Source organism: Rhinatrema bivittatum, chromosome 5, assembly GCF_901001135.1.
Source record: "Rhinatrema bivittatum chromosome 5, aRhiBiv1.1, whole genome shotgun sequence".
NCBI lineage: Eukaryota > Metazoa > Chordata > Amphibia > Gymnophiona > Rhinatrematidae > Rhinatrema > Rhinatrema bivittatum.
Window position 1 is genome coordinate 381,128,213 of NC_042619.1, and position 55,550 is coordinate 381,183,762.

Below are 55,550 nucleotides of genomic sequence, written 5' to 3' on the forward strand. Positions count from 1 at the left end.
AACTTTTTTCTGTAATAATTTAAAATGCAGTTACTTAAAGACTGTCATGTAAATTGTGTTATTTTGACCACTATAAAATTTGCAGAATTTTCAGTTTTTGTGCGCAGAATTCCCCCAAGAAGTACATCAGTCCCACTGCTTGGCTAGCTTACTACTCACACAGTGGAAACGATGCTCTATCGTGCACTGAAGCACTCACGTCACTTCCGTTCCACGGCTACGGGCTCGTCTCCAGAATGGAACGCGCCAGGATTAAAAGAACAAGCTTCAAGATTGGGTGACGTCATCGACCGGCGCCGTGCCACCACCACAGTACGGCTGGAGAGCAGTTTTCCCCGAGTGTTTGCTTATTCCGAAACTCCTCTCAAGTGCCCTTTGGACACATTTTTTTACGTTCTCCTGCACGGTCCTGGAGCTAGTTATATTACAACCCTGCACCCCCCCCCCAAGCAGCACTAAAGCAACCAAAAACAAAATTGAGAAAGGAAGGGCGAATTTGCAAACATCCCGCCCATTCATCGGTATCCCACCACTCACACCGTGGAATTGTGGCGCTAGCGCGCGCGCGCGGAGGAACTGACGTCACTTCCGTTCTACGGTCGCTGCCTGGGTCTACGGAATTGTGCGTGTGCGAGTCCTCCTCCGGAGGAGAAAGATGGAGGCGGGCGATGGGAGGCCACTAATGTGCGACCTGTTGCTGCAACCGGAGCTGCTCTCGCAGGAGTTCTTGTTGCTCACGCTGGAGCAGGTGAGTCCTGGAGCTCTCTGCTTGCTCTCTCACGGAGGTTGCACAGCAACCTGCCCTCCTCTCCTGCTTCGCTTTGCCCTGTCCATTTTGGTACTCTCGAATCGGGTTGGCTCTTTTTTTGGCTCCCAAAAAAAAAAAAGACGTTTCTACTTTCTCCTGTTCACTGGGAGGGCGCTGTCATTGCTTTCTCTAAGTGCTCCTCCGTTTACTTGCATTTATTTAAAAAATTGAACATTTTTGTTATAAGAGAGATCTAAATTTTACAATCGGGAATTTTTGGAAAATGGATCTGCAGTTCGCTTGCATGAATTAGATGAGTTCTGGTTTTGCGATGAAATAAATGGAAAAATAGAGATCAGTTTAAAAAAAAAAGGTTAATTCCCTATTCTGTTGATGGTTTGACTTTCTGAAGGTATACATTCTAATTTTTACTGCTGCAAAAACACAGAAAATCCTGTTAAATTTCAGTGCCCGTCTAGTCTGTCCATTCCTGATGCAGTCCTGTCATAGAACCACCCTGCAAGAAGCCTTACTCTCACATTTTTTGCATCTATGGATGCTCTATGCTTTATCCTATGTTGTCTAGAAGACTTTTACTATTTGACCTCCATTGGGAGCCACTGAGAGCTTCTTCTATCGACCACCCTTTCTTGAAAAAGTATTATGTTTATTATTGTCTCTGGTCCCACAGAGCAAGAACGACTAGTGATCTTGGGATTTTTCTTTGGGAGAAAAATTAAATATAATTATATTGGTGCTGTGGGTATTAGATGTAAAGCAGCAGGGGAAAACATGTCTATGAAAGTAGACAGTGTGCATAACCAGTTGGACAATGTCAAGGTATTCCTGCAGTGAGAGTGCCATGATAGAAATCACAAAAGGAAATCTTTTAGAATTTCATTTTTTCTGAGCTGTTCTTTAAGATAGACTTAGACCGCCAATAGGCAGACAGCAGAATTATGTCTGTAACATCACTTAATGTAGTGTAACTACACTACTAGCACTGGCAAAATCAGTAGCAGCAGCACTAACAGTATAAATGTTTTGAGAAAGATTTTAGAAATAAAGAAGTGCGCTGGGTTGGATTCAGAATATTTACAGCTTTTTTCACCAGTGGTGCTAGTATTGTAGAGGTTAGTGATTCCCCAAAAGGGAACACATTGCCAAATGCAATTATGGTTGTATAAAAGCATCAGTCTTGAACAGGTCACAATTTTTTTGCCCCTCCTGCCAAAAAAAAAATATCATCAGTAGCTACAAGCGATTGTTAAGTTGACAGAAAGCAATATCTCGTTATCTGGACCTACAGTGGAAAGGTACAAGCTTCTGTTAATTTTATAGCTAAGGAATCACTTGCTTCTGACTGAAGATTTTCTCATATTCATGGCTGCAAAAATCCTGATCACCTGGATGCCTCTCCTTCTGTATCTGCAACTGGGACCAGGGGAACCACTGGCAGGGTCCAGGGATGAGCAGCTGTTGTCAGGGCCAGAAAACCACAGCTGCAGTAGTGGCTGGAGATCTGCCATTGTGGGGCCATAAATCAGAGATTGAGGAATAGGCAGGGGGAGAAGCAGGGTATAGAGAAGGGAAAGAATTGTGGATTTGGAAGGAGAAAAAATAAACTATCAAAGGCAAAAAAAAAAAAAGTACCAGTAATATAAACCAAACAAAAAAAGGAAAAACATACACATTTTCCCTGGCTCCTAAAAATTTTGTCTGGTGTCTAGCTTTTCAGAATTTTATTTTATTTTATTTTTTTGCTACTGCTTGTTTATGAAAATTAGGGAGTTTTATTTGATAATGCTGGGAGCAGCAGGAGGAACTCTGTTGCTGGCAGCTCAGAGCCCTCGCCGTCCTTCAAGCACTGCCAAATAATCTAATTTTCTGTTCTATTCCAAGAAAAATCTAGGGTTGGTAGATCAGAGTTCTGACAGTAAGAGCACCGAAATGCAGTTGGCTCCTGCAAAGACTAAAGAGCAGCAACAAGATCCTGGGGTAGGCGCACACAAATGCAGCTCGGAAAATGTAGTTCGAGAAATAGATAAGAGGGAGATGAAGTAAAAAATTAGGCTTTTCATCTAGAACTGTAATTTTTCTTGTTGGTAAGGATAGCACAATAATGCAGTTAGATGGGATAGGAGGTTCAGTAGTGAGGGTAAGTTAGTAGGAAGCCCACCACTAAAAATGCCAGGAAAAAAAATGGATACCACTTCTGTTGGATTGCTGTGACATTTGGTTGGCGTTATGAAAGCTTTTCTCTGAAGAGAGATAATGAAAGAACCCTTTCTAAACCAGACCCATTTAATGCAGAAAATGTATTGAGGGCTAGAGACAACTTTATTATACCATTGTTTTTTTTGTTTTGTTTTTTTTACTTCTTCCAAGATTGGGGGGGGGGGGCAACAACAACTATTTTTCATTATATGCTCTCCACATATTTGAGTTCAAAATGTTGGATATAGTTTGTCTTTAAAGGAGGATTTAATCTTAAAATGTGACCTTAGTTCTCTTTATCTAAGAGATTTAACATTTTTCTCCACTCGTCAACACCCCATACTCCACACTTTTCAGGGCCAACAATGTTTCATTAGCAGACAAAGCATATATGTATCCAAAAAAACAAAACTGCAATCTAATTGGATAAGTTTGCCATCACTCTGAGTCAAGATTTGGTGGAAACATCTTTGGCAGAAATGTTAGGATCGTCTCTACCAACTTCGTACACCTTGAATTGTCAGTATTAGATTACTTTTAATAAAACTGTACAAGCTCTGGATTGAGTAATGTAATCTTTCTCTATCAACGAGCAGCATTAAATCAGCTCTAACTTGTGGGTTATCATCCAAAGGTGCGGACACAGACCCAGCTCTCAGAGCTTGGATAAGTCTTTCTGAGCATGCACAGGGTCTGCCATGCATGGTCGATGCCCTGGGAGCCTCTCAGTTTTCATCTAAACTATTGCATGAACATGTCTCCCAGTTTCTCTCTTGTGTTTTGGCTTTCTATTGGCCAGCTTTAGTTTGTAGGCTACCAGTTGTCGCATAATAGGGAATGGACCCACGAATCTCAGTTCAGATTTTAGTTGAGGGCATCTTTAGACGTGGTGCTTCATGTTGAGCTATACCAAGTCCTTGAGCTAGAGTTGGGGTGCTGGGTGACATTTCCAGTCTGCCTGCTTCTTGAAACGCCCCCGTCGCTTGTTCCAGGAGGCGGTGTGTCTTCTGCCAGGGATCCTGAAGTTTACGTCCAATTACGTTTGCTGCAGGGCAGATGACGGGAACTGGAAGAGGCTTCGGAGTATGAAAGGCGCTGACCCAGTGGAACTGCTCGCATGATTATTGTGGCAGAACCCGGCCCATGGGAGTAGGGAGACCCAGTTATCCTGCCGGTGGCTCACATAGGCTCGTAAAAAGGCCTTGAGATTCTGATTTATCCGCTCTGTTTGCCCAGTGTTCTGGGGGTGGTAAGCGGAAGTAAAATCCTAGGTGATTCCAAACTTCTTGCACAAGCTTTTTCAGAAGTGGACCGTAAGCTGTGCTCTCCAGTGCGAGAGAATGTGAAGGGGGGAGCCCATGCAGAAGGAACATGTCGGACAAAGAGTTTAGCCGGTTGAATTGCCGAGGGGAGTGAAATGTGCCCTCTTTGAAAATCGATCTACCATCACCCATATGGTGGAGAGGGGAAGGTCAGTGGCCAGGTGGGTCCAGGGTTCTGTGGGGGCTGGCAGCAGCTGTAACATCCTCCAAGGTCAAGCTTGAGGACTCTTGTTCATGGCACATGTGGGGCAGGATTCTACGAATCGCTTCATGTCCGTCTTCATCTGGGGCCACCAGTGATGCCAGAAAAATAACTCCAAGGTTTGGGTAATGCCCAGGTGGCCCCGCCAACCAGGATTCATGGGCCCACTGAAGAACTTTCTGCCATAGATGCTGTGGAACAACTACTCCAGGGGGAACTCTGCGCACAAAAACGCAAAATTCTGCAAACTTTATATTGGTCAAAATAACACAATTTACATGACAGTCTTTAAGTAAATAACTTTTTTCTGTATTAATTTAAAATGTATTACTTAAAGATGCAGAATGTAAATATTTTGAGCAGAAGTTCCCTAGAAATTCACTGTAAAAGTGTCCCACTCTCTCTGCCTAGTCCCCTGACCACTTTGCCCTCTCAGGCCCCAACACCTCCACCTACCAGTATCTCTCCCCTCCACCTCTAGGCTCAACCCCTTCCACTCTATCGCCACTCCCAGAGTTTGACCCCGTTCTCAGTACTGCCCCTCACACAGGCTCCCTCTGTCCCTCCCTCTCTCACACACATGCTCCCTCTCTCTAGTGCACATACACACACCCCCTCATACAGGGTCCCTTTCTCTTGCATAAACACCCATACAAGTTCCGTTTCTCTCTCACACATACACCCTCACACAGGCTACCTATGTCTCTCACACACCCCTTCCCGCAGGCTCTCTCTCACACATTTACAATCCCTTCACACAGGCTAACACCCTCGCATACACACACTCCCTTTTTCATACACACCAGCTCCCAATCTCTCACACACATACACTCTCTTTCACAATCTCCTCATATAGACTCCTTCTCTCTGGCACCCACACTCAGGTATCCCCCTGCTCTCTCACATCCCCCTGCTTATCCTCCCTGGTCTCTCTCACACACACCCTGCTTTCTCACCCCCTCTCTGGCACCCACACTCCTTCTCACCCCCCCTGCTCTGTCTCTCATCACTTCCCCTCACACACACCTCTCTACTCACATTCACTCTTACCAGGGCCTTCCTCTTCATCGCAAGCGGAGCACATCCCAGGGCGGCTTTCCTCTTCACCATGAACGATGCATGCTTCAGTCGGTGCGGCAGGACCTTCCTCTTCACCGTGAATGGTGCGTCGGGATCTTCCTCTTCGCTGGGATCTCCTCTGCTATTTTCTGCAGAATTTGGCAATTCTGCGCAAATTCTGCATTCCGCAGTATTCCCCCAGGACTAAACAATAGTCTTCCTAGAAAGGACTTTGATCATGGTAGCAATCACAATCCTCGCAGGGTCGATGAGATGTCATGAGGGTTCCAGGGAGTCTTAAGTGTCGAAGGAACGTGAGAGAGCATCAGGTTGTTGATTTTTCTCTGTGGGGTGATACTGCAGCTCAAAGTCAAACCGATTTGAAAAACAACGACCAGCGGGCTTACCAGGGAGTCATTCTCTGTGCTTGCTCTAGGTGTTCCAGATTTTTGTGATCTGTGTAGATAGTTACTGGGTGTCTGGCCCCTTCCAGCAGGTGTCACCATTCCTCTAAGGCTACATAACTGCTAGCAGCTTGCAATCTTCAATGGTATTGTATTTCTCTTGGGGAGGGGGGGAGGATTTTTCAGAAAGGAGCAGATCACGAGAGTATCATTGTGGTTGTGCTGCAGGAGGATAGCCAAAGGTAGAAGAATCTATCTCCAGTATGAATGGCTTAGAAAGGTCCGGATGATGCGGACACAGGTCATGAGTGAACTCCTCCTTGAGGTGCTGAAATGCTTGGTATTTGAGCCCTTCTTGTTAAGAGCTGTGGGCAGGGCGACCCAGGAATGAATTGCCTATAGTAGTTCACGAACCCAAGGAAGTGCTGCAAAGTTTTGCCTACAAGCTGGAACCATTCCAGGATGGCTTTCAGGTTTTCCGGATCCATGGATAGGCCTTGATGGGAGATGATATGTCCCAGAAATGGGAGTTCCTCCTTTTCAAAGGTGCTCTTCTCTAGCTTTGTGTAGCGATGTTGCTCCCAGAGCCTCTGGAGGACTTGCTTCACATAGCCTTGATGCTTCTTCAGGGATTTAGAAAAGATCAGTATACCACCACATGGGAACAGAGCAGACCACAAAAAATCTTGTTGATAATAAAATAAAGACCGCAGGGGCATTGCATAACCCAAAGAGCATCACCAGGTACTCATGATGGCAATCTCTGGTATTAAAGGCAGTTTTCCATTTGTCACCCTCTCGGATCCTAATAAGGTTATATACCCACTGTAGGTCAAGCTTGGTAAATAATTTCACCCCTTGGAGGCGATTGAAGAGCTCTGTGATCAAGGGAAGAGGATAATGGTTCTTCTTGGTTATAACGATGGGACAGTGATAGTCAGTGCAGTCTGTCCTCCTTCCCCACGAAAAAGAAGCCAGCCACGACAGTTGGCAAAGGGCAAATAAAGCTTCTGTCCATATTGTCTTTGATATATTTGGACATTGCCTCTGTCTCTAGGGTGGAAAGTAGGCATACCCTACCCTTCCCTGAGACCAAGTCAGTGGCACAGTTGTAGAATCGATGTGGTGACAGGCCCTCCGCCTGCTGTTTTATAAAGTCAGCAGCATAGTCTGCATATAGCAGTGACAAACCCGGTATCTCCGGGGTAACTGTATGGGCAAGGTAAACAACAGGTGAAACTTTAGAGAGACATTGCTCCTGGCAGTGGGAGCTCCCTCCAAGCAATCTGTAGAGTACCCCAGTCGATATGAGGCTGGTGCAGTATGAATCAGAGTAGACCTAATATACCGTTGACTGGCTTGGGAAGCATGTACAAGCTGATCTGTTCCCTATGCAAGAGAGTGTTCTGCATAGCGAGTGAATGATTGCCATCATGACTTGCCTGGGTAAGAGTTCACTATGAACGGACGAGATAGAAAGTGCATTGTCCAGAGGGACGGTCAGGATCCCTTAGTGCTGTACCAATGATTCATGGATGAAGTGCCTCCAGTGCCGGTATCAACGAAGGCTTGGGTAGCCACATGGGTGTTCCCAAATGAGAGACTAACAGAATTTGTGGAGAGGAACAAGGTCGACATAGGGTGGCCTCTCCCACCAGGTCTAGGTCCTGAAGTTTCCCAGCTTAGCCAGGAAATGATTCAGGAAATGTCTTGGGGCAGCACAATAAAGACACAAATTGAAGCATCGGCGCTTCTGCTTCTCTTCTGTGGACAACTTAAGGTGGTCTATCTGTATTGCTTCCACTGGTGCTGGTTCTGACGCCGGGGATGACCTGAAAGCCACCAGTCACTTGAATAAAGGAGTAAGGCGAATGGAGCGACGAGTCAAGCCCCTCTCGAGCCCATTCTTGGAATCAGAGGTCCAGGCATATGGCTAGGCTGACTAACCCCTCCATGGTATCAGACAGATCCCGGGCAGCCAGCTCATCCTTAATGCCTAAAGAATGCGATTAGACTTTCACTGCCCCACTGAAGTTCAGAGGCCAGGGTGTGGAAATGAATCACATACTCCCCCAACAGACCGGGAGCCTTTTCAGAACTATAGGAGCTCAGACACCATGGAAGGCGAGCGGTCTGGCTTGTCAAAAATCAGGTGACATTTGCTCATGAAGCTGTTCAGGTCCCCTAGGAGCGGATCCTCTCTCTCCCAAAGGGGTGAACCCAGGCTAGGATGGGACCGCCTAACAAAGATAGGATGTAGGTAACTTTTACCCGATCAGATGGGAACAGTGGTGCCTGTAGTTAAACTGCATCTGGCATTAGTTCAAGAAACCTCTACATTTAGTGGGATCTCCATCATACCTCTGAGGTGGCAGCAAATGAAGCGTGGAAGTGGTAGGCTGTGCCGGAACAGGCTTCAAAGGAGTGGGACGGGCAGCCATCCCCTGAAGATAATCAGTCATGGTATTCAATTGGTCTTGCTGCTGATGGAGCTGGTGAGCTAACCCGGCAATGGCGGAGGCCTGGGACGAGTCCAAGCTTATGGCGTCAGCAAACTCTGATTAGTGCCTTGGAAGTGGGCCCTTGGTGCTGTGGCGTAGTTGAAGCTGCCTTGTAGGTAAACCTACGAGGCCTACGCTGACAGCTGGCAAATGTGCTCTGAAGCGGGGACAGTCTGGAACTTCACCTGTACCAGCCACCTCCCCTGCAGGTTGAGCCCTTTGGGTTCTGGCGGCCGGCAGGTCTTAGATGGGTCCCTAGGGTAGTCAATAGAGCAAGAGTTCAAGGGCATGTCAGTGTCAGGATAGGCAGCAGACTGGGGAATCTGGGGGGGCAGACAGTCAAGGTTGGGTCTAATGCAAGAAGTCAGGTTCAAGGCAAGGGGTTAGTAGCAGAATATCAGGCTAGAAGAAAACGAATACACATAGGAGACAGTGGACGAGACTGGGACAAGAAGACAAGCTGGATGAGGCAGGCTGGGCAAAAATGCAGGAACACAGGAGCAACACACCCTGGCACTAAGCAGGAGCTCCATTGCTGAGGCATCGCGGATCGTCTCGGGGAGCCTTAAATAACGAGGACCCGTGATGTCATCGCAGGGTGCCACGGGGGCTTTCCCTGCTGCGGGCCCTTTGAATCACAGTGTGTGTGCATAAGGAGGCCCAGGGAGCGAGCGGGCAGATGGCATCTAGGCGTGGCACGACAGGCTCCTTTACATTCCTCCGTGGGCGGTGTCTGTGCTGTGAAAGAAGAGCAACCTGGTCTAGGGTAAGCGCAGCTGCTCCTGGAACCGTCCTGTGGGCTGCCAAACGTAACATTTTTTCTTGTCGCTGCCTCGGCCGCCCCCTCAACAGACCTTTTTAAGCTCTAAAAAAAAAAAATAAAATGGAAAAATGTCAGGGAACAAAGCTTGTAGTCAGCAGGTTTAATGCCTGTGGAAGTGGGCATCATATGTCCAGCATGAACACCCACTTGGTTTGCAATATTACTGGCCTGGAAGATGGAGGCCTTATAGAAGGCAATAGTGTAAGACTTTTTTTTTAATACAGATTTTTTTATACTTTTTTCAGTGTTTCAAAGTGGAGTCCATTCAGGTACTGTAGGTATTTCCCTATTCCCAGAGGGCTTTCAATCTAAGTTTGTGCCTGAGGCAATGGAGTGGGACGTGACTTGCCCAAGGTCACAAGGAACGAGAGTAGGACTCGAACCCTGGTCCCCGCTGCTTTAACCGCTAGGCTACTCCTGTACTCTGACTTCCAAGCCTCGGTGCAAGAGTGAGCAGAGGAGCCACTCTACTTCCCAGAGCAAGCCATCTTTGGACTTCTGGCACCATAAAGAGCATTGGTCATGCTGTGTATCGACCTCCCACAAGTCAGGGAAGACTCTCCCCCGCCCCATGGCAAGTCATGAGCTGAGGTGAGGAAGCAGACCGTGCTGGATGAGGCATGAGGATCTCCTCAGCGTCTAAGAAACCAATGGACCTTCTCCTCCGTGGAGCTATCCCTGTCCTTCCTGGCGCAGAGGCTCCTCAGAGCTCCAGGCAACCTATTCCTCCTGCACTTTCCAGGCCTGGCACCATTCCGAGTGCCTTTCATCTCATCGGTGTATTCCAGGACGCAGTCACTCTCCTCCGCATGGCGTACTGCAGTACTGTCCGTCTCATTGAAGAGGAGTCTTCCTTGGCGGGTAGAGCATTGATGCAGACGGTGTTCTTACTATCATCAGAGGTCAGGACTGGTGCCAGTTAGCGGAATGCTTTGGTGCTACCCCAGCCCAGGGCGCGTCGGAGCCCAGGGTCCCCCGCAGCCGCCGACTTTGTGCATCTGACCTTGTGTCTGGCATTGCTTTGATGCCCGGTGAGGACAAACCAAGAGGATGTGCCGCTGCCTCCTCCTCCAGCAGACCCGCCTTTTTGAAGTTTGCGAAGAATTTCTTTGCATCCTTGAGTTTTGGACAGAGAGGGAAGTTGGGAGGCCTTCCTTTACAGGATGAAGGAACTGCTTTATAGGCAACAGGGCTTCGGAAGACTCCGACCTTGCCCGGGGACTCCCAGCAGTGGGAGTGATTATGCTTTCCTGGCTTGATCGATTTTGCCTGCTTCAAGGAAAGTCCCCTCAGAAGTCGTAAGGAGTGGAGTCGGCCCATTCCGAGATCCTCTTTGGATCATCAGAGGTCGCCTCCGCCATCTCCCTGTCTGTCGTCTCGGTGCTAGCTGAGTGTCACTCGGTGATCTGGTGAGGAGGATTCTACAGGGTTTTCCTTCAGATCTCCTACCGAGCTTGCCTCCTGCTCGTAGTCAGAAAGACTTACCTGAGCTGTGAGAGCAGGGTTTATGTCCGTGCTGTCGGATGCCGCCGCCCACAAGTTATAGCTGATTCCTCCAGCGGTTTGGAGAGCAGCAATTTAATAAATGTGTAACTGAAATAATATATCTCTAGTCTCAGGTTTTGCAGATCAAGTTCGGATCGGTTCATCTTTCTATAGCACTTGTGGGTTTGTTTAACTCTCTTTTTTTTTTGTTTTTTGTTTTCTGAAAATGTTGATCTGATTGAAAGAGGGGAGTCGGTCTGGTCTCGCAGATTTGCAGTTTTAGAGGATTTTGTTCAAGATTGCCCAGAAGACGTTTCACAGACTACTGTATTGTTTGTTTGTTTGTTTTTTAATAATTTGATTTTATTTCTGAGAAGTCCATAGAAATCCTAGCCCAGAGAAAATGAGCACACATGCCAAGTTAGCGATTTTTCATTTTTATCAAGGAGAAACTTGTGGTGATGGTTTGCAAGTACAACTTTCCATTTAAATTAGTTATTCCGTGCATTTTGTTTTCTAGTGCACTGGTATATATTTAAATAGAATCTACCGTATAGGATTAATTTGGGGGTAGAGAGTTCTAGGAACCAGGTCACCCTGGCAAATTGTTGCTTGCGGTCTGCTGCTGTTGCCCATGCGCGGGAGGAGTCACCCCCTGAAGAAAGCTGCATGTCTCTGCTGTGGATGGCCAGGGGAAAGCCGTATGTGACCGTGATGGGAGGCCTGGAAACGGCCCCTCACCCTGCTGCTGTGAGAGGCGCAAGGGGCCATCTCTGAAAAGAACTGCCGGGGCCAGTGCTTGACACCCCCCCCCCCCCCTGCACAAAAACGCAAAGAGAAGGCTTCAAGAGGCTGGTAGAAAGGGAAAGGTGGGGAAAATACCCCCCCACAGAAAAAGCAAAAACAATTTAGAGCAAAATGAATAAAAGATCTCAAGGAAAAGCAATATTTATAGTGGCTCCTAAAATTTGTGACTGCTACCCCGAGTTCTTGAATGAGTTTCCACCCCGTGATAAATTTGATATCGTGTGTAATGGAAACACGTTTGCAGTGCAGCGTGGTACTGCATGCAGAATAACCTAGTAAATGATTGGCCTATCCACTTCTTCCTTTTCTCTTTTTAAAACTGATTTCAGTTCTCCTACTTAGATTTTTCAATTAGACATCGTATTCCCTCATGCTGGCAGTCATGATGATGATTATATATATATTATTTTTTTTTACTTTGTGTATTACTTTGTCTTGTTTTATGCTGCTGTTATGTGACTTATTCTATGTATGTAAAATTGTACCCAGCTCCAAAATATGGAGTGCTGAAAAGAAGTGCAAAAAGCAGAATCTAAATAAATAGATAAATACATTAAATAAATAAAGGTTATAACCCAGCTGCCAGCCAGAGAAGCTTGAGAACTTTTAGGAGATTTCTCCTTATCCAAATCAGTTTTGTTATTTTCTTCTTTGGTTCTCTCTCCTTCTGACCATACATGTTCCCATACTGTATCTCCCCCCTCTCCACATCTAACTTCTAAGCTTTGTGATCTCAGTAGCTACCAAAATGAGTGAAGTTGTTGGCAAGCCACCTGGCCTCCTCATTTCCCACGACCTTGTTGGCTGATTTCTAGGTGCCACCACTCCAGGTTGGTTTCTGGGACGTTGTGGCAGCTAATCCTTGACCTGCAGGGGGTCCCGCTTCCTTTATCCATCTATCACGGCTAAAAGTAGAAATGGTGAAGCATCATGGCTGATAGGATGGGGGGGTGTTTGTGGAAGCAGTGCCCTAACCAGCCATAGTGGTTAGGGGTAGGGATCAAAGCTGATGGGGGAGTGCAGTGTTTCAGATGCAGGGAGTTCCCTGGAGTCCCTGAGAATCGTCTTATCAGTACAAACTGGCACAGCAGAAAGGATGGACTCTGCTCTCAACCACTACACGGTGTCTAGCAGAGCTGCAAACCAAAGATAGAAACAAGGGCTGTTTGCCCCGTTGTGCTCTCTTTACTGTAGGGCACCTTGGTCAGGATGCCATGTAAAAACGGATTTAACCTGTCATAATTTAGAGGCTGATTTTCTGCTTTGGAAAGGGGGAGGAGACATCTGAAAAGAGCACTGTAAATCTGTCAGTTTTATTTTTTTATGCCTTCAGTTACTGGCAACAAGTTTGTTTAGGGCAGCAATCGGCGCAGAGACAGGATGTTTCAAAAAAATGTGACGTACGACTGAGAGAATCCTACCGTTATTATTTAAGTAATTCCACTCGTTATTCTGCACTTCCCAGGAAGAGGCAAAGCTGATTCCATTAAAAACAATCAAAGCTTGGGTAGGGGGAAGGCTGCCGCATATGGATACTGGTTTTCAAGCTCCTTCCCTTGGACTGAATTTCCTATACATTTTCTTGGGGTTTTTTGTTACTGACCTGTTAGAAAAGGGAAGTTTGTGGCTTCCTTTTCTTCATCCACGCCGGTCCAGGAGCCCATAGGTATCCATGTTCAGGGTCCGATTATTCCAAATGGAGAGGCCTGGTGGCAAAATCCCCTCTTCTCCCACGTCAGTACTTTGATAGCACTGACAGCGACTACCTTTGCAAAATGATTGGTGATGGCAGGACCCGACGCGGAGGATTCCTTGAATGAAGTAGATGCCATGGATAGGAGGGAACTGGTGACCCCCCTGGCCATAATTCCAGAAAGGGAGAATGCCCAGATGTGCGGACTGGAGGGTGTCCTGAAAAGGTTGCGGAAAACTCCGGAGGGAGGATCTCGTGCCACTTCGGAACTCCACGGGAGTTGGTACCAAGTTATATGTTGCAGCCGCCATTGTGGATCCCTGAAGAATGAAGGGGTTCCCGGTGCCTATATGTTGTGTCCGTCACTGTCCGCCTCTGCTCCGCCCACCTTACCTCGTTGGCGACTCCCTTTGGGGTTGATGGAAGGCTAGCTGCTGCGGCGTCTTCAGGCTGTCCTCCTCCAGCGTTCCCGGACCGGCTCGACACTGCAAGCCGCCATGTTGACCAGATGCCTAAGGGCGCGCGCGCGGCCCGACTGATGTACCAGTGTTGGCGTGAACCTCAGGGGCGTCCCCCTGAGATGACATCACCGGCTCCAGATATTTAAGGTCTCAGTTTTCGCTAACAAGACAAGTTAGCAAGGGATTGTTACCTTGCTTTCTCCTGGTCGCTGCGGATGGGATTCGCTCTCAGCAAACCTAGCTACTCTGCCTCCTCGGACTTCACTAGAGGTACCCGCTCCTCGGGTGCCTCGTTCTCTCTTTTTCTTTGCAGGTCGCAATCCGGAACCGGTACTCGCTCCTCGAGGGCCCACATCCCGGACTTGCTCCTGAATACCACTTCTGCTAAAAAGTCATCGCTGCTTACAACATTGTGAGTTTCCATCTATCTCTCAGAGCTTTCCCTGGGTACAGGTACTCGCTCCTCAAGGGCCTAATGTATACCATCTCCTAGGCTGCCTTAAGAGACTATTATGTGAGTGTTACCATTAAGGACTTGTTCCAGTACTCTGCATATACTGTCTACTCACTGTCTTAGTTTTTCTACAGCTCAGCCACCCTGGGATCGCTGTTCCAATACCTGAGGGACTATAGCCCAGGTGGGCATTTCCAGCTCACTACTGCCACCTCTGGTGGTTTACCATATTGTCTAATAAAAGAACTAGTGTGTGTCTGTCTCCTACACTAAGCCTGATCAGTGGTCCCTCTCGGGATATCCCCCAAGAGCATGGTCACCAACCACTGGTCCAAGGGTCCACCTACAACTATTCTAAATAACTACAGATTGCTAATACCAGCTTTAACAACAGAGCTTTCTGACAGATTGCTAACTCCTAGCTTTCTCTACAGAGCTTTGACATCAGATTGCTATCTCCTCACGGAGATCACAGCAGATTCACATCAGATTGCTAACTCCGCACGGAGAACACAACACTATGGCAGTGTCCACCGCGAGGTTTAGGAGACTGTGGCAAAGGGAATTTGCCATCTACTCCGCTTTATGTTCATCAGCTATGGGTTGCCAGAGGGCCAGTGCATACAAAAGAGCACTGTATGCTAACCACAATCTGTTGCTAACATAGCAGCCATTAAGAGAGGGCCCAGGCCTCAAGTGCAGTCTGAGGCATTCGCAGAAGGCTGGAGCAATAATTTCCATCATTAAGAAGCCTTGGCACCTTTTGCTGTGGCACCACATTTTTTCAGGATCAACCTTGTTTTGCTTTCACCCGTGGAAGAAATATAAAGGAAATGGTCACCAAGGCTGTGTTATCCAATGCAGTTCCAAAGGGAACACAATCATCATTAGAGCATTTTAAGTGAACAAACAGCAGTAGGGCCAGAATAGTGGCCTCCGGATAAACAAAGTAAAATCAGGCTAACTAAACATACTGATTGTTCAGCAGCTTGGGGTAATATACATTTTGATATACATTGGCCGTACGAGGAGATCTGTTCCAATTAGACTCAACAAGCATAGAAGCTGCTTACACACACCCACAGATTGAAGGTACTCATGGCTCAGCACTGTATAGACGTCACTCTTCAAGATTTAAGGTGACTGATTATAGATCATGTCTGTACTAAAGTGTGGAGGTGACAGAGAAGCCTTATTAGACAAATTTGAGCAATTCTGGATTTATACTCTTGATATAGTGCATCCTGCTGGGTTCACTTAGAAATGGCTTGGTATTTGATAATTTAACATGGATTCAATACGGTTGAAGATTCTTGACGACAACGGCGAGTCAGCGATGTACATGTCTTTTTTTTTTTTTTTTTGATTGGTGATGGAAACCTTCTGGCAACTGTATGTGTGGGGGGGTTTTTTGTTTTTGTTTTGTTTTTTTTAGAATGTGGCTGAAGAAAACACCGCAGCTCTTCGTGTCATGGTGTGCGAGTCCTTTCAGCTATGGTGAGATTGGTGCTGCCCGACTGGCGAAGCAGCTAGGCCCCCCCACCAACAGCAGGTGGACCCGCTCGTGCTGGGGCGGGGACTGGGCTTCACCTTTACCAGCCTCTCCTCCCCACAGGTTGAGCCCTTGTGTTCTGAGGTTGGCAGGACTCCCGTAGAGAGCAATTCAGGCAGCGCCGGTCAACAGGTCAAGGTCGGGGCAGGCGGAGATCAGGCAACATTGGTATCCAAAGCACAGGTGGAAATCCAAGAGGCAGTCAGAGAGAACGGAAAATGGAGGACAGGACCAGGAGAGGTCAAGGCAAGGAGCAGGGCGGGAACAGCAGCAGGAATGGAGAAGCAACATGCACGGCAGAAGGGACCTGTTGCCGAGGCACTGGCTAGGAGCGTGCCTGGGGCTTAAATATACAACACACCGCTGCTTGTGTACTTAAATCTGAGCAGCGGAGTGCGCGCTTAAGGAGCAGCATTCTGGGGCTCGGCGGATGGTGTCCACGCCGCAGGCACGGGTGGCAGGGTGTCAGGGTAAGAGGCTGGTCATGAGACCGTCCCGCAGCTGGCCAAACACTGCACTTCATGTGAGAGAAACGTTTGAAAACATTTTCCTCTCTTTATCTGTAACAAAAAGCAAAAGTCTGCATGTGGTATATTGGGACCTATGATTACATTTAGGCATAATTATAAGCTAATAAGTATGACATGGAGCCTTCCAGTCTGAAGGTCCCTTTTGTGATTACTGCAGTGCGTTTCCCAGTAACTGACAGAGGGTTGGTTTGTGCATCTCCTGTAATGCGTGCAGTGATGGCAGCTCCCTCCCTCCTATGAGTATTGCAGTGCGTTTCCCAGTAACTGACAGAGGGCTGGTTTGTGCATCTCCTGTAATGCGTGCAGTGATGGCAGCTCCCTCCCTCCTGTGAATATTGCAGTGCATTTCCCAGTAACTGACAGAGGGCTGGTTTGTGCATCTCCTGTAATGCGTGCAGTGATGGCAGCTCCCTCCCTCCTATGAGTATTGCAGTGCATTTCCCAGTAACTGACAGAGGGCTGGTTTGTGCATCTCCTGTAATGCGTGCAGTGATGGCAGCTCCCTCCCTCCTGTGAATATTGCAGTGCGTTTCCCAGTAACTGACAGAGGGCTGGTTTGTGCATCTCCTGTAATGCGTGCAGTGATGGCAGCTCCCTCCCTCCTATGAGTATTGCAGTGCATTTCCCAGTAACTGACAGAGGGCTGGTTTGTGCATCTCCTGTAATGCGTGCAGTGATGGCAGCTCCCTCCCTCCTATGAGTATTGCAGTGCATTTCCCAGTAACTGACAGAGGGCTGGTTTGTGCATCTCCTGTAATGCGTGCAGTGATGGCAGCTCCCTCCCTCCTATGAGTATTGCAGTGCATTTCCCAGTAACTGACAGAGGGCTGGTTTGTGCATCTCCTGTAATGCGTGCAGTGATGGCAGCTCCCTCCCTCCTGTGAGTATTGCAGTGCATTTCCCAGTAACTGACAGAGGGCTGGTTTGTGCATCTCCTGTAATGCGTGCAGTGATGGCAGCTCCCTCCCTCCTATGAGTATTGCAGTGCATTTCCCAGTAACTGACAGAGGGCTGGTTTGTGCATCTCCTGTAATGCGTGCAGTGATGGCAGCTCCCTCCCTCCTATGAGTATTGCAGTGCGTTTCCCAGTAACTGACAGAGGGCTGGTTTGTGCATCTCCTGTAATGCGTGCAGTGATGGCAGCTCCCTCCCTCCTATGAGTGTTGCAGTGCGTTTCCCAGTAACTGACAGAGGGCTGGTTTGTGCATCTCCTGTAATGCGTGCAGTGATGGCAGCTCCCTCCCTCCTATGAGTGTTGCAGTGCGTTTCCCAGTAACTGACAGAGGGCTGGTTTGTGCATCTCCTGTAATGCGTGCAGTGATGGCAGCTCCCTCCCTCCTATGAGTATTGCAGTGCATTTCCCAGTAACTGACAGAGGGCTGGTTTGTGCATCTCCTGTAATGCGTGCAGTGATGGCAGCTCCCTCCCTCCTATGAGTATTGCAGTGCATTTCCCAGTAACTGACAGAGGGCTGGTTTGTGCATCTCCTGTAATGCGTGCAGTGATGGCAGCTCCCTCCCTCCTATGAGTATTGCAGTGCATTTCCCAGTAACTGACAGAGGGCTGGTTTGTGCATCTCCTGTAATGCGTGCAGTGATGGCAGCTCCCTCCCTCCTATGACTATTGCAGTGCATTTCCCAGTAACTGACAGAGGGCTGGTTTGTGCATCTCCTGTAATGCGTGCAGTGATGGCAGCTCCCTCCCTCCTATGAGTATTGCAGTGCATTTCCCAGTAACTGACAGAGGGCTGGTTTGTGCATCTCCTGTAATGCGTGCAGTGATGGCAGCTCCCTCCCTCCTATGAGTATTGCAGTGCATTTCCCAGTAACTGACAGAGGGCTGGTTTGTGCATCTCCTGTAATGCGTGCAGTGATGGCAGCTCCCTCCCTCCTATGAGTATTGCAGTGCATTTCCCAGTAACTGACAGAGGGCTGGTTTGTGCATCTCCTGTAATGCGTGCAGTGATGGCAGCTCCCTCCCTCCTATGAGTATTGCAGTGCATTTCCCAGTAACTGACAGAGGGCTGGTTTGTGCATCTCCTGTAATGCGTGCAGTGATGGCAGCTCCCTCCCTCCTGTGAATATTGCAGTGCATTTCCCAGTAACTGACAGAGGGCTGGTTTGTGCATCTCCTGTAATGCGTGCAGTGATGGCAGCTCCCTCCCTCCTGTGAATATTGCAGTGCATTTCCCAGTAACTGACAGAGGGCTGGTTTGTGCATCTCCTGTAATGCGTGCAGTGATGGCAGCTCCCTCCCTCCTGTGAATATTGCAGTGCATTTCCCAGTAACTGACAGAGGGCTGGTTTGTGCATCTCCTGTAATGCGTGCAGTGATGGCAGCTCCCTCCCTCCTATGAGTCTCCTATGAGTATTGCAGTGCGTTTCCCAGTAACTGACAGAGGGCTGGTTTGTGCATCTCCTGTAATGCGTGCAGTGATGGCAGCTCCCTCCCTCCTATGAGTATTGCAGTGCGTTTCCCAGTAACTGACAGAGGGCTGGTTTGTGCATCTCCTGTAATGCGTGCAGTGATGGCAGCTCCCTCCCTCCTATGAGTATTGCAGTGCGTTTCCCAGTAACTGACAGAGGGCTGGTTTGTGCATCTCCTGTAATGCGTGCAGTGATGGCAGCTCCCTCCCTCCTATGAGTATTGCAGTGCGTTTCCCAGTAACTGACAGAGGGCTGGTTTGTGCATCTCCTGTAATGCGTGCAGTGATGGCAGCTCCCTCCCTCCTGTGAATATTGCAGTGCGTTTCCCAGTAACTGACAGAGGGCTGGTTTGTGCATCTCCTGTAATGCGTGCAGTGATGGCAGCTCCCTCCCTCCTGTGAATATTGCAGTGCATTTCCCAGTAACTGACAGAGGGCTGGTTTGTGCATCTCCTGTAATGCGTGCAGTGATGGCAGCTCCCTCCCTCCTGTGAATATTGCAGTGCATTTCCCAGTAACTGACAGAGGGCTGGTTTGTGCATCTCCTGTAATGCGTGCAGTGATAGCAGCTCCCTCCCTCCTGAGCGTGCAGTACCTCCACGGAACCGAAACTCAACAGCAGAACCATTTTTTTTTTCCTTCCCTGATTGGATAGCCGGTACTCTCCTCCCCCTTCAGAACTGATCAAGTTGGTTCACCACCACCACCACCCCCCTGCAGCAACGTAAGAGACCCAGCTAATTTTAAACCCAGCGTTTAAGCCAGAGCCATTTAAAACCCGGGGACAGAGGCAATCTGTTCTAGCTTTTAGACCCCTTAGAACTACCTTGTCACCCAAATGTTGTAAGAGTGTTATTAGTTTATCCTTGCCTTTAAAATTAAAATGGCTTTATAATAGCAATACTCCATGGCGCTGTCTCTTTTTTTTTTTTTTTGTCCAGATCCCAAACTGCTTTATGTGTAGAATATTTTTAAGCACTTTAAGCCAAGACTCCCCAAACCTAGCCTGCTGATTCCATGGCCAGTCGGGTTTCCAGGACATTCACAGTGAACATGCAAGAGAGACATGTGCATATACTGAGTTTCCAATGTGTGCAGTTTTATTTCATGAATATTCAGTGTGGATATCCCGAAAACCTGACTGGCGGTGGAAGCCCTGCCATAGTTGAACCATATCAGGTAACCCATTCAAAGGGACTGGAAAAGCAAGATCTTCTCCCACCTTAGTTCATTGGGGGGAGAAGGCCATTCACCAGGCCTTTTCAGCCAGAGGCAGCTCTGCCTTAACTTAAATGCTTCAGAATATAAGAAACGAAATCAGGAGCATGAATCCCATCTTATCCCTGTCTGCTTTCAGTTTGTGTAGCTCACGGCAAGTTACATTCAGGTACTGTATTTATTTTATTTATTTATTTATTGTTTTTGTTATACCGAGTTTCATGACAGGCATCACATCAACCCGGTTTACAATTAACAAAGTGTGAAAGGCATAACGTAGCGTAATAAACAATATTCTCAATAAAAACCTTGAACTTTAAATACAGGGAATCAGAAAAGGATGTGAGAAAGTTACAAAAAACAGGGTAGGTAGGTATTTCCCTGTATCTAAGGGACTGATTTATTAAGCTTTTTTCCCCCCATAGATTCTGTGTAAACCAGTTTCAAAGTTTCTACCTGAGGCAATGGAGGATGAAGCGACTTGTCCGAGGTCAGAAGGAGGAGCAGTGGGATTTGACCCCTGGCTTCCCTAATGCTCCACCTGCTGCTCCAAATCCTAGGCTGCTGTTCCACTCCCCACCAGGCTTCTCTTAGCTATTCGAGAAGAATCAGTGCACTTTTAGAATAAAAATGTTTGTGGTATAAGCATACTCGTGTAATTTTCTGTGGAAGAATAATTATTTTTGTGGGGACAGTTTTCTGTAAGTATTAAACGTTGCTGTCTTTGTTTTCTTGTAGAAGAATATATCAGTTCAAGAAGCCGTAAATGACAAGCAAAAGCTCACTGATCTCTATATCCAGCACGCCATGCCTCTGCCTCAGAGGGATTTGCCTAAGAGTAGATGGGGGAAAATGATAGAGAAGAAAAGAGGGAAAAGTGAACCTGCTCATCTCCGTATAAGGTATTGTGTCTGTCTGGTTGTGAATCAAAATGCAATTGTTAGTGACTTGGGCTATTCCTGTGTAAGTAGTTTGTCATATTCCATAGAAAAACAAAAAATGTGATCAACAACATCTTCCATGAGCAAAACCATTTTGATCACTATCTACGTTATCTTGTAAAAACCTTCACACACTTTTTCATTTTTTCACATTCTGCTGTCTAAAACATAGAAATCATAATGCATTAAAATAGGAGCTTGTTTCACTGATCTACACAACACTCCACATCAATTATAGAAATGTTTGAAAAGTAATAGAATAACAAAACAAAAGTCTCCCACGTTAATGCATTTTGATTTTCTCCTAGCACGAGCAGGATGGTAGTCCTCACACATGGATGACATCATCATAAGGAGCCCGGCATGGAAACTTATGTCAAAGTTTCGAGAAACTTTGACTGGCACACTGAGCAAGCCCAGCATGCCACTATCTGCGCGTCCACGCAGGATCCCTCTTCAGTCTCTTTTGCGTGAAGCTATCTTCTCACGGTTCAGGAGCTCGTGCTCTTTTTTTCAGTATTTTCCAATAATTCCCGGTCAGTTCTGACTTTGCCAGCTCCAGGGTCCCTCTTCTCCCTACCGGTTAGTCAGCAGGGTGGCGCAATACATTTTCTCCCTTCTTTGCGGTCGATTCCTGGTGGAGTCTTGCCTTCGGTGGTCGCTGGGCACAGACTGCTCACCAGTTCTTTTTTGCAATGGCAATGGCATCATCTGGTTTTTGTCGATGCTCCCAGTGTCCACGGATTGTGTCCCTAACTGATCTGCATGAGGTTTGTATCCTTTGCCTGGGGGCATTGCATGATGTCAAGGGCGTAACGTTTTTGCAAACAGATGACCCTCACAGGCTATCACACCTGTTTAGATAAGATGGAGAAGCTCTTCGTTTCCAAAAACTTGGAACCCTTGACTCCAGCGTCAGGGGGGCATCAACTTCAAGAGGCCACAGAGAACCGATGGACACCAAACATTCACGTTCCACTCCCCCATCGGGGCCCCCTCTGAAGAGAGGAGCCGGAAATCAGCCATCATCGGTATCTTCACGCTCCAGGACGTCTGTATCGTCTCCATCCTTCTCAGCACTGGGGAAAGACCAGGCCGAGCACCAGGGGAATTCACGGAAGCATCGTTGCCGTCTTCGCATGGCATTGGGCACAGGGTCCGCACCGGTATTAGCTGTGTTGCCCCCGAAGTGACCCCAAGGAGAGGAGGCACCGTCTTCCATCAAACCCAGGAGTCCAGGCATTCCCCACCGGTGCCAGGCACCGATCTCCCTTGGGGCTCTGAGAGAGATCTGGTGATGTCTCTCCCTCCTCCGTCCGTTCTGTCCTCGACTTCCAAGAGGAGTTGGATCCTAGGGTGCAATTGGTGGTGCTCCAAACCCTTCAGGGCATTGAGCTGCCGGCACCACTGGTGCTGGAGCCTGCACCCTCGATATTGGCACTGTTGCTGGAGTGCCTTGATGTCCTTGGCATCCTCCCCATGCAGCCGCTGCTGGTACCCAGGGGTCCATTGATGCCCCGGCGGCCACTGTTACCTCCTCTGTGTGGTGCGATTCCCATTGTGGGTTCTTCCAAGGAGGAAGGCCCGGCGCAGCCCGCAGCGCTGCAAAGACCCTTGGTTCCTTGACCGGCTTTCTCTGGTCCAGTTCTGGGTCCTCCGGGGGCTTTAGTGCCCTCTGTGCCTAAACCGAGGGGCCTGGGTAGGGGCACTCCATTGGTGTCTCCGGGTGATCTCAGTGAAGAAGATGCCCCATATGACCATGGGGAGGTGTGATACCTCAGAGTCTTTGTCTGATGACTCTGGGGACCTTCCCTCGGTCCTGTCTCCTCCGGAGGAGCAACAACGGTCCCCACCTGAGGACTTGACCTTTGCGTGGTTTGTCTGGGCCATGGCAGAAACCATCCCATTTTGGCTTCTGACAGAAGAGGATGCCAGGCGTAAAATGCTGGAGGTTGTCCAGTTTGTTGATGCCCCTAAGGAAGTGGTAGAGGTTCCCGTATATGACATCTTCAAGGAGCTACTGCTTAGAATTTGGGAACATCCCATCTCTGTGCCTCTGATAAATAGGAAAGCTGGTGCTATCTACCTGGTACAGCAGGGTTTAAGAGTCGCCAACCCCCCACACCAGTCTGTTGTGGTGGTGTCCGCCCTCAAGAAAGTCAAGCATTCCTATTCCCATGCCTCCGCCCCTCCCGGTCGAGAGCACTGGCTGCGCTGGGCAGGAAGGTATTCCAGGATGCCAAGTTGATCACCTATATTGCTTCCTACCAGTTGTATATGACACAGTACTCTTAGAACCTCTGGAAACAGGTCCAGGAATTATCCGAGCATCTGCCTCAGCAGCAACAGGACGCTTTTATGGCTCTTGTCCAGCAAGGCTTGGAATGTGGCGAGCATGAAGTACGCTCCACCTACGTGTCATCACCAAGTGCCTGGCAGTGGTGGGAGCGCACCTCCACCATCTAGGGGTGCAGGTGTTCCCCTACTTGGATGACTGGCTGGACAAGAGCTCCACCCAAGAGGGGGCGCTTCGGTCTCTGCATTTGACCGTTCAGGTGTTGGACTCCCTCGGGTTTGTCATCAAATACCGAAGTCCCATCTGACCCCGTTGCCGCAGTTGAACTTCATCGGCACTCGGCTGGACACAGCACAGGCCAGAGTCTATCTGTCCCAATATCTGGTGCTTGCACTGGTATCCCTTTCGGATCTGGTTCACCAGAGCCGCCCACTTCATGCTTCACCTCCTGGATCACATGGCGGCCACTGTCCATGTTTCACACTCGCCTCCTTTCCAGATTGTGCTCACCATGGATACGTCGACCCTGGGATGGGGTGCCCATGTGGAGGGCCTCTGCACCCAGGGCCGGTGGTCTATTCAGGAAGCTCAGTGCCAGATCAGCTTCCTGGAGCTTTGAGTGATCCAGTACATGCTGTGGGTGTTCCGGGATCACTTGTCCAGCAAGGCGGTCCTGATCCAGACTGACAACCAGGTAGCGATGTGTTAGATCAACAAACAGGGAGGTACAGAATCTTGCCTCCTGTGTCAGGAAGCGGTTCAGATTTGGTTATGGGCTCAGTCTCAGGGCATGCTGCTCTGAGCTATGTACCTTGCAGGGACAGAGACTGTGGTGGGGGACCGCCTGAGTCAGGCCTTCCAACCCCACGTGGTCTCTGAATCTGGCAGTGGCGGACCAGATCTTCCGCCTCTGGGGACCTCCCAGACATGAATCTATTTGCCTTCCCCTGCAACCGCAAGGTGAAATAATTCTGCTCCCTGTACAGGGAGGCAGCAAACCAGCCTCGGACACCTTTGCCTGCCATTGGAGCAAGGGCCTTCCCTGTGCGTATCCTCTGCTTTCTCTGGTGATGAAGACTTCCCTGAAGCTCCAGTAGGACAAGGGAACCATGATCCTCGTAGCCCCTCATTGGCTGAGGCAGATCTGGTTCCCTCTCCTGCAGAATCTCTCTGTCCAAGATCCGATCAGTCTGTGGCCTTCCCCTTACTTCGTCTCACAGGATCAGGGCAGGCTGCGTCATCCCAGCCACTCCCCACAGAAGAGGCAGGCAGTGGAGTGTACATTGTCAAGGTCTGTCTGAGGGCTGTGGTTCCAGTGCTCACATCTCAAGAAAATACCAGCCGATATTTCATTTATTTCATTGTGCCCAAGATGGAGGGTTCTTTTTGTTTCATCCTGGATCTCAAAGGAGTCAACTGTCATTTGCTTGTGACTCATTTTTCGCATGGAAACCTTGCGCTCAGTGATAATGGCATGCAGTTGGGGGAGTTTGACATCCTTGGATCTGTCCGAGGCATGCCTACATATTCCCATTCAGCTAGAGCACCAACATTTTCTGCGATTCGTGGTTTTGGTCGTCATCAGTTTCGAGCACTGCCTTTTGGTCTGGCCACCACGCCCAGAACTTTTTCCCAGGTTATGGTAGTGGTGGCAGCAAAGTTGAGAGAGGATGGGATTCTGGTATACCCATACTTGGACGACTGGCTGATTCGGGCCAAGACTTTGGAAGAGCGCCTCCTGATGTCGCACAAGGTGGGTGATGAACCTGGCCAAGAGAAGTCTTCAGCCATCTCAGTTGATAGAGTATCTCAGTGTTGGGTTCAACACGAAGCAGGGCAAGGTGTTCCTGTCAGAGGGTCGAATTCAGAAGTTGATTGTGCAGGTGCGTCTGTTGATGAACACAATACAACCGACAGTGTGGTCCTGTCTACAGGTGCTCGGATTGATGGTGACGACCCTGGAAGTGGTACCGTGGACGAGGGTGCATATGATCCCCTTCAGCGCTCCCTGCTGTCTCTTTGAAGCCCACAGTCTCAGGTCTCTTTGATTCGACTTCACCTGCCAATGGAGGTCTGCACAGCAGTGGTTAAAGGCAGATCATCTGAGAAAGAGGGTTTCCTTAAATTCACTGAATTGGTTGGTACTTATGACAGATGTGAGCCTCCAGGGTTGGGGGGGTTCACTGTCAGGAGCTGATAGTGCAAGGGCTTTGGAGTCCAGAAGAGTCACTCTGGAGTATCAATCAGCTGGAAGCCCATGTGGTCTGGCGATCGATTGCAGGGTTGAACAGTCCAAATACCGTAGGACAATGCAACAACAGAGGTTTACATCAATCAGCAGGGAGGAATCAAGCCAGCAAGTATCGCAGGAAATAGCCCAGCTTATGGAATGGGCAGAAGTGTATCTTCAGGAAAGCTCAGCTTTGCACATTACAGGAAAAAACAATGTAAGAGTGGTCTTCCTCAGCAGATATACTTTGGATCCAGGAGAATGGAAATTGTGAAACGAGGTGTTTTAGCTGATAGTGGATCGCTGGGGCCTTCCATTTCTGGATCTACTAGCAACTTCTTGGACTGCAAAGGTTTCTCGATTTTTCAGTCGCAGAGAGATCCAAAATCCTTGGGGATCATGCCCTTGTACAGGAGTCTCCAGAGGGTGAGCTGCTATATGCCTTCTTTCCGTGGCCTATGTTGAGCAGAGTGATTCAGAAGATCGAGGATCGCAGGGGGATGGTGCTTCTGGAGGTGCCAGATTGACCCAGGAGAGCATGGTATGCAGCTCTGCGAAGGCTCCTAGTAGACATCCCCCTCTGACTTCTGGCGCACAGGGATTTGCTATGGCAGGGCCCTATTCTTCACAAAGATCCAACTCAATTTTGTCTTTTGGTATGGCTCTTGAGACGGCTCGCTTGCTGAAGTGTGGATATTCTACTGTGGCGGTTGCCACTTTGCTGCGAACGAGAGAGTTCTCCACTTCCTTAGCCTATATGCTGGTTTGGCGAGTGTTTTAGGCTTGGTTCTTCCTTGTTTGGTTTGCAGGATGGATTGAATAAAGGGTCTCCCCTTAATTCCTTGAAGATACAGGTAGTTGGCTCTTGCTTGTTTCAGGGGTGAGGTGAATGGTGGACCCTTGTCAGCTCATCCAGATGTGGTTACCGGTTCCCTCATGGAGGCTTAATCTGGTTTTGGATTTTTTAGCGGGCCCTACCTTTCGACCGAGTCGTAACATTTCCTTGCGGTTATTGACCTCGAAAACTGTTTCTTGAGGCAATTTGTTCTGCACGTAGAGTATCTGAGCTGCAGGCCTTGTCTTGCTGGGAGCTGTTCCTTCATGTGATTCCAGGGACGATACAACTGCGTACTGTTCCTTCTCTTTTGCCAAAGTGGTCTCAGATTTTCACTTCAATCAATCCATTTCCCTTCCATCTCTGGATAGTGAGAGATGTGGAGGAATATCACTTGTTGTGGCCCTTGGATGTGAAGAGACATATCGTCAAGTTTCTGGAAATTTCTAAACCTCTGAAGAAGACAGATTGCTTGTTTGTCCTTCACGGTGGAAGTAAACAGAGTGAGCTACAGTAGCTCACTGGATTAATGAGGTAGTCACGGCCATGTATGTGGATGCTGAGCAGCCGTTGCCTAGTCAGGTTAGGACTCATTCCACTAGGGCTCAGGCAGTGTCATGGGCAGAAGTTAGATTGTTGTCTCCCGTCAACATTTGCCGAGCTACAATGTGGTCCTCCTTGCACACCTTTCCCAGATATTATCGTCTTGATGTGCAGGCCCGGGAGGACGCAGCCTTTGCATGTGTCGTTTTGACTGGCACACCGGCAGCCTCCCACCCTATTCGGGAGTAGCTTGGGTACATCCCACTAGTTCTGGATTCTTCTGTCTGAACACTAAGAAATGAGAAATTACTACTTACAGATGAATTCAGCTTCCCGCCCTTGGCTGCCAAATGATTGTCCTGTGTGGCTACATATTTCCAGGGGTTACTGGTAAGCGATTAATCCAGTCCCTAGACTAGTGTTGATACATTCTTTGTCTAAGTTCAGTGTTTCCTGTTGCTGAGTGCTGAAATGGTTATCTGTTATTAATCAAGTTTTGTTAGTTTGTCCACAGTTGGTTGGCTTTTGCAGAGAATACTGGCGGGCTGATGTCACTGCAGGGGTATATGTACGGTGATATCAGCTTTACTCCGTCTCCATCTGCTGGTAGAGGTGCATAACCCACTGGTTCCGGATTGATCTCTCTGTACTAAAGAGAGGAAATTTATCAGGTAAGTAGTCATTTCTCATTTTAGGAGCCAGGACAGTTTCTTTCAAGGGCTTGTAAATCCCTGCAGAGCACTTGCTAGCCAGTGAGGTTTCTGTAGGATGGATGTATTGGGGATGCAAGTTAATAAGATATTTTTAAAATAAATAAATAAATGTGGTCATACCTTCTGCAGCCCTCTTAACAGTTCTGCTGGAGCAATGCAATATTGCACCTGGTCCAAGTGTGCAGTGCTGACATTGAGGGGGGTGGAGTGCAAGCAAGGGTGGCATTCACCTTCCAGACCCCTCCTCTTCTCTCCCATACATTCCCCCCCCCCCCCCCCCCCCAATGCACCACCTCTTCCTTCCCCACAAATCATTCCAAGTTCACCTTCCTGATGCTCAGTAGCAACTCCTCCCTCCTCTTTTCTGACATGATGGAGCCCTAGGAGCAGAGGAGAGCGGCCGCTGCCTGCTTCAACTCTTCTCCTTCCTTTTTCCTTAAGTAAAAGGCAGCGCACACAGTAGGGACATTAGGAGTGGAGGTGTAGCGAGCGGAATAGCTCTTTTGTGCCCTGCCGTGTCTGCGTTTCAGCCCCCCCAGATCTGCAGCAATGCCGCCTCCAACTGCAGGGAGTCCAGGAAACTGCAGAGGTGAGGCAGATCCAGCTGTTTGTCTGATATTGGGGGTGCTCAAGTGCTCGCAGCACCCCTAAATCTGAAACCCGTATCACAGTCCTATGTTACAATTATTACAGAGGTTTGATTCAGCAACAATCTTTATTGTAGATTATAATTGCAATGTTCCTTTTCTTCCAAACATTTGCTATGGAACATGCTTGGTCCTGGCCCTTTTCGTGTTATTGGGATTTTATCATATTTGGTCCCTGGCACATTAAACAGTGGCTGAATTGGGAGATCACTGCTGAATGCCAATGAATTACCCAGCGTGAGATCAAGAGAAGGCGAGAACTAGAAGAGCAAGACAGGTGGGGCTTGTACCTCTTATATTAAGAGTTCGTGCAGAGATTTTCAGCTGTGACTAGAGAGGGACTGCTGGAAAGCTTGGGCAAGCGGAGAATTTCTGGTCCCCTTCCTGATCAGGTGGCATTACCAGATATTTTTTTTTTTTTTTTTTTTAAACTATGGCATACGTCTTTAAAAGAAATTCCTGGCAGACCGTGCCAGAGGCAACTACCTTCTCCTTTTGATAGAGCGTTCTTAAGTCATTTCAGTGTATACCCCTTGGTTTGACCTGTTGAGGGTCAAAAAAAGAAGGGACCACATAACTGGAACACTCGCCGAACTACACTGGCTCCCAATAGAACAAAGAATACAATACAAAGTTCTATGTATAATCCATAAGCTAATACATGAGGAAAAAGCCGACTGGCTTTAACACAGCTCTGCACGTACACGTCCCTCACAGAAACCTCAGATCTGCAAATAAGGCCCTACTTACTGTCCCCTCTGTCAAAACAGCACGGCTCACTCAAGTTAGGGAAAGAGCACTGTCGCTGGCTGGCCCCGTATTATGGAACACCAGGCCTCTCGAATTAAGGCTCCAGAGAAATCTGAACATCTTCAAATCTAACCTGAAAACCTGGCTCTATAAACAAGCCTTCGATAAAGACAAAGTGAAGGAGAAAAACAATTGATTAAGTTGGACGCACCGAACAAACTCCTAGTAATGTTAATCTTATACCGTTGAGAAACTGCCATACCAAATTGATTAGCTCACTTAACTTTTAGCTTATTGCACTATATTGTTACCGAACTATGTCGGCACATACTCAAGTTGTAATCTATACCACTCGTCGTGCCTATATGTAAACCGTTGTGACGGTTCTCCAACTTAATGACGGCATAGAAGAGTTTTTAAATAAATAAAATAAATATCTTGAATAATCCATAAACATGTAAGCTGCTCCTAACTACTTTTGCCCTGGTCTAATTCCCCTTTGCTACATTTTTTTAAATTTGCTTTTTACAGCTGAGTTCAGTCAATCTGTAACTTTTTTCAGGAAGGGAACAGGGGGACATTTAGATTGACTTGTAAGCATGCAGCCGTACACTCAAAGGGCACCGTTGCTGCTGGCTTTGCTATTTAGTAAGCGTCTGTCTGTTAACCTGGAGGAGTTAATGATACCAGTGGGCACTCCCTTGCACTGCTTGTTAGCTGGCAAGGGCTGCCACAGCAGCAGCTATCCAGGCCCAACCATCCTTGGCGAATGGATGGAGAGGATCCGAACATGGATGCCCCATCCCACGGTGCTGCACTGTGAGCACATAGGATAAGATATTTGATCGGCCTTATGGCTCATAAGTACCTTGTAGCTCCTCGTTTAAATGACTTCTCAGAAGATGACATTCTTTCTCCAGTTCTGTTTTGCTTTTTCAGGCAGCCTGAAGTTTGACTCCCTGTTTCTGAGAGCTGTGACATTTTTGTCTTTTCCAGCTCCTCCGCCGAAGGCTCCAGGAAGCGACCTCTTATCGTGTTTGACGGCAGCTCCACGCGCACCAGCATAAAAGTGAGAAAAGCCGAGAACGGTGCGGCCACCGACTGCCTCAAGCCGCCCCCTTCTGGGAGCGTCAGCACCACCATTAGGAAACTATCCAGTCCTCCGTTCAGTTCCTCTTCGACTCCTCCTCCTCCTCCCGCCTTCTCCTCGCTCAAGGACAGGAAAGTGGCAGCCGCTAATAACGCGGCGCAACAGAACAGCGTGCTGGCGAATCACAGGAATCCAGAGCTTGGCCCCAGATCACCTTCCGTAACCCTCAGCGGCGCAACCACAATTGTGAAATTGAAAAGAGCAGCTCCAAAAGAAGACCCGGACCCCACGGTAGGTTTATGCGCCGGTGAATGTCGAGCTTATTTTCCAGTGCCTAGGTAGTTGGACAGATTTTGAGAGTTGCCTTATCCCGCCCTCTGTAATTTATTGCACAGAGAATTTGGGTGGCGGAAGGCAATTGCCATTTACACAGGCCCAGCGTGTTTGCCTTTTTGTTGCAAAAGCTTCAGAGCTGCAGTCTATACAAATCCAATTTACAGTCGTGTTCCTACCCTTCGACTGGTTTACCGATCCTCTGCGCAGGACAGCGTCGGATATTTACTGAAGTGCAGTTAGGACTCCTTGGTCCATCGCTTTTTAAAGGAAAACGCAGTCACGTTTGTCTGACAGGGTCTTCTTTGGATAAACGTCTGTAATTTGCTGCTGGTTTTTTTTTTTTTCTTTAGTATTGTTTCCATCGTTTTGCCCACATAGTTCTTATCTTCAGTATTTGCGGTGTGCGGTGACATTGGCACCTTTTTTTTTTTTTTTATTATTGATTTCTGAATGTTCTTTCAAAGATAAACTTAAATCATGGAGCCCCTTTTTCCTATTCCTCTGCATTGTCGGTTTCCTCCACAAGATGTCAGTGTGACTCTTTTAAGGTCTCCAGTATTTTTTTAAGTTGATTTGATTTGCATTTCACCGTAGGGAAGTTTTTCCAGCTTGTCCAGCCACTCGAGTGGGTAGTCACTAAAGATGCTGCACTTAAAAGCACCGTTAGTGACTTGCAGCACCATGCAGAGTTATTCATACGCCGAGAGCCTGGTAACTAACTGTCCTTTTGTCTTTCTCCAGAGCGATGCAAAGCCAACAGAAGCAAAGAAGAAGATTCAGCACGTGACCTGGCCATGAAGTAGTGTACATACATAGCAAGCAGGTTTTTAGAGCCGAAGGGCTCCGTTTATTGACCACTTTTACAGTACAGTATTTATCATGTAACTTCCACAAGGACTCGGATTGCTGTGGAGCTCTTCAGAGGTTTGCAAGTTCTTTAACAAATGAAGTAAAACTGTTCTTTTTTTTTAATCGCTGTTCAGAGTTTCGGTAGTCTTTGCGCTCCGAGAGGGTCAAAGGATCATTTAGCCAATCGCAATACGGAATTAAAAAAAAATTCTCCACGCTGCCCGGCGCAAGGGGTTTTTTTTGGATCAGATGATGATGCTTGCATCCAGCACTCCAAACGAGCAATGTACTGTTCCTTAATGTGGCATCGCCGTGTTGGGTAATAACAGCAGCCCAGGAAACGGACACCACCTCCGATGCTTCCCGATTCTCTAAAGCCTTGGCTACTGCGTTCTCCATTGTCCTCGGTATGGGCTTCTAAATGCCAGTGCTGGGTGCCACGAGAGTCCTGTCCTGACGGCAACACCTCGGCGCCACCTGTTGAAACCTTCAAGAGTCGGGACACACGCACAGCGTCTCGTGTCCTTGCTGTGCACGTTCCTCCGTTTCATCAGCGTAGAACACTCACCCAAATTAAATGACGTAAATATGTCAAAGCCGTGTTTCCTTCTCGGTCTGGCGAAACACCGCGATGATGAGTTTGGTGAGAAAAAGTAAATATATTAAATGCCTTTTTAAAAAAAAAAAATTATTTCTAATGTTTTGCTTCATCAGGGCCAGTAAGATGCTTAACAGGTGAACAATGGAACATTTTTGCTTCAAATTGAAGTTGCTGTTACTGACATTCAAGATGGATGCATGCATAGGAAGCACATTACTGTTACCATTTATGTTCATTTGAAATTGCGAGGGAGCCACAAATGAATTAGCGTTAAAGCCTTTAAATATGAAAGATGCTTCTGGTAAGCAATAGGCCTGGTTTATTAGGACTGACTTCCGTCGTAAATAGCGCAAAGCTTTTCCTGCATTCCTTCACACGTCTGCCTTTGAAAGTCTGTTTTGGAGGAGGCGTGCTGTAGTGATCGTTCTGCACAGTCCTATCCTTTCCTCTAGCATTATGTGGGCCTCTGGCAGGCTGCTTTCTCGTCCTGTGCCCCAGCTGTAATTAGGTAACACCAAAGCACCTGCCGCCTTGCACTATGGAAGTGCTGCATACACTTGCAAGACCAGGTATTTTAATTGTAAAACACGTTTTGGAGTTTTTTTTTGAAATGGAAAACCATATGGAAATTATTGCTGAATTTCAAGTTCATTGGAGTTTTGATTAATTGGGCCCCTGCATTCAGTGGATCTGTGACTTGTGATGTTTTCTTCTTTTTTTTTTTTTAAACCTGACCCTTCTCTGTTTTCTAATAAGGTCACTTATTTGGGTTCTGGTAATCAAAATAGGCTGTCCAAATTGATCATTGAAGTAGAATCCCATCCTACGTACACACTCGCTGGCTTAAGGGTTCCTTTGAAACCAAACTGCCTGCATCTGCGTAATGTAGCGCCTCACATATAGAAACCAGCCCAAGGAGCCTGCACGATGACCTGAAAAGGTTACAAGAAGCCCTGCTTTCACAAGCTTCTCCCATGAGTACCGAAGGGCAATATTTCAGCATCAGTAACTGCTAAATTCCTCCTGCTTTGCTCCCGTTTTAACTCTTTGGATCTCAGACCTGAGCCTCGATGCTTCCTCAGCTTTGGTTTTCAGAATCCCATTTCCAGAGTTCAGCTGTTTTATACGATGTTTATAGCGCCTACGTTTTGGTTCTGATTGAGAAATGGGACCCATTGGTGCTTCAGTTTCTAACGGTGGGAAAAGGTTAAGCAGAAGGTACTTTTTGAAAACGGAAGCTGCTATTGCCCCTCCCCAGGAATGAAGCAGAACCTGGCCTGTAAGCCAGAAATGTCAGGGCCTAAGTACGTTCATCCTAGAAGAGATCTGCAGGAGGGAGGGGGAATTAGGAGGCATTCAGATGACTCCAAGGTATAAATGATGCACAGCAAGCAAACATCTTTCAGAAGAAAGGAATTCCTAGAACACAAGGGATCATGGTAGGAAGGCTTCAAGATGATGGAACTGAGAAGCAACGTGGCGGATAAGTGCAACAACCTCCCGCCAGGAGAGGTGCCAGAAAGCATGGGATAAATGCAGAGGATCCCCAGTTGTGACACAGCAAAGGCAAAGCTGGCAGTCGGGTGAGCTCTGCAGCATTGGAATAGGAAGAGAAAATGAGACGACTGGGTGGCCCTTTATCTGCTGTTAGTCTATATTAATGATTTTGTTCAGATTCCATCTCCATTACCTAAGCATTTTCTTTTTCCTAGTGCTGAAAAAACTAACTTTTAAAAATGTAAACTATTTCTTTCTGATTTTTTTAATTATTTTTTTTTAATCAGGAGGACAAAAGAAATTGACCCTTTTTAAACCTTGTTGCTAGATAGCCACCTCTGCCCTTGTGCATCTGTAGATATCCGCACTCTGCTGGGCCTGGTCATCGTAAAAACGTTATTTACATGAAAGAGTTCGGAGCGGAAGATTCCAGCTAATCCAGTAGACTCCCACTCACATGTAAAGGCTGATACCCACCCAAAATATTGCTAAGTAGGTCCATTGCAGAGGAAAGCGCAGACCACACACACCATTCTGTCTCAACGTCACTTTATATACATGTTTAGTTCTGATCATTGATGGTGAAATATCTAATGTCCAAAATGTGTAATTTTTTGTTTTGTAACCAGTTTTTAAATATGCAGATAAGACAATATAAAGAACGGACTTATCAGGATCATCCTCGGTGCCTCTCTCTTGTAAGGCAGCCCACCCAACACTGACTCAACGTCTCGATAACATCCTCATCAATTTATTATATTTTGGTTGGATTGCGGCTGTTAAAATGTGAGTGGGATCCTGTCGGTTCATGGTAAAAACATGCCAGCAACCCAGAGGCAGAGTGATTGCAGCACGAGCATTTCAGGAAGCACCAGCGCAGGGGGAGCTTTAATGAGCCTTTTCAACAGCGGCGATTTTGGAGTTTGACTGTTTAGAAAATTTTATTTTTTTCTTTCATGCTGTGGAAAATATAAACTAGGATTGTCTTGATACTACACTATTAGCAATGTTCCAGTTCCTTATTGTGGACCTGAGGGTATTTTTTTATCCTGTTTGCTGTTGATCTTTTGCTAAACACTTCTGCAGTATTTAACACTGTAATGTACATTTTGTATATAAGCGCTGTCAGTGTAGTTGTATATAAATTGAATAAAAAAAAACAATCTTTATATTGGCTAGTCTCTTTTTTTTTTTTTTTTAATTCAAAGAGGAAAGCAATTCAGCCAAAATAAAAATGTAACTATTGCTAGTTAAAGTAGGTGAGGCAGTGTTATTGCTGAATACACACACATCTAGCACATGTGCCCAGGAGATATTCATAGCTCCCTGACCTGATCAGCATTTAAAACCTTTCAAGAAAATAATTGATTTTATACTTCTAGTTCATTCCTAATTCTTCTAGTGTGCACTCATTTTAAGGGTTCTGTACATTTTTGATTGTTAGTTCCCTAGTATGTGTAGTAAGGATATAGTGGGCTAGCTGAGCACTACGATAAAGATGTGTACAGCGTCCATTTTGCCACCTCTTTCCCCCTAGCTGTCACTTCAATCAGCAGGCCCCTGGAGCAGCAGCGCTTCACCCCACCCAACACAATATATTCACCGTGGTGGAGAGTAGGAGCGAGAGGATTCTCTTCTTGATAGGCCCTGCTCGTTACCTTATTTACCATGCGCCCTGCCTGAAGCAAACGAGGAAGACTTAACGCATTCCCTCACCTGCGGACCGGTTACAAGACCGGTACCTTGGAATAATCTCCCCCACACAGATTGGGTTGCCAAAAGGTTATTTGCGTTGCCACAAGGAAGTTAAATGTTGGCCAAGTATTTAACTTCAGCTATTGTAGTGCTGGTGCGTCCAGTGGTGCTGAGTCGGGCCGTTTTATTTGAGATGGCCTAGTGATGTGGAGGGATGAGATTTTTATATTTGGTTTTTAGGGTTATGATGTGATTAGTGTGATTCGTAAGTTGATTTTTATAATTTGTAGATTGCCATGGGCTAATTGGAGACGTGATTAATATATAAAAGCTTTTTCGGTCTGCCCTGCGCAGCGAAGAGTAGCAGGGAGGCACTTGCTGTTTTCCGTGTCGGTAGCAGAGTAACAGAGGGAACAGTGGAGATTGAAAATGGAATTGTGCAAAAGAGGGGGAAGATGAAGGGAAAGCAGGAGCAGATACCGATTGGAGACTGTCAAACAGAGAGGATATAGGATGAGAGAGAGAGAAACAATTACAATCTATTTAGTATGTTTCATTCAAACAGAATCCAGTATGCTTTATCATTTAGTGCAGTTAATAAATAAGACTACTAAGTCATGGACGATTTAGTTGAAAAACGCAAAGTAGGAATTTAAAAAATTGAAAAAACTCATGGAAAAAAGTGCATATGAACAAGTATGTTATCTAAGTACACTACCTCAGTAATTCTTACATAAAAAAGACTACAAAGATGATAATTTGTAATTATAATTGAGTAAATTGGTTCCTACATAGAATTCATGGAAGAAGGTAAGCACCAGCTTATATCTCAGAATTTCTCCTCAATCGCTTAATATTTGCAGGGCCACCACCAGGTCTGTTTTTCAAGGGAGCCAAAAGATGCAGATATTCTTCCGCTCAAACGGGTTTGGCAGCCCTTGATGTCTGCCCTCCTCAAACCACCAACCCTCCTTATCCTGAGAAGGATGAGCTTGAAGTATGGCAAGAGTAGGAGATACTCGTGGAGTTCAAAGCAAGGCCATTGCAAGGGGGGGTGGGCGTGCATGCCTGGGGTGCCACACTGCCCTTTTGAGTTAGTCTGTGAGCACACAAGTCCAAAGGAAGGCAGGTGCCAATTGCAGTCTTTGCCCGGTTGCTATTTTTTCCCCCGACATCTGCCCTTTGCAAGAGAGGCAGAAAGTGAAGGGGATGTGTAACAGGGTAAACAATGAGAAAGGGCATGGGAAGAGCGAAGGTTTATTTATAAGAAAGAGGAGAACGTGTGAAAAGAGATGGTGACAGTGAGCGAGAGTATGTTTACCGCCCAGAGCTGGTGCTGCTATTCTCGGATATGTAGGCTGGGAAGAGGAATCCGTGAAGCCAAGGAAAGTTGAGCTGTTTGCAAGAGAGAGCCCAGGAATAGTAAGACTAGAAATGTTATTACTGGGCTAGTTGGATGAAAGTGAAATGCAAGGAAAGGTAAGACATTACCTATGGGGTTTCCGGGGCAGGAGGGAGTTGGACGCATTTCTAATGTGCTTTGCAGAGCGCAGAGAATATGCTTACGAGAATCTCTGCTTTTATCGATCTTGGGCCTAGAAATATTCTAAGAATTTTGGTGCTGTCCGGTGCGTGTAGCAATTTTAACAAATAAAGTAATTCATTCTAGGTGTGAGGTTAAAGCAAAGCCATCAGATCATTAAAAAAAAAAAAAAAAAATCCAGAAAAGACTACAGGCTGGTGGTTTTATTCAGGTTCAAGAATTTTGCTATTGATCTCGAGCAAGGTGTACAATAGTAGGCTGTCGATAAACCATAGACATCAATGTATACTGGCTCCAGCCAGCTGTAAAGTTAGGTAATTATGCCAGCGTATCTGGAATTTTGAATTCTAAAGTCTAATTTGTAGACTTTCTTTTTTCCTAAGAGAATTCTCCCTCTCTCTCCTCCCCCTAAACTTTTTTTTTTTCCTTTAAAATGCTGCAACATCTCTACCCAGTGCTCCCCATCCTCCCATAAGGGTGATCTTATAGCTCCATGTCAAAAGGGGCAAACTGAGTCAGCCCTGGATTTATGCCAAGGCTCTGCAGTTCTCCTTCCCTCCCTACACACGGACATTTCATTTTTTTAGGTCAAAATAAGGCACATGTTGGCAGGTCTGGGGTCTTGCATGGATTACAGCACCCCTTACCCACCCTGCGGACCTCATGGCTCCTGAAGAGTGGGGAATATGTTGAGCTTGTTGGCAGCGGTGATAGTAGGCTGCGAGCACAGGGGCTGAACCACTGGGTACCCACCCCTTCCTGGCTTCTCTGCATGGAGCGGGCCATATGGATATGTACTAGCTCAGTCCCTGTGCTCACTGTCTGCTTCAGGATCAAGCAACTTCTCTGTGCTTCAGGAGACATTATGGAGGGAAAGAAAGAGCTATGAGGACCTAGGGCCAAGACAAAGCCCAGGAAGAGAGAGAGTAGGAACGATGAGGGGTGAAGAGAGAGGAAAGGGGGAGCGATAAGATCTGGGGCTTTGGGGTGGGGATGGAGAGGAAGGGGATACAGTGGCCTCACTGATGTGATGCCGGACTCTGCCCAAATCCTCTAGCCTTGTTTCACCCCCTTATCTTCCACTCCGACAAAGGTCCCTTCACCCTTGTAGGCAGGCAGATGTAACCCTGGTTGTTTCAGGGAAATCAGAAGCACATCTCTCTGCATGCAGTGGTGTAAAAGCAGGACTGTAAGTCTGTCCCTTTTGATATGGAGATATATACTCACCCTACCCCCCAATTTAAATCCCCCTACTCATGGCACTGCCTGCATCTGGTTACCAGCCTTAACCTGCTAGATACAAACTATTGCTATTACGCCAGTTGAGCCTATGGCAAATAAATAGAAGTCAGCCTGCAGCTGGTGGTTTGTTTTTAAGGGTGCCCCAAGGATAATTATATGCAGATTTACATTATTTAGATATCAAGTAAAGTTGAGTTATGTATGGTTCTTATCAGTACTCATCTTCCTAGCCCACACTTTTATCTCTCTCCCAGGCAGTAAGTCTGTTCATTCTTAAGGAAGGAGCTTGGCTTGCTCGTCCTAACTTACAGCATGAGATGAAAAGTTGGCCAGGAGTGAGGAAATAGAATGAATGTTGGTTTCGGGCCGATATTAGATCAAGTGTGCTCGAGCCCTTCCAGAGCAAGACCAAGCTGGATTCATCCAGGACATCACACACAGGACTACACAAGGGGGCTTTTGGCCCTGGATGCGTAGGCGATAAGACCATAAAGAAATGTGATGCAGATGATGCAGTGGGCATGCCCACCTGTATGAAACCTGAGCTAGATCTTTCTCCATTGCTGGCCTTCCCTTTAGGCCTTTGTCTAGAAACTGCCTACTTGTCCTTCAGGAACAAAGCAAAGGCCTTTTTCTTTCATCAAGCCTTTGATTAGTTACCCTTGCTTGTTTTATTGCTTTCTGTCAGTTTTACTAATTTTGCTCATGTTGTATTGCTTTCAGTGAATAGTTTGCTATATAGTGTGGTTATTGCATTATTCTATGCATAAAGTTGTATTTTATGTTCTACAATTCTTATCCGCCGGGAGCAACTATTTTCGAACCAGTGAGCTAGAAGTACATGAAATAAATTTTGTAGGTATCTTTCACCACAGGAGCACAAAGGGGCCGATGCAGTACTGTGCGCTGCGGCTAGCACATGGCTTAACGCACGATTGGACATATGTTTTGGACTTCTGTCCATAACCCTCAGTGCAATACGGGGATTAACGCATCCAAAACGTGCGTCCAAACCGCCAGGTAGCTAATAGCGCTCATCTCATGTAACTTCCATGTAGATGAGGCTATTAGCTAATAACCGCGATGCAAAATCTTTCTCACGCGGCCAATTGCACCCATTACAACGCGGCAAATTTTACGCCAGCCCCGGGGCTTTTATGAAGGTATGCTGTGCTCAAGGACTCATTGATAAAAATAATAAATCCTGCTTTCTGTGATTCTTCCTATTAGTACTAAATAGGAGGAACCACAGAAAGCAGATTCTGGTAAAAAAAAAAATAATAATAATTCTGGGTGCCCAGTATAAATGCACAAGATACACGGGCCAGGCCTTGTATCTTGTGTGTGTATATTGTGCCTTTAGCGGGAGAAAACAGACGCTCGTATTGAGCGTTGGTTTTCCCAGCCTGCACTGATGGCCACCTCTCCTGTACGCCTGCTGCCGAGGAGGTGCTAGGGAGGCACAGTTTTCCCTAGGGCCTCCTTTTTAGCGCCACCTGTCATTTAAAGAGTGTATTGTGCGCCCAGAGAGAGATGGCTGGGCGCGTGTTAGAAAAACGAGCGCTCCACGTTGAGGGTCCGTTTTCTACGTACAAATATTGCATCGGCTCCAAAGAGTCTTCCAGCTGAACCTAGTGCCTTCAGGTAAAACCTGCCTTCAAGTAGTCAGGGGGGCCTTCGCCATTAATGGCCCTACCAAGCAGTACTGGAACAGGAGCAAGGAGGGTGTGCAGGCTGCCCTGCAACACGATGAAAATCGCATGACCGCAGAGAAACTAGGGGAATACATGCTAAAAGTGGCAGTTTCCACTTGGCTCCGTGTTTTGCATGTGTTGGGCCTTGTTACGGTAATTTGTGGGCATAAAGTTTTCCTTTTCTACCCGAATATCTGTGACCGCCCCTTTTCTTGATCTTCCTCATGGGAATTTGCTTGTACCCCTGGGAACTTCATTGTTTTGGTTCACTATCAGGCCGACTCAGTAGGGTGCGCTCAGGCCGAGGGCACCGTTAGCCCCCGTTTGGACATGCGTTTTCCACGCGCTATTATTACCCCTTATACAGTAAGGGGAAATAGCGCGTAGAAATCGCGCGGCCAAACCCCCCCCCCCCCCCCCGAAACTAATAGCGCGCATCACATGCAAATGCATGTTGATGAGCCTATTAGTTAGCCCCGCTCGATATAGAAAGTAAAATGTGCAGATGGGACAAATAGGCCAAGTAGGGACCAGTGAAGATATTTTGAGGAATCTGTGATAACAGCATGTTTGACGGACGAGGGGGCAGTTGCAGTGGCAAGTGATTGATGGAAGGGATGACTGCAGGGAAGCCAGACCCGACGAGCTATGTGGAAACAGGGTCAGAGGAACAAGTAGTGAATTTAGAGGAGGAGAGAAGATGGGCAGCTTCCTCCTCTGTGATTTCAGAAAATGAAGAAAGCGTGGCATGGCCAAAGGAAAGGAACCTGAATGAAGTGAGGGTGGAGGTGGTGGCCTAGAGGAAAATTCATGATTAATCTTGTCAGCCATAGTTTAGGTGGAGAACGAAGGGGGTTGGGAGGCAGAGGCAACTTGAGAAGGGAAGTGAGTGTGGTAAAAAGAAGGTGGGATTTGGAGGAAAGTATGTTTGTCAAATAGACATAATAATCTTGCTTGGCAAGTGTAATAGCAGACCGGAAGGAGGCGAGCATAGGAATGGGACCAGCTAGAGATGTTCTGCAGAGCAGGCACAGGAATATAGAAAGTAAACTCTAAGGTGAACCAAGGTTGTTTGGCATGCCTTACAGGATAGTGAAGGGGTGGATTAAGAGTATCTAAAGCAGAGGCGAGCATAGTGCTATAAGAAGAAACAGCTTCAACAATCAAACAAGGATGTAGAGGCGAGGCGAGATGAGACAGTACTAGAGCGGACACAATGGTCAATAGCCTGGTGGAGGTTGAGATTGGGTGAGACTTAAATCTCTCACTTGTGGACTTCATTTTTCCATCTCACTGTGTGCTAGCTTGATAATGTTCACAACATTCTGTATTTACAGTATATCCTAGTGTTGTCAGTGGTCCTGTCCTCCTGTAAGGGTACTTTGAGGAGGGTTTCTGAAGAGAAAAAATGATGGTGGTGAAGAGGCCGAAAGATAACAGCATAATAAGATTGAATTGCTCACACTTGTGGAAATAGCCAAGGTTGTAAGAATGTTAAATTATGCTATAGGTTAGCTAGAATGTGAAATTATCTCAAAGATTAGTATTAAGTTTCGCTTCTGAATTCTGGGCCCAGCTTACTACATTCTTGTAAGTCATGTGATTTCTTGTATCATCAGCACATATGAGATAATGTTAAGTAGTTAGAAAATCCTATGCTTACAAATATCAGGCTGAAGACTCTGCCGCACATAGACGCAGGATTATTACCTTGATAGAGGTTTTATTTAGAAAAGATGATAAACATAACACAGTTCCTGACTTTTGCCCTGCAGGTGTAACAGAACAGAAAGCTCACAATAGAGCACAAAAGGAATAAGCTTACATCCAAATCAAAGATACAGTCCAAGTCGTGTTTTTTTTATAGCCGGTTCTTTCCATAATGAGACAAACATAGTTGAGGACAAGACTTCACAGTACAGTTTAACATTAATAAACCGCTTGGTAACAATTCATGGGTCTTCTCCAAAATCCTACACTGCTTTGGCCTCCACACTATCTAAATGCTGGGAAACTCGTTAGAATTGTCCCAGCACTCCTTTTGAGTCCCCTCAGGACCAATCCAGATCCTCAGGGGCGGAGCCATATGGCTTTACCTTTTTCCCAATGGACAACAAACTAGTCCATTGGTGTGCAGATTTGGAGGAGGTGGTGTATCTAAACTATTTCACAGCCAAAGAGCTCCCGAGCTCTACATTTATTTTACACTGCATTTTCTCCCAAGTGAATTTACTCATAATAAAAGATTTTTCTCTTTGCTGGCTGTCAGTATTCAGTGCTTAGTTTTGCAGTGGGTTGTACCCACAACATTTTCTAGTGCCCCATGTGAGGAAACTGCAGAAGGAGGGGGTCCATGTGGTTGTTAAAGGATTTTCTTTTCCCTTGATACAGGAAATCTCTGTTCTTCCCCGTTCCATGCTTACCAATGTGGCTGTTTTGCAGTGTACCGAAAGCAGAGCGACAAATTTGACTTTAGTTTAGGAGTTATAGTGTTACAGGTGGACTCTAAATACACAGGCCATCTTCTTTCCTGAGTAAATCTCGTTTGAACCAATCCATTTGTCTGTTGACAATTATCAATTTTTTTCATGCTGATTGTATTAATGTTGAACTGCACTTTGGGAATACCTGCAGCCTTGGACATAATGCCACCTCTCACTTATGCTGCTCATCTGTTCTATCAATGTCCTACTTAATGGCTTAAGATGTACTTTAGACGTGTGATTTAATTTTATAATTTTAGTTTTGGCCATCCTTTGCATAAAAGACTGGAACATTTTCTTGGTTCTCATTTGTACATAGCACGGTTTGCAACTGAATCTGCAGGAGGTGCTTCTCTATGCTATAGAAGTACATGACTTTGAATTCTGAGCCTTGCTTTTTCCATCCCACCTACCATCTATCCCGAGAAGCAGGCATATATGATGTATACAGTCTGCACTTTTTAAAGGTTAGAAATGTTCCAGATCTGAACATTTGAACATGTTTGCCCATTAATATTTTTGCATGGAATGGTTTTCTGTCAGATCTAACAAATGAGACTAGTTTCTGTAAACCATTGTGATCATTTCGTGGAACAACAGTATATAAAATATCTAAATAAATAAATAAAGCACTTAGCTAGTGAACAGTTTGTGCTGGGATACTGGGCACAATCCCTTAGTAGGTACAGGGCGAGTATAAGATTGGGTGAGCCTAGACATGATAAAAGACCTCATATCCCAAGTACACCGGCCAGGTGGTTCTGCCGAGCTGACAGTTATACCTCTGGGATGCTGGCAGGATTTCCCTTTTAGAGGCAGGTGGGATATAAAGTTTCTCAGACTAGCAATAGTGTTTAGGCATGTCCAGTGTAAATGTATGCTTGAGTGATTGCATGTTTGTTTTGTCTGTTTTGCTGGAGTATACAATAACTGTACATCTTGGGTAATGTATGAGTGGGCCAATTTTATGTTTAATTGGGTTTTATTTAAGTCTTGGTTCATCCTTCTGAAAGCTCTGGGTGACCAGAGTCTGTGATAAGCTTATTGAACAGAGGGCAAGATTCTCAGGATTTCTTGCCTTTTGTGATAAGGAACTGCAATATTTTCATGGTTTGGATTAATACCACATCTTTTTTTAATGGGTTAATGGTCACTTTGGCAGCCACTTTTATGTGTCTTTCTCTCCTCCCATTCATAAGAACATGCCATACTGGATCAGACCAAGGGTCCATCAAGCCCAGCATCCTGTTTCCAACAGTGGCCAATCCAGGCCATAAGAACCTGGCAATTACCCAAAAACTAAGTCTATTCCATGTTACCATTGCTAGTAATAGCAGTGGCTATTTTCTAAGTCAACTTAATTAATAGCAGGTAATGGACTTCTCCTCCAAGAACTTATCCAGTCCTTTTTTAAACCCAGCTACACTAACTGCACTAACCACATCCTCTGGCAACAAATTCCAGAGTTTAATTCTGCGTTGAGTAAAAAAGAACTTTCTCCGATTAGTTTTAAATGTGCTACATGCTAACTTCATGGAGTGCCCCCTAGTCTATTATCCGAAAGAGTAAATAACCCGGACCACCCCGTCCCTTTCCCGAGGCCCCGGGACTTTCACGCGTGGCCGAACCTTTGAAAATTGGCCCAGCGCACGTAAGCCCGGCCACGCGCGTAAAGTTTTGAAAATTTACCCCCTATTGATTTTTGCATAAGTACGCTGTTATCTTTCTCTTTTTATTATTTATTGGAGTGCTGAAACATTTTTCTTTTAACTTGATTACTCCAGTTTTTTTTTTTCACACTCAAGGTCTTCTTGATTTCTTTTGGATGCTGTTTTGTTATCTGCTTTTGTTACCGTTGTTAAATGTCCTATCCATACTAATATGTAGGAGATGGTATCAAAAGAAATGACTATGCTGCCTCAAACATCTCCACAACATTAACTGTCATTTTTACTATCCGAGATGATACACACTGCAAGAGATCATTGTAAACAGTGTTTTGATGATGTGTGGCCCCTCAGTTGTTCCTCCAATCTCTTTTTATAAGATATGGCAGGAGGCAGCACAGTTTTATACAAACTGTATTGTGTGTGCACAACATAACATTTCATCAGATACCAAAGTTCTTCAACAGACTGCCTCACCAATACGGGGCCCCATTTGTGCAATTGCAAATAACCTCTGTACATATGCCAAAAGCTCAGGGCTACCAATATTGCTTGGGAATAGTGGAAAAAGTTCTATCTAATTCTGCTGGACCCAGGAAACAGCACAGAAGCCGATCTATCGAAGCCGCGAGGGAACCAAAAAGAGAGAGCTCCAAAAGTCCTTAGAAACCTTTATTAGTATGTTGACAGATTGCCTAATAGTTGTCCAACTCTGGCCTGAGTTTCGCCCATTAACATGGGGCTGCTTCAGGGGCTTGTATATGCAATATGTACCAATTGTGAAATGTTGCGGCGTCTTATTCTCAACCTCTAGGCCAAAAGGTCTTTAATGTGCAGATACGTGCTCGCCAGATGAAATGGTTTGATGTAGCAGCCAGGAGGGAGCGAAGTCACTCTAAGATGTAAGTTTTGGATTTCAAAACTACAGACTTCAGTAAAATGGGGATGTACCCTGAGGAGGAACTAGGAGAGTGGGAAAAGATGGGAGAAGTTGAATCAACTGTGGAACCAATTAAAAGGAGCTATTATTAAGATAACAAATCTCTTTTAAGAAACAAGGTTTGGTTCTCAAAGGAGATAGCTAAAAAAAAAAATAAAGGCTAAAAGATCAGCGTTCAAGAAATACAAGGGATCCCAAAAACAGGAGAACAGGGAAGAATATCTGGTAACATTGAAGGAGACAAGGAAAGCAAAATGTCAAACGGAAGAAAAGATTGCCAAAGAGGTTAAACGAGGAGTCAAAACATTAATGTCAGAGGGCCAGAGGTGGTATTCTAAAACTGAAAGGAAACAAGGATCAATATGTGGCGGGAGATGAAGAAATAGCAGAATATAAAAAAAAATACATCCGTTCAGTGTTCACTAAAGAAAACCCTGGCGAAGGACCGTTGCTGTTTGACAAAAGCGCAAATGTTAGTGGAGTAGATGCAACTCTATAGACGAGAATTTTTAGGAAGAACTAAGAATACTGAGAGTGGACGAGGTCATGGCGCCGGATGAGGTTCATCCCAGGATATTAAGGGAGCTCCCAGATGTGCTGGTAGGGCCGCTGAAAGACCTGTTCAATAGATCCCTGGAAATGGGAGCAGTGCCACAATATTGGTGAACCGCAGTCCCTGTGCAGGGAGGAACCTGGAAACTACAGGCTGGTTAGCCTTACCTCAGTGGTGGGAAAATTAATGGAGACTCTGCTGGAAGATAGAGAATTAGATCAAGGAAGAGCACTCAATGTCGTTTACTTGGATTGTAGCAAAGCTTTTGATATGGTCCATCCAGTCTGCTGGACAGACTGCACCTTACCCCCATGTTTCTGTTAAAGGTAATAACAGCCACTCTATGCTGGTTACTCCTAAGCCCGATGCTAAGGGTAGTGATATTTATAATCAAACCCAAGCAAGCCCATAACAAAATTACTGTTAGCAACATTTTTTAGGGGGTGAGCAGCCTTCTTGATAATTCAGACAATGCTGCTTGAATGTGCTTTGCTTTTTGACTTGGCTGTTAAAAACAGCACTGTGCTTTTTCCCTAATGTCTGAGGACATGATTTTTCACTTTTTATTTATTTATTTTATTTATTTAAAAGTGTTTGTATACCGTCTTTACAAACAGTGTTTAATCAAAACGGTTTACATAACTAAATAAAAAAACAAATGTAAATAAAGATTTAAATTTAAAAGAACATAAAGATTATCAAATTATAAAAGCTCAAAATTACATAAATATATAATAAAAATAAAAATCTAAAACAATGAATAGTTTACATAAAAAATAAATCAATAAATAATAATGTTGTGCCCTGTGTGATGGAGAAGTAGTTATGTTATTTAGTGTGTGATATATGGAAAGCAGATTGAAATAAATGTGTTTTTAGGGATTTTTTGAAGTTTTTGGAGTTGGATATGGATCTTAAAGAGTCTGGTAATGCGTTCCATAAGATTGGTCCAATGACAGAGAATGATCTTTTTCTGGTGATGTCAAGACGGGCCTGTCGTGGTGATGGGATGTCTAAGAGGTTTTTGTCCAGTGATCTTGGATGTCTGGTGGGTTTGTAAATCCGGAGAATGGAACGTAAGGTAATTGAATTAGGAGTGTAGATGAGAGAGTGTATAATGGACAGGATCTTGAATTGTATTCTGTATTTAATTGGTAACCAATGTAATGATTGAAGTATCGGAGTGATGTGATTTTTTTATGGAAGAGTTTGTTAAGATACGTGCTGCTGCGTTTTGGATCAGTTGAAGTGAGTGAAGTGTGTTATCTGGGAGACCTATATAAAGAGAATTACAGTAGTCAAGCCCCGAAAAGATGAGTGTGCCATAGGTGCCAAATTGTCTGGTTATGGCTCTGAACAGCTGAGCCGATTGATCACTTTTCATTTGTGAAGATTTAACAGGGAAAAAATATGCAACAGCAATAGGAAGAATACTTTTGTTTTGGAACCTGAAGACAATCTTGCATACATTTTTTTAAAGAGCTCTATGCAGAACATTTTTGACCTTAGGAAAATTTACTGCTATTGATTTTTTTTTTTTTTTAATTTTAAAGACTTTTCCATATTCTCCTACTTTTTTTTCTAATTACAACATCGTCCTTAACTAAAACAGCTATTAGTCATTAATTAAGTTGACTTAGAAAATAGCCACTGCTATTACTAACAACAGTAACATGGAATAGACTTAGTTTTTGGGTACCTGCCAGGTTCTTATGGCCTGGATTGGCCACTGTTGGAAACAGGATGCTGGGCTTGATGGACCCTTGGTCTGACCCAGTATGGCATGTTCTTAAGTAACTAAGTCGTTTATGTTAAACCTTCAGATTTCTGATGGACAGTATCCAGGGGAAACAGCTTGATCATGGGCTTTTAAATCCGAGTGAATATTGCAGAAAATCCAAATCGAGGGCATGGATTTGTTGGTTTCACAGTAGCCTTCCAGGTTGATTTTAATGTGATTTTACTAGGGACTTCAAGTAAATCAGGCAGATCCTTTTGTTGGGAAATCTGGGCTCTCTCTCTCTATGAACTCTTCTGCTTTTATATGTGCTTGCTTCTGCAAGGCTGGTTCCAAAGCAGAGACACCAATGATGGGAAGTTGTGCTCAGATGAGTTTAAATTTGAGCAATGAATTATTATGAATGAGATTTATGTTCGTATATATTCCCTTAGGCAATGGATGATACTAGGAACTTGCATAAAAGCAATAGGTATTTTTCATTTACAATTTTAATATGAAATGTAGAATATGTTGATGTCCTTTACTGACAATTTCTGTATTTTATAAGAGAAATGTATTTTTTTATGCTTTTAAATAGTTATACGAGCCAAGGTTCTTTTTAATTTAGTGTCTTAATGAGACTAGATAAGCGAAATGTTTTTAAAAGGTAACTGGGGGGTGATTTTGTGTTTAGTATAGAGGTGTGGTTTTAGCCTCACTCCCTTCTTCATTGGATTTCTCTGCCCTTAGTCCAGATGCGCATGTCATGAACTGGGAGAACTGCCATAATAAACAAGAGCCAACTTTATGAACACATCTTCTATAGATGTATCAAAATAAGCATTCACAAACTTCTAAATTATTTGTTACACAACTTAAGGGCCATCGTACCCGCCGTGCGCGTAATGCCAAACTTACGCTTCTACACGTCTGAATGGGTCGCATGTAACCATTGGTAAAAAGTATAAATTGTGCTCAACTATTTTTTGAATGTTTTTTTTTTTCCCAACTTTGTTATGCACTTAAAACAACTTACACTCCAGGCATCAAGGTTACTTCTAACAACTTCAACTTGCTTGTTTGAAGGACATCCAAGGACATGGCCTGATGTAGTCCTATGTTTCGAAGTTCTGCATCAGGGGGTATAAGCAGCACTTGATGGCACTTCTCCTACTTACTTGCAAGTCATCAGTGTTTTCGAAATGAAATAGCCAAACGTTTCAAAAGGAAAGGACGTTTGGCTATTTCATTATGAAAACATAGAGGTCAGCGGTTTTAAGTGCATAAGAAAGTTGAAAAAACATTCAAAAACTAGTTGAGCACAATTTACACTTTGGACCGATGATTATATGTAACCCAATTAAACGTGTATAAGCGTAAGTTTTGCATTAAATGCACGGGTGGTATGCTGGTCCTTCAGTTGATTAACACATTTTTAGAAGTTTTTGAATGCTTATTTTGATACATGAAGCGGGAGAAGACATATCCAAAAATGAAGGAGAAATGAAATGAGGCAGATAATGAAATCTGTGACTTGTAATAGGAGTCATCATAAAACCCCCATCATGGGTAGACATGAGAAAGCTGGGATATGCATTCACTCAACACAGTGTTTTTAAGGATAAGATGTGATTATTTTATTCAAGCTGTCAAATATCTTTAAACCAAAAATGTTTTCAGAAAGCTAAATTCAGGTGAAGTTAACCCACTGTCTTTGTCGTAGACTTCCAATAAACAACCATCACTAAAATATTTACAAGCAGACAAAGCCAGTCCTCTCTGAAGACGTGGGAAGAGAGATGTCAGTGCTTCTGCAGTTCTACTATGCAGTCATTCATATTTCGTATCCAGTTCATGATTAACCAAGTACCCACATGGGCTATTGATTTTATTACTGTTCCAGACTGAGCATTATGTTAAAATGGCTTAAATAATATTTGAATGATTGCATTGAGTAGGTACGAGTTCAAAATTCCATCTTCCAATGGCTTCTCTTAAAAACAGGTGTCCCAAAGGGATCTGCCTTATTAGCGACCTTATTCAATATTTGTCTACAATTTATCTGTAGCCCATTAGCAGATTCAGAGGTAGAATATAGATTATAAATGGATGAGACAATTTTTGATCCCCCTTGACAACTATTCTCTGAGGCATTAACACATGGCAAAATACATCACATTAATGCAATTGATGTATGCAAATAAACTTACTTTGAATATAGGAAACACAGAACAGAGCTTGCTAGGACCACTAACACGGACATTCCTGTTCCTTTTCAGATGGATGAATTGTGTCAATCCCAATTTCAACATAGGTGAGGAATCTAGGAATCATTTTGGATTCCATGTTATCAATGTGACCACGGATGAAAGCTGCAGCGTGAGCCTTTCACAAACTATGCTTATTGCAGAAGCTATAAAGCCTTTCATAGGATCAAATTATTTTAACGTGGTACTACAGGCATTGGTCATCTCAGGGCTGGACTATTGGCATTCTGTTTATATCAGATTGCATGGGTTTTATCGTATGCCTGGTGAAATGATCATATAACTTTGCTGCATACTCTGGCCTGGTTTCTAGTGCAGTGGTGCATTAATTTCAACACTAATTTGTAAGGTGCTGAAAGCTGAGATGCCATTTGGGTTCAATTTGGTTTTAGCAATTTATCAACTTTCACAGTTGTTAAGATTATTGCTTGATGGCCCTTCCTTACGTTTGATACAACTTTGTGAATCACAAGATAGGACATTAGTTGTGGCGGGCCAGATAATCTGTAACTCTGTACCAGAGGCTCTAAAAGCAGAGGTATCTTCAGTTAAAAGCAGTGATATTAGTTCAGGCATTTGGGTCTTGCTGATGTTATGGGATTTGGACAATTCAAATCAATAGCAGGTGTTGATAAAATGCAGAGGTGTATAATTTCCACTGGGGATCATTTGCAGGAGTTTGGTTTTACACATTAATATATTTAATTTTTCTGAATGTTAATCCATAATCCTGCCTGAATGGAAGACAGTGTGGAAAATAAATGTTTAAAAGTAAATAAATAAGGTGTTCCTAAATGTTATAAATAAATAAACCAAGGTTTATTTCGAACCTTGTGGAAGGTAACCCTTCTGAATCTATGGGTTGTATTCATAAAGTGTTCATTTTTTTTCTTGTGTTTAGCTCATTGATAAACAAGACCTCTAGATAGGTGAATATTCCCTATCCACTTCTTTTTCATCCATCCTCTTAAATCCTTTGTAGTAGATTTGTTGGCAATGAAAGTAGTTCATTCATATCTAATGGAATCAAGTGTAGACTGTATTAACCTTTGGTTGTGGAATTCTCTCCCAGCAAGGTGGAAGTGTTACTGGCAATAATAGTAATTTAATATTTGCTGAATAAGTAATTGTGGATCGGATGTACACTGCTTTGGCTCCTAGGGTCTGGAACTTACCCAACCTCATGTAAGTTATATTTATTGACTTCTTTTCATGATTAATGTGTTTGCATTAGTACAGTACAAACAGTTTTGTAATAGACGTGTTTATTAGTTCCTGTTTATTCGTTTTGCTTCCATTGGGAACAGAAAATGCCCACAACTGATCCATTATATTGCAAGCTTGTTTGGAAAAGGCTTCACTCCTGTAACTAGCATTAGAGAAACTGGACTGAATAGCAAAGCGCCAGATGGTATTCTGGCTGTAAAATGATATTTTTCTGTTACAGAAGTAAGAATTCATGAGATGTTGGCATAACATACGTTGGTAGCTGCAATTTGTGTATAGTTGTTTCTGACTTTGAAAGCTTTCCAGTCTCCTTGCAATATATCTTCTTGAAAGGGCAAGAGAGCATACAAATGTCATGTCAGTATATTTACACCCTTGCTAAAGTTTTTCATGAATACCAAAGTATTTTAGGTCATTATAATGACAGTAAACTATTCATATTAACTTAGTCTATAAGTTAACATTGCACTATGTATCCAAAAATTTTAAGCATGCAAAAATTATCCAGGAGAGTAGAAAATATTCTTATGATTATTACTAGTATCTAAAACAATTGTTATGATATAGCACAAAATCAGTGCATGATTACTTTATAATCCAGTATTCATAATGCCTAAGAATATTTCTTCACTAAATCGAAGGTTCAAAAGCATATGCCATTGGCTCCACTAATTATTTTTGACTCCTGTTGTATTAGAGAAAACCCTTTGTTGATCCAGGTCCTCCACATATGTATCAACATTCATTTCCATTTAGGTAAACGTTTGTCAACCTGCCAACTGTCCAAACCAGGGCAGCTACGTAAGTGTGTAAACAAAGACGCACAAACTACAACACACCATCGTTCCTATACAACAGATCAGGCCGAGGTTAGTACTATTCACAGCAAGGAAATAAAAATGGATCGCGAGGGCAGCCTTGAAGAGAGAGAGTTGGAAAAGCAGAGACCCAGGCATGTCATTTCAGACGCAGCGTACAGTAACAGAAAAAAAATAACACATCTATCTCCCGCTCTGCCTAGGTTTTATTTTGAGACTCAAGAGAATTTGGATGTTACAACAATGGCAGGAACAAGCGCCTGGTGAATAAAAGCAAGGTCCGCGGAGGAATTTGAACACAATGTCCCTGATTCACAATCGCTTTCCTCCCATTCGGTGTTTTATGAGAAGAAAGCTTTAGTGAGTCGGGCCCATAAAAGGCAACTCGAGCCAGGCTCTGAAAAAGATGTGAATCTTTGGGAGTTTCCTAAGGATTGGCATTGCATGATCCTACTTTTGGCAACAAGCAGCAGGACTCCCAATATAATGAAGATGAGAAGGTTACAGCAGATTTTTGTTGAAGATACAGTATGTTACTGGTTTATTCAAATATCTGTTTTTGCTGAGCAGTCATAGAGCTGGTCTGTTGGTCAGAAACAATGCACACGATGCTTACATGTAGATACAGTCTGTTGAAAAACAATAGTGCTTTCTGTTTCTTGGTGCTAATGTGCCGCACCATAGTGACCCTATCATGGATAACGCTCACCTTTTTAGAAGCTTGTTAGTAAGTACTAATAATAGTGAACATTGGAAGATAGGACTTTTGCGATCTTGAAAAGCTCATGTATGAGAGCATCCTTGGATAATCCTTGTATTCATTCATGAAAAGGTATCTCAATCTGCAAAGAATCCAGACGTCTCCAGAACCAATATGCTTATGGGAGCTCTGCACTAGTAACAGCAGAAGCAGACCACACTGTTTTAGCTTTGTGAAGATCATTTATGAGGGGAAGCTTTCATTTCTCTTAATTCAATGAACAAAACCTAGATGCCTAAGGGCCGGATTTTCAAAAGGTTACGCGCGCCGGGCCTATTTTAAAAAGGCCCGGCAACGCGTGTAAAGTCCCGGGACGTGTGCAAGTCCTGGGGCTTTACTAAAGGGGCAGTACGGGAGCGGGGCAGTCTGGGGGCGGGGCATAATGTGATGGAGGATTGCATGCCGGCAGGCGCAAATGGCAAGATAAAAAGGGGGGAGGTTAGAATAGGGTTGGGGGGGAAAGGTTAGGGGGAAGGGAAGTTCCCTCACAGGCCACTCTGATTTCAGAGCGGCCTGGGAGGGAATGAGGGAAGGCACCGCGGCGAGCACAAGGTGCACAATTGTGCACCCCCTTGCACGCACCAACCCCCGATTTTATAACTTGCGTGCGCCGAGCTGCACTGCCTTCCCCCGGGCGTACACGCGCGCCCTTTTAAAATCAACCCCTAAGTGTCCAAACAAACTCTCAAAATTTCTTCACTTGAATTTGATGTAAAACATTACTTATCTTCATAAAATATGGTTCCCCACATGAATTCATGTCATTTCCCTGAGGCAGCGTTTCAAAGCATGAATTCATATGAGAAACCATGTTGATAAGTAATGCTTTACATCTATTTCAAGTGAAGAAATTTTGAGAGTTTTCTTTGGACATACAGTTACTTAGAGCTAGGGCACTGTATGAGATTTTTATTTCAAAATATTGAAAACAATAGAAAAGCCAAATATTTGCATGGTAAGTCCAATCATAAAGAAAAGCAATGCAAATCCATCTCCATTTTTCATTGTTATAGGACGGATACATTGCATATGCTGTAATATAAACACAAGAAATCCCCAATAACCCACCCTATCTGAGAACTCAAATTTTCATTATAGGAAAGCATCAATATATTTGTCCTTTATGTACGGTGCCTTTGTGAGGAAAAATAACCTATAGCAATACAATCTCTCCCTCCTGTCAACCTTTCCTCCCACAGTACTTGGGGATAATACCCTTCATGCAGGAATATTTTGTATTTTAGAATGGGTGACAAGGGCAGATTTGTAATAATACTGCGGAAGATATGCAGCAAGATTTATATTATGTGTTATTCAATATATCGCTTCTAGCTTTGGCTGGGAGGCTTTGAATATTAGGGTTTCCAGAAACAGTTTACTTGAAAAATTAAGGCGGCAAGGTGGATTCTCCATTTGCATCTGATCATGAAAGAAATTCCTCCATTTCCAATAGGACAGAGAAGCAGTATCTGGCTAAGCTCCCAAAATAAGCATTTTTTGTGGGGAAAAATGTTTTTGTACAAACCTCCTGAACTTTGCTCCCTGGGTGGGGAAATCAGAAAGGTCATCAAAAAACACAGCAGTCAGAGAAGGTTGCATCTGGTGCCCAATTAACCCACTCAAGTAGTGAAAAATCTTCCGCCAGTAGGCTTGTATAGAGGTTCATGTATTTAGGGCATCAGTCTGTATCTGCAATGTTTGCTTTATAAGCTTGGGATTGTGAAATGTAGGCTCTGTGTAAAAGTTTAAATTGTACTTCCCAAAACATCATAAATTCAGTGAGCTCTCCAACTCTAGAAAAGGATTTGTCAAGGAGTCTAGAGCTAATGTAACACCAGAATCCCTCTGCCACTTTACTGCTAACACTTGATATGGTATGAGAGAAAGAGGGGCCGACTTCAGCAGAGACTTACAGAAACAATCATTCTCTTTCCTATATTTGAAAAAAATAATCAAGTTTAGAACTAGGCCCTACTTACTTAGTGTGTTAACATAATGGTTAAATTGCAGATAAGGAACATAAACTTGCTGGGTATTCTATAGCAAACTTATAAACTCCTGAAAAGATTTCATAGGGCCACTCTGTGAGAATGTGTCAAACTTGTGACTAAAGAAGTTATATAGGAAAGGCCTTAGTTTCCCAGTTTTAAGTCAGGATTACCCAGTTTTAAATCAGGATTACCTTTGAATAGGGAGAAAAGACAACTTGGGTACAACATATCACAACAATTTTGCTCTAAAGCACCGAGTATATCTAGAGGAGCAACTAGAAAACTATACATGCAGGGGTAGCTGGTGAGCGACAGCATGGAATATGAACCATGGATGAAATGGTAGGAGAAAACTAGTTCCCCATCCAGGTCTATGTAGAGTGTGGACACACAGAACCGATCTTTAAGAATCCGGGCCCAGCAAGCATGATTATAAAGATCCAGGTCTGGGAGCCCCACCCCACCCTAGACTGTCTTTCTTCAACCATTGCGAGGAAACTCTAGGTTTAGCTCTGCAGCATATCGAGCATATCGAGCATTGGACATTTTCCTTGAGAAGGCTTATTGGAAGAACCTGCAGCCATTTAGGGAAAAAAATCATCTTAAACGGACTGGCACATTCCATGACAGAGAAGGGAAGTACTTGCCATTGTCATAATTTAGTTTTAGAAAAGTTTAGGAACACGGAAACATTCCTATATAACTTCTTTAGACCCTGTGGCAAACTAATTCCTAAATAGGTGAAGGCTCCTGAAGCCCATTTCAGAGGGAAATATGCTATGTTACCAGACTTTTCATAATTTAATTTAAGTCCAGAAAAACTCCCATATAACTTAAATATATCCGAGAGACATACAAGGGATCATTTTCAGTCGTTAAAATAGATTAATATTTTGCCAACGAAAGCTGCTAATTTAAGACACTTGTCTCCCATTTGTTCACCCCTTAGTCCATCATCCATCTGTACTCAGAATAATAAGGTCTCCAGTGAGAAACAAAAACAAGAGGGGGAAAGTAAGCATCCTTGTCTAGTACAATGGGACTAGCTAAATTCTGTGGGAAAATGTCCCATTTGCAGTCACTACAATCATTGGGTTGGAATATAATGCAACACCCCCTTTGTGGGGCTGATCATATCCAATGTCACACCACTCCTAGGGCTGTCTCTTTCATCCAAGACCCGTACAGCCCCTGGGAGTGCCAGGGTTCATCTGGCAAGGGGAGGAGGAAAACCTCCTGGACCCCTGGTGCCAGAGGAAGGGGACTTTGGGGTACTCTCTCTCACTTTCTTTGCCCCACTTGTATGCACTGATCTCGGTACTCACAGTTCTGCTCACACTCAAGAGATGGGCTCCACAAATGCCACAGGACACAGAGGATGGTGCTCAACGGAACCTTTACTGGAGTTTGAAAAATAATATCCAGGACAATTTTGGCAAAAACCATAAAAAGGATTAGAAAGATAAAAATGAGAAAACCAGTAGTGTCCTTGTCCATGCTGCAGTCGTTCTAGGTGGCACTTTTGGACAATGTCCATAAACCCCATCTCCTTGGAGGATTTGAAAGTTATCCTCTCCCTCCAGTGTTAGGGATCAGGTCCCAAACATCCCTAGCTCTTTTTGCTCTCCTAAATTTTCTCCAACAAGCTCTCTTCATAAAAAGGCTCCAGAGCTGGCAAAAGTCCTCCTTCTTCAACTGTTAGTGGGCAAACCCTCACCTAG

At 45.0% G+C, this 55,550-nt stretch overlaps 1 protein-coding gene across 1 annotated transcript; it reads left to right on the forward strand.

Annotated features, from left to right (window-relative positions):
- The first annotated feature begins 335 nt into the window (after window positions 1-335).
- Window positions 336-34,400, forward strand: C5H2orf49 (chromosome 5 C2orf49 homolog). Its single transcript, XM_029604850.1, has 4 exons — window positions 336-748; window positions 20,640-20,803; window positions 29,853-30,237; window positions 31,024-34,400. The coding sequence occupies exons 1-4, from the start codon at window positions 656-658 to the stop codon at window positions 31,078-31,080; spliced, it is 699 nt and encodes a 232-aa protein (XP_029460710.1). The 5' UTR covers window positions 336-655; the 3' UTR covers window positions 31,081-34,400.
- The last annotated feature ends 21,150 nt before the right edge of the window (window positions 34,401-55,550 follow it).

Excerpts from the sequence above, each read along its gene's own strand:
- C5H2orf49 (XM_029604850.1), top strand. The coding sequence starts at position 656 with ATGGAGGCGGGCGATGGGAGGCCACTAATGTGCGACCTGTTGCTGCAA. Across the intron at positions 749-20,639 it reads TGTTGCTCACGCTGGAGCAG|AAGAATATATCAGTTCAAGA; the intron begins GTGAGTCCTGGA and ends GTTTTCTTGTAG. Across the intron at positions 20,804-29,852 it reads CCTGCTCATCTCCGTATAAG|CTCCTCCGCCGAAGGCTCCA; the intron begins GTATTGTGTCTG and ends TGTCTTTTCCAG.